The 72089-nt window shown below is 39.0% G+C and overlaps 2 protein-coding genes across 2 annotated transcripts; one reads left to right on the top strand and one right to left on the bottom strand.

The window, feature by feature from the left end:
* The first annotated feature begins 44200 nt into the window (after nt 1-44200).
* On the top strand, nt 44201-51963 carry LECT2 (leukocyte cell derived chemotaxin 2). Its single transcript, XM_517944.7, has 4 exons — nt 44201-44460; nt 46278-46374; nt 47876-48021; nt 51745-51963. Exons 1-4 carry the CDS (start codon nt 44415-44417, stop codon nt 51909-51911), a joined length of 456 nt encoding a protein of 151 aa, XP_517944.2. The 5' UTR covers nt 44201-44414; the 3' UTR covers nt 51912-51963.
* A 5113-nt stretch (nt 51964-57076) lies between these two features.
* FBXL21 (F-box and leucine rich repeat protein 21) lies at nt 57077-69020 on the bottom strand. The gene is made up of 5 exons (XM_016953871.4): nt 64834-69020; nt 62316-63963; nt 61714-61851; nt 58610-58765; nt 57077-58238 (listed from the first exon to the last, which is right to left on the bottom strand). Exons 2-5 carry the CDS (start codon nt 62679-62681, stop codon nt 57594-57596), a joined length of 1305 nt encoding a protein of 434 aa, XP_016809360.2. The 5' UTR covers nt 62682-63963; nt 64834-69020; the 3' UTR covers nt 57077-57593.
* Between the last annotated feature and the right edge of the window lie 3069 nt (nt 69021-72089).

Genomic DNA, 72089 nt, shown 5'->3' with positions numbered 1-72089 from the left:
ATTCTAAGATGGGTCCTAAGATTCCTGGTCCCTGCTGTGCAGGCATCATCTCCTCCCTTTGAGTGTAAGTGGGACCCGTAAATAAGACTGGCTGTCACTCCAGTGACATGTTACTTTGTATGGCAAAAGGGACTTTGCAGATGTAATTCAGGCACTCTCCTGCTGGCCTGAAGGAAAGTAAACAGCCATGCTGTGAACTTCCCGTGGAGGGGACCCGCACGGCCCTCTAGGACCTGAGCGCAGCCTCTAGATTGGCGAGAAAATGGGACCTCAGCCCTACAACTGCAGGAACTGAATTCTGATTACGGGGAACCCTGAGCTCCAAATGAAAACATAGCCCTGGTTAACACTTTGATTTCAGCCTGATGAGATTGTGAGCTGAGAACCCATCTCCTCTATGTCCAGACTCCTGACCCATGGAAACTGTGAGATTAAACAAAAAAAGCCACTGTATTGTTTTAAGCCACTAAGTTGAAGGTAATTTGTTACCCAGCAATGAAAACAAGTATGTGAAAATGGGAGACTGTGTAGCAGGGCAATGGTCTCCTGAGCCAAAGAACAGCTTGCAGATGGCCCCAGTGAGAAGTGCCACCCTGAAGCCCTAAAAGATGATAAGGGAGAGTACGAGAGACAAACACCTCTAATTTGTTTGTCAGTCACACTGGCATCTTTATGATCCCTATTTTTTCCAGGCTTTTATGTTGATGATGTCTTTCTCTTGGGGTTTTTCTGCCGCCACATCCAGAAGACCACACCTTGCTTTTTCCTGAGCATTTTGAAACACTGTCCATTCTTGGATGGCTTCTTACATTGCAGTCACCTGCGTAGCTGTTGCTCCCTGTTTGCCTCCCTTCCTCTGCGGACCATTCTCCACTTTCTTTCTCCTCTGGGCTTGCTTCTCCTACTCTCCCTGATCATCTTTTAGGGCTTCAGAGTGGCACTCATCATGGCAGTGGCAGGTCCTGCAATTTGAGCAGTATTCAAGGCCTTTTCGTGATTTCTGTCCCACTTGCTGAACACAAACTCTCTATTCCAGGTCTGGCGGCATCTTTGCAGCCTCTCACCTGCCAGGATTGCTCCCCCTGTGGTCTTCCTCTGCCTGCTTCCCAGGGCAGGGCTCCATCCAGTGTCATTTGATGGAGCTTTCACATGCCATTCCCCAATAAAATAAAATGCCCTGAAGTGACCCCGACCCCCTGTACTCTTCCATTCTCTGCCGGTTCCATAGCATCCAGCACAACTACAAGCCTCCCTGCAGTTGATTATATCCCAATCATATCCAATAATAAAATTCCACAAGGATTAAATCATTTAAATTGTCTCTTTTTGCCAAGACTTTAAGCTCTCTAAGGGCAACAGACGTGTTTACTCCAGGTGCTACATCAGGAATCAGAAAAGGCATTTGTACTTGTAATACGCCAAACTGGAAACAGCCCAAATGTCTATCACTGGGTGAAGAGAGAAACAAATTATCTTATTTCCATACAATGAGATACTGCTCAGCTAAAAAAAAGAACAAATTATCCATAACACGCTATAACATGGGTGAATCTCAAAATCGTAGGCTGAGTGTAAGATATAAATGATATCTACTGTATGATAATTTATATAAAAATCTAGACAAAGCAAAACTCGTCTATATTGACAGGAAGCAGGTGGGTGTTTGCTCATGGCTGGGGTTGGGGGGATAATGGCAAACGTTGCATTCTGGGGTGATGGAGATGTTCTGTGTCTTGATTGTCGTGGCGGCTATGTGGATGTACACATTTGTCACAACTCATCAGATTGTATACTTAAAATATATACATTTTATTACACATAAATTATGCCTCAATAAAGTTGACTTGGAAAAAAATCTTTGTATATTCTGAGTCAGCTAAAGCTTTGTTGGAAATGCTTTGAGACATGATTTCTCATGTCTCATGATTTCTCAACATGATTTGAGAAGGGTGAGCCCAAGAAAACATCTACAGACTTCTGTTTAGGTAGAGCCATCTCCCAGAGACAGATGAGCTCCCAGGCTGAGAGCAAAGATATGCCTCAAAAGGTAAGTTAACCAACTTAAAGAGAGATTGCTTGGCCAGAAAAACCCAGAAAAAGAACAGAGAGGATGGCAAAAAGGAGCCATGTATTCAGGGGGAAAGGCCTAGATTGGGGGGTTCAAGGATAGTCTGGCTGTGAGCTCTCCCCATGCTGTGTGGTGGGGTGGAGCTCTTTCAGCGGTCTCACCATGGCCCAGAGAAAGAGCTTTTGGGACCAGCCACACTGCTTTGCTCTGAATCCACAGCCACTCCACTGGCCACCAGCCTGATTAACTTCTAGGGAAGCCGGGTCCTGGGAAGAAGGCATGAGGTTTCTAACAAATATGAAGGCATCATCATCTGGATGAAGTGTCAGAGGACCATAGTCCAGGCAATGCTGCCTGCTGTGGCTTTTGATTAGTCAGGCATGACCCATTCCTCCCACTGTCACTCAAGACACTGCCCGGAGAGACAGGCACAGCCAGGGCAGCAGCCAGAATGCTGAGGATTTTGTGGGTTACCTAAAGCTGTGGAGAAGCCAGCAGGGCTCCAGACCTGGAAAGAGCCCCATAAAAAGAAAACATTCCCTTCTTTGGTAGAAAAGAAATGATACCCGAGCAGCTAGCAACCCTGACTGTACAGAGGCAAAAACCAAGTTCTGAGGTAGGAAAAGAAAGTGTTTGTGTGAAAAGCCCGGGGGCTTGGAAGAGCCTCAGAAATGAAACAGGAAAGGAGGGAAGAGAACAGGAAAGCTCAGCTGGCTGCTGTGGGGCTCAGTGGCGAGGCATGAGCAGCAGCAGAGGCTGAAAGGGGCAGAGAGGGTGCTCACAAGGAAAGGCAAGGGGAGGAGAGCTCTGCAGTCTTAATGGGGGCATGGGGGTTGTGTGTACAATGGCTGCAGGGTGGACCCTCCTCTTGACCAAACCCCAAGTGCCCTCCGTCCCCCTGAATTCCAAGCATGATTATCAGCACTACTTTCCACTGGAGTCACCCAGCCCAACACTCGTCCGCACTGCCCTGACTCCAGCACTCCTTAACCCAGCCGTCTAGACTCTGCAGTCTTCTGGCCCTAAGTCAGGGGTTGTCCACTCCTCTCTGGGGAGATGACTGGAACCTCTTAATTAGCTTCTCTCCCTCCCCACTTGTTAAACCATATCAGCAGGTACTCCATCATAGAGAAGGAAACCAATGAATGTTAAGCATTTATTATCCTAGGCATTTTAATTATAATTCTCATAACAGCCAGATGAAGAAGGCAGCACTATCTCCATCTTATGAAGAACCCGAGGCTCACAAGGGTTTAGTGATTTCCCTAAATTCAAACAGCTAGGAAGGGGCCAGCCGAACCAGGATCTCAACTTTCTTTCATCCACTGCTCCCACGTGGATCTTAAATACAAATCCATTCAATTCATTTCCCTGGTTAAAATCCTTCAGTGTCTTCCCACTGCTTACAGACATGTTTCTTTCAATATTTTTTGTCCTTATAGAACTACTTTCTAAAAAAAAACACTTGTTTTACTTTATTTGTGCTAATATAACAAAACACCACAAGCTAGGTAATTTATAAACAATAGAAATGTATTTCTCACAGCTCTGGAGGCTGGGAAGTCCAAGATCAAGGTGCTGGTAGTTTTGGTATCCGGTGAGGGCTATTCCCCACCCCCAAGATGGTGCCTTGAGCACTGCATCTTCCAGAGGCGAGGTATGCTATCTTTGCATGGCAGAAGGTGGAAGGGCAAAAGGGGCAAACTCCTTCTGCCAAGCCGTTTTATAAGGGTATCTAATCTTATTCATGAAGGCAGAGCCCTCATGACTTAATCACCTCCCAAAGGCATACCTCCCAATACTGTTGCACTGGGGATTATGTTTCAACATAGATTTTGGAAGGAACAAAAACATTCAAACCACAGCAAATCTTTACATGAAATGCTACCCTATCACACAGAAAACAGCAGAGCTGACCCAGTGTGAGTGGGGGTAAGGCACAGCACCCTGTCTCTGCTTTCATAGTTGACATGTCCACTTGAAGTTTCAGCACCATGTCAGTTTGTTTAAGGTTGAACTCTTGATCTAACTCCCAGTGTCTCCCAGAGTTTTCTATCTTAATGAATGGTTGGACCATCCATTCCAGAGCCTGTGAGCCACCTCTCTCACCATCTTCACCCTCATCCTCCTTAAGTACATTCAATTTTGCCTTCTACATCTCCCTTGAAGAAGACTTTGTCCTTCATTTGCACTTTCATCACCCCAGCATCCAAATCCAAGCTCTTACAGCCTCTTACCTAGAATAGGGGCACAGCCTCCTTACTTGCACCACAGAGCCCTGGCAGTCCACCCCCAACACAGTACTCAGACTGTGCTGACAGAAAATTCCCAGCAAAAGAAGAGGGCCACTCTGACATGGAATGTCCTGACATCCAAGTGTCATTATCATTTAGCAACCTCCCCCATCAAATACGACAGTATTTCCTCTTACTTATTATTTTATTAAAAAATGTTATAACTTTGAGATGAAACTATGCACTAAAAAGTAAGCTAAGAGTCAAAAGAATTGAGGGCTGGTTGTTTGAGTTGCTGTGGGGCCACTGAGTTTCCCCAGCTGTAGAGCAGAGTTAGTTACTAGAATCTGCTTCTTCTCTCTTGCCCACAGTTGTTATGGAAATAACTTATGTAAAATGTTCAGAATTAATTACAATGAACATATACAACTAAAGCACTCTTATGTCTCACTGACATGAAATAATAAATTTGGATATATGGACATCTGGTTGACAATGTGACATTCCAAGATCTAAAACAAATTTGATGATGTAATTAAATACCAATCTTTCTACTTTTACTTGTATATAGGACAAGATCCCTCGCAGAACCTATTTATATGTATACTTGGAGCTGGCCTCATGGTCACATAAATCATAGGAAAATTTGGAGCAGATGTTGCAGGGTAGCTGGAATTCTCCTGTTAGGACTGCGTTTTAATGGAAAAATGACACAGAGCAGACTTCCCACATGCTTCACAGATAGAGTAATAGAGCTACTTGAAAGGAACATTTATATTCTAGATAGGCTGATTTTTAATCAACAAACGTGATTGCTTTATTATTGTCTGGTCTCGGATGAGTCATTCAGCAGAGTGCACAGGCATTTCCAGACAGGAGGGGAATGGGCCACAAGGGAGAAAGCTTTACAGTACCTTGTATGTCTGTCTGTCTGTCAGTGTGGCCTTGAGCTCTTTCTCCTCTTGCTGGTAGTAGAGATCTTCCCTGGGGCCTTTGACAGTGGCCTCCCATGGGCTTGCAGCCTCAGAAACTTTTATTTGAGAGGAAAGGGGTAAATGTGAGCTAAACCTGAAATCCCACGAATTACAGAAAAGAACTTGTTGGCAGCGCACATGCAAAGATTTTCGAAATCCTCTGTTTCATTGGTGTTTATGCATTTGAGCCTGTTTCATCTGAAGTCATTGTTTTGAGCCTTGTTTGGAAGAATTTTCCAGACATGATTTTCTAGGGAGGAAGAATGTCATTCAGAAGACAAAGGCCTGTGCTTCTGAGATAAAGTAGGTGATGTTCTGCTTCAGATGGCCTCTGGCTCCCTGGCTTTTATCCTCCCTTTCATGTTACCAAGTAGAGCTTCAAGAGCCGTAGTCCAGATTTTCTTCTGCTTCTTCTTTTGTAACTTGGAAAATGAAGACGTAGAACTACAGTGTTCATTGTGGGAGGTCTAGTGGATAAATGGATGAGAAATGACTTAAGCCAAACAATGACTCAATTAGATTTTCTGACATAGTATCAGTTTGTTTAACCCTGCTGATCCAATGAGGTTAGGTGTTCTGAATAACTGAGAAGGGTGTTCTGACATAGAATCAGGTTGTTTAACCCTGCTGATCTCAGTGAGATTAGGTGTTCTGAATAACTGAAAACACCTCCTTAGTTGGGCAGCCACCTTTGATTTCAGGGGAGGTTTGGGTTGGGTGCTCCGAAGAACAGGGACTGTACCAAGTGCCCCCTGAGTGTGTGTGGGGCTTGAGACACAGAAGACACGCTTCTCTTCCTGCTCTGAGCCCAAGGGTGCAGAAGGCCCCGCCATTGGTGTTCATCAGGAGAAAGGCAGCGGCAGCCCCAACTCCTGGCTTACACTGCCTCAGAGTAGCAGGGGTTCAGTGTGGCGGAGTGAATGATAAGATGAAGAAGAATGACAAGCATGCCTTGAATCGGACAATCACTTTTCTCGTTGAGGTAATTACAAGAATCATGAAAAACAGGTTAGATATTATCAACTAGTTTTATACAGAGAGAGTTGTGCATGATTCAAAAGAGTCAGTGCCAAAGCTAGACCATGTTGCCTTTGTCATTTAGATGGATCGCTTACTGCATTTACCATTGGAAGCTGGTTGGCCTACATGCTTCTGCATCCTAGGAAGCTCCCACACTTAGATCCTCTGAGGTATCTTCATAGCTTTGCAGTACATGATTCCTAGATAGACAAGTTTGGAGCAACCGATAACCCCTATGTCAAAGCTGAATTTGTTTAGATATATTTTATGTACATCAAAATGGAATTTACAATACATGTCAAAACCAGAGGGAAAACCAGTGGCTGTGATCTCAATTTGTTTCCCCAATGTGATAGTACTAGTAGATGGGGCCTTTGGGAGGTGATTAGGTCATGAAGGTGGAGCCCTTGTGAATGAGAAAAGAGGCCCAAGGAAACTTGCTTGCCCCTTCCACCACATGAGGACACAGCAAGAAGGCTCCATTCTATGAACAAGGAGGTGAGCCCTCACCAGACAGTGAATCTGCCAGCACCTGGATCTTGAACTCCCTAGCCTCCAGAACTGTGAGAAATAAAATTTCTGTTATTTGAAAGTCACCAGTTTATGGCTTATGGCATTTTGTTATAGCAGCACAAACAGACTAAGATACCAGTCCTTCTGTTTTCTGCCAGAAAATTGCACCACACTATTGCTTTTAATCTTTTTTCTTGGGCCAAGTTTAGACAAGAGGCATCAACTCTAGGTAATTCTGAATGCAGCAAGACATACAGAGACACCTGCTGCTGGAAACACTGGGAACTTCACTGAAGAGCAGGAGGGCCAAGGACTCAACTCTTTATAAATACTAATTGCATTAAGTAAGCATTTTTGGATTTCACATGTTTATAGCTTAAAATACTTGCAGAACTTGCAAGAAAAACAACAATAAAAATGAAATATTTGATGAATTAGATATTACCAAGGGGCACCTTACTGCAGGGAAACGGTGTGTAGACTTGTTCTAAATGAAATTTGACGTTGTCATGAGTTATGGATACACCTCAAAATCATGTGAGAGTGTGATAATTATCCCGGTCTGAGAAAGCCTGCTTCACTATTGCCATAAAGTTCAAGGCACAAAGTGCATGAGTATTATTTTTGCCTTGCAGTCAACCAGCGGAAAATACTGGTTTTGAACTTGGAGCTACCAAAGTGTACCTCTAAGTTACTTTTTGATTATCTCAGCATAAATTTTCTTCACATGTTTGCTAAACAGGGCAATATTGCCATGGATACCTTCCACCATCCCATAGCTTCCCTGACACATTCTGGCACTTACTCTCAAAGCTACCACGTATGACACTGATTGAACACATCAGCATGTCATTTGTTCTCAGCGCGGATGGGAAATCCGGAGAAAAGGCTGCCTAAAAACATAATGCAGAGAGAGGAAACATAAAGTGGAGAAGACTGGGAGGGGTGGAGACACAATCGGCCTTAGAAAACAGCTGGGGGGGACTGAACTCTTTCCTAGCTCCGGGAGCCTCCGTATTCAGGCTAGAAAAGGTGAGGTGATACAACGTGGGGCAGAGGGCAGAGAGGGAGGAGACTGTGGCACACACAGAAGGTGGAGGCAGCTCTCCTTGCACCTGGACTGGCACTAAGAGCCAGCAGCCTCGTCACCCCAAGGCGCCACTTTCAGGGGGCTGCTGAGCAGCCTTTGGTGTCTTCACACACCGGTGTTGTGCTGAATGACAATATCTTCTCTGCGCTCACTTTGGAGGCCTCTTTGGGAACTGACAATTCTGAATTGTGCGTTTGGCTGCTGAGAGAGGCTGTCAGGACTCCAGATATCTGTCTGATGCTCCCTGCCCAACTGTGACGGAGAGACTACAAGGGAGTGCAGCACAGGGGCGACAAGTGCTCCTGGGGATTTGCTGCCTGCATGGCCTCCCTAAAGCCCCTGCCATCTGCCCACTGCTCTCCACTTCCGCTGCCAGGCTGAGCCCAGCCGCGGATTCCCAAACGCCCCTCATGGCCCTTCCTCGGCCCTGATTCACCAGTCTCCCTTCTCTTCTCCTCACTGCGGCTGCAGTGGCTTCACTCCGCCCATACGCCTTCAGTGGGTTCCCCTTTTATTCTAAGACAGAATTCAGCATTTTTCCTACGCTGTGTGCAGTCCTACGGGGTGGGCTTCTCTGCTCTTCCCCACCCCTGGCCCCACCTCCGGCTCCTCTGACGCCACATTTTCTGCTCTGTCTCAGTCCCTCGGGGCACACTGGCTGTCTTCTTGCAGGGCCGTGGTGCCTGCTGCGCCCTGTGCCTGGACTGCCTGGCTCTCCTTTCCCCTGGCGCTGCTCCAGCACCCTCAGCACCTCCAGCACCCCCAGCACCTCCAGCACCCTCAGCACCTCCAGCGCCCCAGCCCGTCTTTCAGATCTTGGCTCAGGCATCACTTCTTCAGAGAAGCCTTCCCTGACCCTTGGCCTAGGCCAGGTCCCCTCATTATGCGCTAAGATAGAACCACCTTCTTTTTCTTTATGGTACTTCCCCAAGTTCCTAACGGAGACATTAAGCACATAATCACACTGCTGAGTCCAGGGCTCTTGGCCTGGAACCTAAGCTCCACAAGGGAAGGGCAGGTGCTGCTGTTGAGTAACCACTTAATCCTCAGCTCCTAGCACAGGGCCTGGCACAGAGCAGGGGCTTAATAAATATTCGCATTTTCTCAACTATGCCCTCTAACTTAGTTAGATACCAACTTCTCAACCTCCACAACCAGCTGTGATGAGCAGTTCACTTTTACCTGCATTATCCTTTTCTTTCTTCTTTTATATTTAACCTCCAAAAAGCTGACTTCATCAAAACCTAAATAAATGCTTTCTTTTATAAACGACTCTCCTTAATGATAAATCATGCATAGAGCAAGGAATAGGAAAATGTAACGTGCTTTTATTTCTTTATCTCTATTTGCCACCGTGAATTGACAACAATTTCTGGGCAACTCTCAACCACTTGGTGACGCCAGATCATAGAGAATTCAAAAGGGGCCAAGGTCAGAAACCAGAACCTCATCAGTTAAGCTCCTTGTCGTAATTAGAGCTTCCCAGAGCTGACTGTCCTCTGTGCCTGGACAGCCAGAGATGGGTACACAATTCCAAACAAATATAAGCGAATGGGTCGCAAGTGCTACTCCTCAGCACTCCACATTCTCAGGAGCTGTGACACTGGGACAGTGCAGGTCCTGAATGGTGAGAGACCTTAAGGCTTAAAACCACACATGGCATTACCTGACTTCAAATTATACTACAGAGCTACAGTAACTAAAACAGCATAATACTGGCATAAAAACAGACACATAGACCAATCAAACAGAACAGAGAATTTAGAAACAAATCCATATATCTACAGTAAACTCATTATTGACAAAGGTGCCAAGAACATATATTGGGAAAAGAACCTTCAGTTCAATAAATGGTGCTGGGAAAACTGGACATCTATATGCAGAAAAATGAAAGTAGACTCCTACCTCTTGCCATATTCAAAATTAAAATCAAAATGAATTAAAGACTTAAATCCAATACTTTAAATGATGAAACTACTACAAGAAAACATTGGAGAAACTCTCCAGGACATTGGTCTGGGCACAGATTTCTTGAGTAATACCCCACAGCCACAGGCGACCAAAGCAAAAATGAACAAATGGAATCACATCAAGTTAAAAAGCTTCTGCACATCAAAGGAAACAGTCAACAAAGTGAAGAGACAACCCACCGTATGGGAGGAAATATCTGCAAACTACCCATCTGACAAGAGATTAATCCCCAGAATATATAAGGAGCTCAACAACTCTATAGGAAAAAAAACTAATAACCAATTAAAAATGGGCAAAAGATCTGAATAGACATTTCTCAAAATAAGACATACAAATGGCAAACAAATACATCAAAAGGTGTTCAACATGACTGATTATCAGAGAAACACAAATCTAAACTACAATGAGATACCATCTCACTCCAGTTAAAATTGTTTATATCAAAAAGACAGGCAATAACAAATGCTAACGAGGATGTGGGGAAAAGAGAACCCTTGTACACTGTTGGCGGAAATGTAAATTAGTACAACCACTATGTAGAACAGCTTGGAGGTTTTCCAAAAACTAAAAATAAAACTGCCATATGATCCAGCAATCAATCTCACTGATAGGCATATACCCAAAATAAAGGAAGTCAGTATATTGAAGAGATGTCTGCACTCGTATGTTTATTGCAGCACTATTCACAATAGTGAAGATTTGGAAGCAACGTAAGTGTCCCTCAACAGATGAATGGATAGTGAAAGTGTGGTTCATATACACAATGGAATACTATCAGCTCTAAAAGGAATGAGATCCTGTCATTTGCAGCAACATGGATGGAATTGGAGGTTCCATGTTAAGCAAAATAAGCCAGACACAGAAAAACAAACTTTGTATGTTCTCACTTACGTGTGGGAGTTAAAATTTAAATCAACTGAAACCACCGAGTTACAGAGTAGAAGGATGGTTACTAGATGCTGGGAAGGGTAGTGGGGGGTGCGGTGAGGGGAGGGTTAATGGGTACAAAATATAATGGAAAGAATGAATAAAACCTAGTATTTGCTAGCACAACAGGGTGACTATAGTCAATAATAATTTAATTGTACATTTAAAAAGTAACTAAAAGAGTATAATTGGGTTTTTTGTAACACAAGGGACAGGTACTTGAGGGGATAGATGCCTCATTTGCCCTGAGGTGATTATTATGCATTGTATACCTGTATCAAAATAGCTAATGTATCCCATAAATATATACAGCTACTATGTACCCACAAAAGTTAAAAATTAAGAAAACACACACTTGGCCACAAAGAATATTATTGTGAATAAACCTAATTGACATTCACGCATAAGAAAAATATCAGAGCATCTCAGCTTAGAACTTGCCAGCAGACAAGCACACTGAAAGAGCAAATCTTTCTGTTTGAGGGCTGGCCATAGTGAGGGTTGTTGACTTCTTACATTCATTCACAGAACATTTGGGAAAGTGGTGGTGAGTCGGCGAAAGAGACTCAGAGACACACGGTGAATTGCCCAGCTTCTCAGATCGAGCTGATGGAAGAACCAAGATGAAAACTTGCTCCAATTACAGCTAGTTTAGGGTTCTTGTGTTCAGTCCACAATTATAAAAGGACTTGATAAGATGCGGACTAGGGACCACTTGCATCAAAACCACTCCAGGGAGTTTGCGGGAACACCCTGACTCCAAAATTTCTGGGGATGGGACCCAGACATATGTATGTTCAACACCCTTACAAGGATTCTGATGTCTACTACCAGGTGAGAATCACATAGCTGGACTTAGCTTTCTGTCTTAAAAGCTCACGCGTGTAGAGTAAAGCCCATGATCTTCTTGAATCTCTTGGTTGAAGTCACTGGTCCTCGGGCTGAGTAAAGGGACTTCCACATTATGAGAACTTGGGGAGAGAAGGAGTATATTGCTAAAATTAGATGAATTATTTTGGATAAGAGAGGAGCATTCTTCTCAGTAGTTTCTAGTGGAATTGATCCAACCCACAGCTTAGACTTAAAGTCTTAACATAGTTCTTATAGCTTAGGGCTCAGCTAGTAGAATCCAGGGCCTGCCAGTTGGAAGAGGATAGAGGCAATGAAGGGCTACACCCCAGCAGTAGGGGGAAACAGAACTAGGTAAGCCTTTGCAGGGACCATAGCCCAGATTTCAGTCATCTCCATCTCTGAAGTTCTTTTGAGCTCATCCTGGCTTGTTGCAAGGCTTAGGAGTCTGGCAAAAGGAAACACAATCCACAATCCTCTCTGGAATTATAACCTCCTATGAGTCTTCTATTTCTACAGACATTTTGTAAATACAATGTCCCCACAAGATTAAAAATAACCAGGGCCACTGAAAGACAAGGCAACCCGAGAAAAAAATAAGACAAACTAGAGAAACGAAACAGACCCATAAGAATTTCAGAAGCTAGAGTCACCACACTGACTTTAAAATAACTATGTTATTAAAAGGCAAGCTTAAGAGTTTTATCAGAGATCTAAAAATTATAAAAATGAATCAGAAAGGCATGGTGGCTCATGCCTGTAATCCCAGCACTTTGAAAGGCCAAGACTGGAGGACTGCTTGAGGCCAGAAGTTTGAGAACAGCCTGGCTCGGCAAGACAGTGAGACCCTGTCTCTACAATTTTTTTTCTTTTTTAAATTAGATAGGTATAGTGGCGTGCACTTGTCATCACAGCTACTTGGAGGCTGTGGTAGGAGGATTGCTTGAGCCCGGGAGTTGGAAACCAGCCAGGACAACATAGCGAAACCCTGTCTCTTCAAAAAATACAAGAATTAGCTGGACACGGTGGCTTGTGCCTGTAGTCCCAGCCACGTGGGGGGCTGAAGTGGGAGGATTGTTTGAGCCTAGGAATTGGAGGCTGCAGTGAGCTATGATCATGCCACTGTACTCCAGCCTCGGTGACAGAGCAAGACCCTGTCCCCTGCTCCCCCCAAAAAAGAATCAAATGGAAATTTTGGAAATTAAAAATACAATAACTGAAATTAAGAACTCAGTGAAGAGAGAACTAGTCAGTCTTCTCAAGGTTCAAAATGACTTGAGAGAGCAGAAAAGGAGACTGTGGCTGAGGGATTGATCTGGGGTGAGGAGTCCCATGCAGGAAGGGACTTGTGTCATTTGAATCTCCTATTGGTGCCAAAGCAGGAAAGACCCTGGTTTCTTATCAGCTTTCCCAGATGTGGAGAAGAAAGGGAAGAGGGAAGGGTGAGGCTCAAAAACTGCCAGCAAACATCAGAAAGTGGAGTCACACTCCTTATTACACAGAACAAATTACTTAATGTAAAGAATGATATATTTTCTTCTAAATTTACCGTCTTATTTTGTGCTATTTTCCTGCCTATTTTATATTCCCTTGTCCCTCCTTTCTTGCCCTCTTTTTGATTATTTCTATATTACACTTGCCCCTCTATTAATTGGGAGTTTTATATGATTTTTAAGTCATTCCTTTAATATTCATCCTAGAGATTATGGCATGCATTACAACCTATCAAAAATTTAATATTAATTGGTGTTTTTGTTTCATGTGGGATAATGCAATGATTTTATAAAACACTTATATAACTCTCTGCTATTATTTGTATTTTAATTGTTATATCTTTTAAACACCACAATACATTATTTTTATTTTATGCAGTTGCAAATCATTTAGATTCACTCAGATATATTCAATTTTTATCATTCTTTGTTTCATTCTGCATCTCCAGACACCCATCTTCAAACCATTCCTCTTAAGAAGGAATCTTTCCTTCTCCTAGAAAGATGCTTTTCAACATTTCCTTTAGTGCAAGACTTCTGGAGACAAATTCTCTCATTTTTTGTTTCTCTGAAATTTATCATGTCACCACTTCTTAAAAACATTTATTTGTAGGTATAGGATTCCAGATTAGCGGTTATATTTTTTCAGCACTCTGGAGATATAATTCCAATACATTTTGGCTCCCATTATTTCTATTTTGAAGACAGCTGTCAGTCTAATAGTGGCTACTTTTAGTCTGTTTTTACTTAATTTTGGCTGCACTTACAAGTTTTGTTTGCTTGCTTTTGTCTCTGGTTTTTAATAGATTTTCTTATGTGCCTAAGTGTGGATTTCCTCTTATTTCTCTTTAGGGTTCCTAGAGCTTTAGAATCTGTGCTTTGATATCTCTTATTAGTTTTGAAAAGTTCTCTGCCAGTGTCCCTTAAAGTATTGCTACCGATTCACAGCCGAATTCTACCAGAGGTACAAGGAGGAACTGGTACCATTCCTTCTGAAACTATTCCAATCAATAGAAAAAGAGGGAATCCTCCCTAACTCATTTTATGAGGCCAGCATCATTCTGATACCAAAGCCAGGCAGAGTCACAACAAAAAAAGAGAATTTTAGACCAATATCCTTGATGAACGTTGATGCAAAAATTCTCAATAAATTACTGGCAAAATGAATCCAGCAGCACATCAAAAAGCTTATCCACCATGATCAAGTGGGCTTCATCCCTGGGATGCAAGGCTGGTTCAATATATGCAAATCAATAAATGTAACCCAGCATATAAAGAGAGCCAAAGACAAAAACCACATGATTATCTCAAAAGATGCAGAAAAGGCCTTTGACAAAATTCAACAACCCTTCATGCTAAAAACTCTCAATAAATTAGGTATTGATGGGACGTATTTCAAAATAATAAGAGCTATCTATGACAAACCCACAGCCAATATCATACTGAATGGGCAAAAACTGGAAGCATTCCCTTTGAAAACTGGTGCAAGACAGGGATGCCCTCCCTCACCACTCCTATTCAACATAGTGTTGGAAGTTCTGGCCAGGGCAATTAGGCAGGAGAAGGAAATAAAGGGTATTCAATTAAGAAAAGAGGAAGTCAAATTGTCCCTGTTTGCAGATGACATGATTGTATATCTAGAAAACCCCATTGTCTCAGCCCAAAATCTTCTTAAGCTGACAAGCAACTTCAGCAAAGTCTCAGGATACGAAATCAATGTACAAAAATCACAAGCATTCTTATACACCAACAACAGACAAACAGAGAGCCAAATCATGAGTGAACTCCCATTCACAATTGCTTCAAAGAGAATAAAATACCTAGGAATCCACCTTACAAGGGATGTGAAGGACCTCTTCAAGGAGAACTACAAACCACTGCTCAAGGAAATAAAAGAGGATACAAACAAATGGAAGAACATTCCATGCTCATGGGTAAGAAGAATCAATATCGTGAAAATGGCCATACTGCCCAAGGTAATTTACAGATTCAATGCCATCCCCATCAAGCTATCAATGACTTTCTTCACAGAATTGGAAAAAGCTACTTTAAAGTTCATATGGAACCAAAAAAGAGCCCGCATCGCCAAGTCAATCCTAAGCCAAAAGAACAAAGCTGGAGGCATCACACTACCTGACTTCAAACTATACTACAAGGCTACAGTAACCAAAACAGTATGGTACTGGTACAAAAACAGAGATATAGATCAATGGAACAGAACAGAGCCCTCAGAAATAACGCCGCATATCTACAACTATCTGATCTTTGACAAACCTGAGAAAAACAATCAATGGGGAAAGGATTCCCTATTTAATAAATGGTGCTGGGAAAACTGTCTAGCCACATGTAGAAAGCTGAAACTGGATCCCTTCCTTACACCTTATACAAAAATCAATTCAAGATGGATTAAAGACTTAAACGTTAGACCTAAAACCATAAAAACTCTAGAAGAAAACCTAGGCATTACCATTCAGGACATAGGCATGGGCAAGGACTTCATGTCTAAAACACCAAAAGCAATGGCAACAAAAGACAAAATTGACAAATGGGATCTAATTAAACTAAAGAGCTTCTGCACAGCAAAAGAAACTACCATCAGAGTGAACAGGCAACCTACAAAATGGGAGAAAATTTTCACAACCTACTCATCTGACAAAGGGCTAATATCCAGAATCTACAATGAACTCAAACAAATTTACAAGAAAAAAACAAACAACCCCATCAAAAAGTGGGCGAGGGACATGAACAGACACTTCTCAAAAGAAGACATTTATGCAGCCAAAAAACACATGAAAAAATGCTCATCATCACTGGCCATCAGAGAAATGCAAATCAAAACCACAATGAGATACCATCTCACACCAGTTAGAATGGCAATCATTAAAAAGTCAGGAAACAACGGGTGCTGGAGAGGATGTGGAGAAATAGGAACACTTTTACACTGTTGGTGGGACTGTAAACTAGTTCAACCATTGTGGAAGTCAGTGTGGCGATTCCTCAGGGATCTAGAACTGGAAACACCATCTGACCCAGCCATCCCATTACTGGGTATATACCCAAAGGACTATAAATCATGCTGCTATAAAGACACATGCGCACGTATGTTTATTGCGGCATTATTCACAATAGCAAAGACTTGGAACCAACCCAAATGTCCAACAATGATAGACTGGATTAAGAAAATGTGGCACATATACACCATGGAATACTATGCAGCCATAAAAAAATGATGAGTTCATGTCCTTTGTAGGGACATGGATGAAATTGGAAATCATTATCAGTAAACTATCGCAAAAACAAAAAACCAAACACCGCATATTCTCACTCATAGGTGGGAATTGAACAATGAGATCACATGGACACAGGAAGGGGAATATCACACTCTGGGGACTGTTGTGGGGTGGGGGGAGGGGGGAGGGATAGCATCGGGAGATATACCTAATGCTACATGACGAGTTAGTGGGTGCAGCGCACCAGCATGGCACATGTATACATATGTAACTAACCTGCACAATGTGCACATGTACCCTAAAACTTAAAGTATAATAAAAAAATAATAAAATAAATAAATAAATAAATAAAAGGAGAGTAAATTGAAAAAAAAAAGTATTGCTACCAATCTATTTTCTCTCTAATCCGCTTTGGGGACTCCAACTACACTCATGTAAGACATGAGTCTCATTGTTTTCACTTTGCTTCTTTACGTTTTCTTCCATATTTTTTATTCTTTTTTTCTCTCTATGCTTCCTTCCGAAAATTTTTCTTTTGTTAACCAACACTTCTCAAACTTTAATGTCTTTAAAATCATTTGAGGATCTTATTAAAATACAATTCAGATTCACTAAGTCTGTGGTGGGGCCTAAGATTTTGCATTTCTGAAAAGCTGCCCTACAGAAAGAGGACACTAGGTAAAAACTAAGGAAATACGAGTAAAGTATGGACTTCAGTTAATAAAAATGTATCTGAGCTATGTTTGCAACTTTTCTGTAAATCTAAAGCTAGTCTATTCTAAAATTAAAGTTTTATTTTAAAAAATGTTTTGAGATTATGTCAATGAGGCTGGTCTACAGATCACAGGTTAAGTGATTGGTTGAGATTCTAACCGATCTTCCAAGATTGACTTCTTCTTCCAGACAACCTTAATTATATAAGTAGTAAACCTTTAACCTTCTTGGTGTGTATGTATGGTGTCATCAGTTTCAACACTCAAACCAAATTTTGGATAGGGATGCATTCTGCTTCTGCAGGCTGGCTGAAACAGACTACATGTGTCTTAGCCAATTTTGTGCTGCTATTATAGAATAGCAAAGGTGAAGTAATTTATAAAGAACAGAAATTTATTTCTCACAGTTCTGGAGGCTGGGAAGTCCAAGATTAAGGTGCCAGCAGGTTCAGTTGTTTGATGAGGGCCCAGTCTTTGCTCCCAAGATGGCAACTTGAACAAGTGCAAGTCCTCACATAGCAGAAGAGTCCAAACCCACTTCTGCAAGCCCTTTTTGTAGCGGAATTAATCCATTCATGAGGACTCTGCCTCCTATTAGGCCCCATATCCCAACACTGTTGTATTAGGGATTAAGTTTCCAATACATGAATTTTGAGGGACACATTCAAACCATAGCAATGTTCTATTTAGGAGACCAAGATTATGTGACTTGATAAAAAAAATACAAAACTCTAGGCCAGGCACAGTAGCTCACACCTGTAATCCCAACACTTTGGGAGGCCAAGGCAGGCAGATCGCTTAAACTCAGGAGTTCGAGACTAGCCTGGGGAACACAGTGAAACCCCATCTCAACAAAACATACAAAAATTAGCCAGGCATAGTGGTGCACGCCTTTAGTTCCAGCACTCAGGAGGCTGAGGTGGGAGGATCACTTGAGCCCAGATGGTCAGCTGAGATCACGCCACTGCTCTCCAGCCTAGGTGACAGACTGACACCCTCTCTCAAAAATAAATAAATAAATAAATAATGCAAAACTAAAATATATACCGTTTACAAGAGCTGTGTCTAAAACACAGAGACACAGAAAGATTGTAAATAAAGGATTGAAAAAGATAACAGAGAAACCACTAGGTTAATATTCAAAGATAAAGGACTTTAAGGTAGACTGCATTATCAGAGATAGTGACATTACAAAAAGCTAAATTATTCAACTCAGAGGATGATGTCACTATTCTAAAATTGCATGCATCTAATAAAAGAGCCTCAAAATATAAACGCATGAATCAAGTTTCCAACACTAACAGAAACAGAAATGTGCAATCATAGTGGGAAATTGTTACACAACTATTTCAACAACTGACAGAACAAATAAACAAAAATCCAGTAGAGATATAGCAAATATAAACAACGTGATTAGCAAACTGACAGAATGGACACATTTTCTACATTGCATACCAAAAATGTAAAAGATGCACATGGAATGTTTACAAAACACTGACGAAGTGGTAGTTACATAGAGCTTTCCTTTTTGATAAATCATCGAACTGTACATTTTCATTTTATGCACATTACTGTTTGTGTACTGTTTCTCATAATAGTCTGGAAGTTCCCTGTCTAGAACTATTAAGACCCTCCATGGCGTCAAAGACACAGGCTCTTTCTACCTTGTTATTCCACTGTATATATCTTCCATTTTTAAGGCGATCTCCTGTCCAAATGCCTGCTCAAATTTCTAGCCATTGAAACACATCCCAATCACAGGAAGGAGAAAAAAGGAAGCGAGGGGATTCACAACCTCCCTTTTAAAAACCCTTTGTAGAATCTGCAGGTACTATTTCTGCTTATATCTCAGTAGCCAGAACTTAGTTACTTTCACAGCTAGCTCAACAAAAATTTGAGAATGGAGTCTTTATTTCAGTTGCCATGTGCCCAGAAAAAAATAAAATAAAATAAAGGGAGGAGGAAGATTCTATTGCTACACAAGGGAGATAAAAATGTTACCTAGATATTAAAATAAAGGGGGGTTTTGATCTTGTTTAATGGATTTTTCCCTCAGACCCAGACAATCGTCAACATAGAAAAAGACAGACTTTACTCCCAAGGACTCCTCTTTGCCTATATTCCTTTTGTGTAGTATGAGGGGGGATTGAATGGGTCAGGGAGAAACAGGCAAGTTTATTTACTTGACTTGGCTTTATAATTGCACCCATACCCTAAACATACTACTTTTAATGAATAGGCTGCAGAGGTCTTGCTTTTTTGAGTTAAGATGAGTGAGTTGCATGGAAACTGAGGTCATTAATAAATACAGCATCTATTCCATGTATGATGTCCAAGTCTAAATCAAACACAACTGTTGAAAGGCCAGATGTTATTCCCATTGCTGTATTTCAGTGTTTTCCTGGAAGTGATCTCACCCTGATGGTAATGCTGTTGTCCAACTGCGTATGCTATTTATATCTAGAACCCCAGCTTTCAGGTTTAAAATGCACCAAACTGCAAATAGCTATTGCTTTGAGTGCTGAGCCTGTCATGGGGAATTTAAGCAGAATCCTTGAGTTGTGATGTGCTAACTTGGATGGCTATCAGGAAGGAAAGAATTTATGTAACTTGTAAACATGTAGATATATTGTGATAGAGTTCTAATGCATGGCTCTGAGAAGCACCTTCATTCATATTCACCAATGCAGGGAATCAAAGACTTCACTGTCCCCTCTGTGAAGAAGAAATTTAACTGCAATTAATTATCTCCTACAGACTAAAAAGTGTATAATCCCAAAGACCAAAGGAATATTTAGTCAGAGCCATAAACAATGCCAATACTTAAAAAGAAAACACTCTCAGGAAAAAGTGTGATGATGCCTTTTATCTGGTGTATTAAAACAAGAAAATACACCAGATAAAAAGCATCATAACACTTTATTTATTTATTTATTTATTTATTTATTGTTGAGATGGAGTCTTGCTCTGTCGTCCAGGCTGGAGTACAGTGGTGTGATCTCTGCTCACTGCAACCTCCACTCCCTGGGTTCAAGCAATTCTCCTGCCTCAGCCTCCAGAGTAGCTGGGATTACAGGTACCCACCACCACACCCAGATAATTTTTGTATTTTTAATAGAGATGAGGTTTCACCATGTTGGCCAGGCTGGTCTCGAACTCCTGGCCTCAAGTCATCCACCCACCTCAGTGTCCCAAAATGCTGGGAGTACAGGTGTGAGCCACTGCGCCTGGCCCACACTTTAAAATTTGGAGGCAAAGAGAGTCATCATGAGAAAATAATCTGTTTTTGAAGACTATCATAGACTTTTTTTTTTTTTACAAATAATTATATTTGTAAAATATTTTGGTTTATGCATTCATCTCACAAAAACATTATTTGTATAGAGGTGATTACGATGCAGTTACTAACACATCTATAGCTGCATACACTTTTAATAGTACATTTACATAATAGATGTGAAATAGAACATTTAGCTTGCTCCTATGAATATCAACATGAAGACAACTAGTGCCTAAGACTGATAAAAAAACAAAAGCTAACATTCCTGAGGTACTTCCTATCAGGCAGGTTCTGTGCTAAGTGGTTTATATGCTTTATCTCACCCAATGGGAGATTCTACTATGGTCTCCAATTTCAGCAGAGGAAAGGGAGGTGTGGGAAGGGGATGTTACTTGCCCAAATCCTTGTGGCTCTTGAGAAGTGGAGCTGGGACTTGAGTCCAGGTCTGCTGGCTCCAGATCCTGTCTCTGTAGCACCAGATGGCACGGCCTCGGATTAAGTGAGACATACATGCTATGAGAGCTTCGTCCACTGCTTGACCCATACTGAGCAGCCAATAAAGGCTTACACAAAAGCAGACTAAGGCAGGCTGCAATCCACACCCCATCCACAGCACTGAAGGCTCCCAGAGCACAGTTAAGGTAATGAAAGGTTCTGGGAACCTCTGGTTGAGGGTCCCTTTTTGGTCCTACCTCTGCCTGTCAGTTATCTACGGGTTTCAACCCTGCCTAAGTCACTGAGGGGCTGGATGGCTACAGGACCAATCCCTTCTTTCTGGACTGGACTTTCTTCTGTAAAAGAAGAGGATTTGACTAGAACGATTCCTAAGCTTTCTCCCTGCTCCGAACTTCTACCACCCAAGTCATCTCTAAGCTTTTGCGTGTGAAAATTAGTCCAGAAGCCCAGGGAGGCCCGTACCCGCTCTGAACATGTAGGAAGGGATTAACCATCCTAATAAAAAAGACAGCAGTGCTCTATGAGGATCAGCATTTTCCACCAAGGATGAACTTTGTTTCAATGGCAACAGGCCATGGTGGCAAAACTGCAAACTTCTAGTGTGGGCATGACTCAAAACCAGAGGGCCAGGGCAGACCTTTAGAATAGCTGATGGAGTCGAATTATTCCACCGACTTTCACAATCCTGGCCATTTCAGCCCCACATGCGTCAGTCAGGATTGGAAATTGACGCAGGCTGGGGCTCTGGAGTGCTGAGGCAGAAGCGCCGAAGTCCGCTCAGCGGCGCCCACTAGCGGAAAGCCACAGAGCGGCGGTGCAGACGGGCCGGCTCAGGGCTCCAACTGCTCTGCACTGTGAAGCTGCAAGTCCGCCCTTGCATCATCGCACAGGGAAACGGAGGGAGAAAGGCCACCAACCAGCTCCTTAGAGGCAGAGTTGACCTCTTGGCGGCCATTATGGTCCATGAAGAAATTCCCTCTGTACAATACACTAATTTTTCTTCATCATAACCTAACACATAGTATTTATTTGTTGCAAGATGCTGGTCACCATATTAAAAGATAATACAAATTTATTCTATTTTTTAATCCAAGAAAATGTAAAACATCTGAAGAAAATCTTGGTTCTTTTGATTCTGTCATAGTTTAATAACTGTGCAAATGAATGCTTGGGATCCCTGCTCCCATGAATATTTTATTAGGGGCAAATGGTTTATAGAGATAAGTAATATTGGAAATAAGAATTATTTGACAGATATTTTAAACATTTCGTGGGTGACTGGGACGCATATTGCAAATTCTCAAACATCAAAAATCTGACAAAGTTCACCAAATAGTCTCAAAATAAGTTTATGGTAGTAATGTCATTTATTTACTGGATAACTAACCAACACTTAAAAAAGTTAAGCATGTTTGGGTTAAAGTAGTGTTTGACCATGTTAGGGAAGCCCAGTTCTTATCCTTAGAGAGGTTGCATTCTCACAGGTAAATGAGATCTATACAAAGGATACAACATAAGACTATAATTCTGAAATAATTTAAGTGTCCTAGAAAAACATTCTGAAGGAGTTCAGAGAAGGAGTGCAGAAAATCTAAAAACAAGTAGGAGAACTTCATGGAGTGAGTAGGACTTGAGTTGAAACTTAAAGGATGGGAAGGGCATTTAAGTAGAAGGGAAGGAAGAGAAGAGCGTGTTCGGGGTAGTCAAAACTCATAAGGATGTATGGTGATGATTGGTACAGGAAGGTGTTTCAGGAAAGAAAGTGGGTATTCAGAGCCCTCCTGCCATGGCTTACCTCATTTATGGCTTTAGCCTCTAAAACTTCTCCCTTGTTGTCAGTTGGCTTCTTTCTTGCCTTTTATTTATTTATTTGCCTCTTTTCTAGTCTAGAACTCATGGTTAAGCTTGCTGAACCTGTGCTTTAGCGACCTTGCTACCTCCTTGTGCTCTGGCTCCTGGGCAGCCAAACACTAGAGGAGAGGGCGCTGGGAAGCCAGGCTGTGTGGCAATTCTTTTGACCAGTTGCCATACATCAGCTGCAGTGACCAGCCCAAACGTGTTTAACTCAAACTCACATTCATTTCCTCGCCAGCCTCACACCTGCTACTTACCTCATCTCGGGAGACTGGGGCTATTCTACATGAGCTCCCCAACGTATCTCGTCTCCACTTTAAATTGTTTCTTGATTTTCATTCATTCTTCACCTGTGTCCCAAACCACTCCCTCGCATTTACACATCACCTCCTCAGGTGAGGCTCCATCGTTAGGTCCTCTGACTCTCCCATTTGAAGTGTCTCACAAAGGAGAGCACTGTCTTTGCTTTCAGGCATTCTGTGCTTTAGGTGAATGTGAAACATACAAGGGAAAAATCTCTGTTACACGCATTCAGCCCCGGAGCTCCCGTGATTCCCAGAGAGTGGGTATTAGAAGTGATCCCAAAGAGACCGCCCCTGGAGAAGGGAGAATGGATATAGATGACAGCCTCCTGGAGTCAAGGTCAAACAGTCATCACTTAACTTGTCTGAGCTTCAGTTTTAGCACAAGCAAAGAGCAAGAACAAATGAGGCAGTAAGTGCAGAAGCGAAAAGGTGCTTTGTTCTCTTTAAAAGAAGCACACCGAGGAATGAAGTCCCCTGAACTGCTAAATGGAAGATTTACATGCAATCCTTCTGCCTTTGGCGAGGCAAAGTTTTTTATTTTTTTAAACAACAAACTTTTGGGAAGAAAGGAACAAACTGCAACTTTTGACAATGAAAAAATATTCCAAAATATTTGATATTGAGCAACAAAAGCACTCAGCCATTTAATAGGTGATTGGTGTTTCAAAAACCATGGGTAAAAAAATCTCTTTCAGCTAACATGGCTCTTAAATGATCCATTGGAACAGGCTTTGTTATTCGTTATTGAAAATGTGGAGATCTCGCTAACCTGAGTTTCTCTCCCTTGTGGGAGTCTCTCTGCTTGCTCCAGCATACCACCCACTCTTCGCTTTTCTCTGGTAGCCCTTCTGTTTCTGTATGGTTTGGCCCTGGGAAAATAAAGACACATGCAGAGTGCTCACAAAATGCAAAACATGCTAATGAATGTGGGAATTAGGGATGTTTCCCTGGCTCAATCCTTTCGTTACGTCTTATTTTTCCTGTAACTCCTCATCAAAACTTTAAATTAAACAGGCCATATGGAAAAAGCTTTCAATGAGATTGTAATTAGGTATATAAAGCTTTCATAAATTAAACCAACAACAGGAAATTTTTTTTGAAATCCCATGAAGGCACTCACAGCGGCAGGCTCCCATGGCATGCCAAGCTCTGCTCCTGTTCTAGTTCAACTCCTGAAGTCAAAGGACATAGTCAAAGTCTTGCTCCTGAACCAAAGGCACTACAATGGTTTGTTTGATGGTTAGCTCTCTGTGTCAACTTCGCTCCGCCATGGTACCTAGATATTTGGTCAAATGACAGTCTAAATGTCACTGTGAAGGCATTTATAAGATGAGATTAACATTTAAATCAGTAGGCTTTGAATGAAGCCGATTACCCTTCATGATGTGAGTGGGCCTCATCCCATCAGTTGTAGGCAATAAGAGAAAAAAGATGGAAGGCCCCCAGGAAAGAGGGAATTCTTCCTCTAGACTGCCTTTAGATTCCAGGATGCAACATCACCTCTTCCCTGGGTCTCCTAGCCTGACACCTGCCCTGCAGAGTTTGGGCTTGCCACCTCCCACAATTGCATGAGCCAATTCCTTAACATAACTGTATTTATCTATCTACCTATCTACAAATATGTATAGCTCCTATTGGTTTTGTTTCTCTAGAGAACCCTAATACAGATGGGTGCTCTTTTGTTAATTGCAAGAGAAAACATCATCTCCAACAGAAAGAAACTGTCTGAACTTGGAATCACAGAAGATGTTTCCAGGCTAGGACTATTACATTTTCCCTGAAAATTTCTGTTTACCCTGTTGCCTGGCTAAAGTTCAATTTAGGTAGGGTGATGCACTCTGAAGGTCACATTTTCTCTCTTTTATGTCCAGCAGATCCAACCAAGTTTCTTTCCTTGACAGTTCTTATTTAGCAATAACAGAAGGGATTGTTTTATATCTGATATATGTGCTCATAAAAATTTTTAAAGTAAACTTTGAAAACAGATAAAAACATGAATGTATTTAGTTCTTGCCCAAATGCTTTTAAACCTCCAATAATTAGTTCCCTATTCTCTCTCATAGCAGCCAACAGAAATATTCCTGGAACAATTCCAGATCTCCCTAGAGTCAAATGAAATTCAGAAACTCCATCTTTATTGTTGGAAACAGGGAAGTAGGGGGCTTAGGCTTGGCTCCCAATGCCCTCTACAATGCTTCGCAGGCTCAGTGAGCTACAGGACACCCAGCACTTCCTCCACTTGTCTCCCTTTTCCTGGGTCCATGCTCACCCTCATTCTCACCTCAGGGCTTGACCCCTCCCAGATTCTCAGTCTTTACCAGCTTGCTTTCCTCCTTACCCATCTTCATGTTCTTTCTGTGCAGAGTTCAGTGGCATGCGCACTGCACACTGGGTGTGGGAATGACTGAGTTGTTGAAAGGTGAAGTAGTATTGTAACCAACTGTGACAGTCCTTCTTGCCAGTTTCTTCTTTCAGGAGGTATCAGTAGCAGGAGAGGGATTTTCATGCCTGAACTGGCTACCTTCATTTCTTCCATTATCATTGTTGAGTTACCACTAGCTTAAGATGTTCCACTGGCCTGAGTCAATCAGAACAATGGTGCCAAGAATGTGTGTGTTGTAACCTCTGGCAACTCTCTGACTATGTCTGTGTGTGGTGTAATTTCAGGGTTCAAAGCTCAGTGGACCAAACACATCTGTTTACCATGGTCTGGAGTAATGTAAGTCTGTTTCCCTAGGTGGCCCCGGGCTGTTTGCTTTCTGCTGGTCAAAGTACTAGCACATGGTGAAGCTAAGTGAGGAACTATGCCCACTACAGTTCTGTAAGTATTTGATAGAATGAAGATTTTCTATTGACTGGGGCTTAGTACATTCTGAAATCTTAGAACCACATGGTCAGTTTCCACACAAAATTCTCAGACAGAATTTTAAAACAAAGAAACTCTCATTTGAATACAACAGTTTTAAATAACGAGTAATTGTAGAGTCTCTTGATTGCCTATTTGCACCCAATGGGATGTAAAAAGCCATTTTTGGTAAAAGTTTGTGTCTAATTTAAACATCATAGGCTAGAGTAATATTATTTTATTTCATGTAAATGATCATCAGTCAGTTTTTTTGGGCCAAAAGATATGACAGAGACAGAGAGTTAATCAGTTCACAAGAATTCTTGAGAGCAACTTTAGGTAAATATGAATAGTTGTAAGCTGTAAAGGTAGACGATGTAATTTACCAAGTTATAAGAGATAATCTCCTTTTGGTTCTCTTCCTTTAGCACTCGGTAGGTAGAAAGAGGGAGGACACTTACATTCTACATATGTTCTACATATGTACATTTGTACATTTTACATGCACACTTTCCGTAGGGTTGTGGATCTGGTTGTGAGATACAGTCACACAACTTCATGTAAGTACTGAATACAGAGTGGAGATGTCTACTGCTAGTAGAGTTCAATGTCTTTGAAGTTTTATATTACATCCTTACTAAGTTATGTAGATTTTTGCATCCTATTCCATAAAATGTCCAAATTAGTTTTAATATAAAAATAATGGTCATGGATATCAGCAAAAATGGTAGAGTAAGAACCTCTAAAAATTCCATCTTTCATAAAAATAATAAGAAACAGGCAAAAAATTGTCAGCATCAACTTTTTCAGAGCTCTGGAAATGAACTAATCCTGGGAGCACTTACTGAACAAAAATGGCTGAATCTTGGTAAGAACAGTAAGTTTTGTGGTATTTTGACTCAGTAATAACCTACCCACTGCTTACCAGCCTACCTTTGAAACCAGTAGCCTGGCAGTAACTGGCAGAAGCAGAATAGAGCTTGAGCTCTTTTAAAGCTCATTTCCAAGAATTGTCTTTATTTGACTGTCAGTATGTCTTTCAAGGACCCCACTTGAAGGCTGTCTGTTTTTGAACTGACTTGGAGCTTGCCCTGTCCAAATAGCCTTTCCCTCAGAGTGGTTGTTGAAAAACAATTACAAACAACTGCTTAAATCCACAGCTGCTTGAGATGGTGAATAAAAGTTGGGGTAAACAATAGACTAACTAAAAAGCATAAAAATAAAAAATAAGCTGTCCATAGGGACTTTGAAAAACTCCTACATATTCCTGGGAATCTAAAAGAACAAAGTCATGTGTCCATGCCTAGAGCTGTGCAGGTGCTCAGGAAAGACATGAGAAGGCCCTAAGGCATTACCTTGGGCTGACTTTGATGCTTTGCACAAGCAGGGAGTGAAGGCTTAGACAGAGCTGTAAACTGCCTGGCTGAATGTTGAAGGCATCCCCTAGCACACACAATAAACCCCTAAGCAAAGACAGGGATACTTATTGATTCCAGGTGTTTAGGAAAAGTTCTGCCTAAATATTAACTGGCCAAACATAAGCAGACACTTTAGTGGCCACACATGACAAAGATTATGGACGTTATAGAATTGGTTCAGAAAGGTCAGTAAACAAGCTAAATCAACAACTACAATAAAACAGAAACAACAACAAACCTTGGAGACTTGGGAAGGGTGGGGGAGGAAATATGATTTCCAGAATTGCCACATGATGTTATTTTAAATATTGAGTTTTCAACAAAGATGTATGAGACACACAAAGAGGCAAGAAATTATGGCACATACAGGAACAAAAGCAGCCAATAGACATTGTCCCTTTGGAAACCAGATGTTTCACATACTAGACAAAATACTGTCAGTTACTTAAAATATATTCAAAGAACTAAAGGAAACCATGTATAGAGAACTAAAGGAGAGTGTGAGAAAAATGTCTCACAAAATAGATAATACCAATAAATAGAAATTACATATAAAAAAGAATGAAATAAAAATTCTAAAGTTTGAAAGCACAATAACTGAAAAACCTTCCCGAGAGAAGCTCAATAGAAGATTTGAGCAAATAAAAGAAAGAATCAACAAACTTGAAGATGTGTTAATTGAGATTATCCAGGATGAGGAACAGAAAGAAAAAACAATGAAGAAAAATAAAGAGAGCCTCAGAGACCTGTGGGACACTCTGTAGCACAAGAATATATGCATAATGGGAGGTGTCTAGAAAGATAGGAGAAAGAGAAAGCAGTAGAAAGAGTATTTAAAGAAATAATGGTTCAAAGTTTTCCAAATTTGATAAAAACCATTAATCTTCATATCCAAGAAGCTCGAGAAAATCGAAGTAGGGTAAATTCAAAAACTCAAAGATGACACATTATAATCAAATCATTGAAAGACAAATCTTGAAAACAACAAGAGAGAGAGACTCATCTCATATGAGAGATTTTCAGTGAAGTTAACAGTTGATTTATCATCAGAATCCATAGACGCCAGCAGTGAGATGACATAGTACTGAAAATACTGAAAGGAGGAAAAAATCTTTCAGCCAAGAATTCTATATCTAGCAAAATTATCTTTCAGAAATTAAAGATAAACAAAAACAGATAATTTCGTGCAAGCAGATCTTGCCTGCAAGAAATGCTAAGGAACTCCTTTAGGCATAAATGAAACAACACTAGATAGTAACTTGAATCTACATGAATAAAGAACACCGGTAAAAGTAAGTACATACATAAATAAAGCCATAATTATAAATTCATGTGTTGATGGGTATACAACATAGAAAGATGTGATTTTTATGACAAAGCACAAAGGAAGGGAGAAGGAATGAAGCTATGTAGGGACAAAGTTTTTATGTATGATTACAATTAAGTTGGTATTAATCTGAATTATATTATCATAAACTAAGTAATAATCACCAGTGCAACCACTAAGGAAATAACTCAAAAATATATAGTAAAAAAATGACAAGGAAGTGAAAAGATACAAAAAGTGTGTATTGAACATAAAAAAGTCAGTTATGGAGGAATGGAGGAACAAAAAGTCATGACCTTGAATGCAGAAAATTTGAAAGAATCCACCAAGAAATAAAAAGTGTTAGTGCTAATGGTTACCTAGCTTGAAAAGGTTATAGGATATAAGACATACAGTTGACCTTTGAAAAATATGGGTTTAAACTATGTGGGCCCACCTAAAGGCAGATTTTTTTCAATAAATACAATCAGCCTTTGATATCCATAGGTTCTACCTCTGCAACCAAATGCAGATAAAATATACAGAATTCATGGGATGTGAAACCTGTGGATAGAGGCCAGATGTTTTGTATAAATGGGTTCCAAAGAGCCAAGTGCAGGACTTGAGTATGTTAAAATTTTGATATTTCTGGGGGTCTGAGAACCAATCCCCCACAGATACCAATGCACAATTGTATATACAAAAAGCAATTGTATTTTTATTCCCTAGAAATGAACATTCTGGAAATGAAATTAAGAAAACAATTTCATTTATAACAGCATCAAAAAGAATAAAATATTAGTAATAACGCCAACAAATGAAGCACAAAGTATATTCTAAAAGCAATAAGATTATTGAAGAAATTTAAGAGAACCTAAACAGATGGAAGTACACCTCATGTTCTTTGAGATGGGAAGAACTTAGTATTGTTAAAATGGCAATACTTAATACTGATTGAAAAACTTAATATTGTCAAGACAGCAGTATTCCCTAAATTGATCTACAGATTCAATTCAATCCCTATCAAAATTCAAGTTGCTTTTGTTCCCAGAAACCCACAAGATGACTCTAAAATTCATACGGGAATGCAAAAGATCCAGAATAACCAAAGCCATTTTGTAAAAGAAGAGCAAAGTGGGAGGACTCCCACTTCTAGATTTCAAATTTTCCTACAAAGCTACATTAATCAAGACTCTGTGGCACTGGCATGGAATAGAAATATAGATCAATGGAACAGAATTGAGAATCCAGAATGGTCGATTGATTTTTGACAAGGGTGCTAAGATAATTTAATGAGAGAAAGAGTAATCTTTTTTAACAAACGGTGCTGGGAAAACTGGATATCTACATTAAAAAAGTTAATTTGGGCCCTTACTTTATACTATATACAAAAATTAACTGAAAATGGATCAAAGACCTAAACACAAGAGATAAAACTATAAAACTCCTAGAAGAAAACATAGGCATAAATCTTAATAACCTTTCTTGACATTTGCTAAGAGAGTAGATCTTAAGTATTCTTACCATAAAAAAGGTAATTGTGTGAAGAGGTGAATACATTAATTGGCTTGCCTGTAGCATTCAGTTTACTGTGTATATGTATATCAAAACATCACATCACACACCTTAAATCTATGCAATTTTAATAAAACATAAAAAATTTTAAATAGAAATATAAAATGAAGATTTCTGATGGTAAACGTAGTGCCTGCTGATTATAAATATTCAAATAGACATTTTTCCAAAGAAGACATACAAATGGCCAATGGGTATATGAAAGGGTGCTCAATATCACTAATCATCAGGAAAATGCAGATCAAAATCACAATGAGATATCACCTGTTAGGATGGTTATTATCAAGAAAAAAGCCAAATGATAACAAGTTGTATTAGTCAATTTTCATGCTGCTGATAAAGATATACCTGAGACTGGGTAATTTACAAAAGAAAGAGGTTTAATGGACTTTACGGTTCCACATTGCTGGGGAGGCCTCACAATCACGGCAGAAGGTGAAAGGCACATCTTACATGGTGGCAGATAAGAGAAGAGAGAGCCTGTGCAGGGAAACTCCTGTTTTTAAAACCATGAGATCTCATGAGACTTATTCACTATCATAAGAACAGCATGGGAAAGACCTACCCCCATGATTCAATTCTCTCTCACTGGGTCCCTCCCACAACACATGGGAATTATGGGAGCTAAAAGATGAGATTCAGGTGGAGATACAGAGCCAAACCGTATCACAAGTGTTCGTGAGAATGTTGAGAAATTGAAACCCTTTTTACTGTGTTGGTGGGAATGTAGAGAATGGTGCAGCCACTATGGAAAACAGTATAAAGGCTCCTCAAAAAATTAAAAATAAAATGATCATGTGATCTAGCCATCCCACTTCTGGGTATACATCCAAGAGAATTGAAATCAGGATCTTGAAGATATATCTGCACTACCATGTTCACTGTAGCATTATTCACAACAGCCGAGATATGGAAACAACCTAAATGTCTGTCAACAGATGAATGGATAAAGAAAGTGGGGGCATATACATGCAATGGAATATTATTCCACCCTAAAAAAAGGAAGGAAATCCTTCCATTTGCAGTAACATTAATGAACCTAGAGGACATTATGCTAAGTGAAATAAGCCAGTCACAGAAGGACAAACACTATGTGATTCCACTTATATGAGATATTTAAAATAGCCAAACACCCAGAAGAAGAAAATAGAATTGTGGTTACCAGGGGCTGGGATGAGGTGAAAATGGGCAATTGTTGCTCAATGGATATGAAGCTTCAGTCGTGCAAGATGAAAAAGTTCTAGAGGTCTGCTGTACAACATAGTACCTATAGTTAAAATACAGCATTGTGCACTTAAAAACATGTTAGGAATGTAGATCTCATGTTGTGTTCTTACCATACACAAATATAATAATAAACAGAGACCACACACATAAAATAATACAAGAAAGTTTTTGAAAATTGTGAATATGTTTAGTACCTTCATTGTACTAAATGGTATCGCATGTATACATATGTTCAAATTTATCAAAATACATAGATTAAGCATGTGCAGTTTTTTGTTTATAAATTATACCTCAATAAACCTAAAAAAATCCTATGACCTTGGATTAGACAATGGTTTCTTAGATATGACAGCTAAAGCACAAGCAGCCAAAGGAAAAAAATACATAATAAAACTTCATTAAAATTAAAAAACTTGTGTGCTTCAAAGAACATTATTGAGAAAGTGAAAATAAAACCCACATAATGGAATAAGATATTTGCTAATTATATATCTCACAAAGGTCTAGTATCCAGTATATATAAAGAATTCTTACAGCTCAACAATAAAAAGATAAGTAGCCCAATTAAAAACTGGGCAAAGGATTTAAATAGACATTTCTCCTAAGAAGATAAATAAATGGTTAACAAGCATGAGAAAAGATGCTCAATATCCATAGTCATTAGAGAAATTCAAATAAAAACAATGAGATACCACTTACACCCACTAGGATCCCTGTAATTGAAAATACAGATAACAAATACTGGTGAGAATGTGGAGAAATTGGAACTCTCATACATTGCTAGTGCAAATGTAAATTGATTTGGAAAAGAACTTGACAGTTCCTTGGAAAGTTCAACATAGAGTTACCATATGACTCAGCAATTTCACTCCTAGGTATATACCCAAGAGAAATAAAAACGTATATCCACACAAAAACTTGTACACAAACGTTCATAGCAGTATTATTAATAATGGCCCCAAAGTAAAAACAACCCGAATGTCCATCAACTGATGAATGAATAAACATGTTAGTATATCCATTCAATGGTATTGTCCAGTCATAAAAAAAAGAATGAGTACTGATACACAGATGAACCCTGTAAACATACTAAGCGAAAGAAGCTGGACACAAAAGGCCACATACTATATGATTCCATTTATATGAAATGTCTAGAATAGGCAAATTGATGGAGAGAAAAGTAGATTACTAGTTGCCAGGGGCCAGGAAAGTGGAGAATGGGGAATGGCTACTAATGTGCATGGTTTTTCCTTTGGGGTGTCAAAAGTGTTCTGCAATTAGATAGTGATAATGGTTGCATGACTTCGTGAATATACTTAAAAACCAGTGAATTGTACTTTAAGGGGTGGATGTTATGGTTTGTGAATTAAATCTCAACTTAAAACAGATTAAATACTAATTAGCAGATATAAAAGGCATATGAGATATATAATAGTTCTTCTTTTCCTCTTGTCCTATTCCCAGATCCTAAGGAAACACTGACACCCTGCGTCACCATGTTTATCCTGTGGCTTCTTGTATTGCCCGGCCCACCTCCAGGCACTCGCAGTTGAAAAACATGAGCCTAGGAAGCCAAAAAGGAAATCAAAGAGTCAGAGGTTCTCAGGTCCCCTTATGTGATGCCCGGGAGAAACACTTTCTACTCCATTTTTTTCATGGGAAAGTAAATATATTTCAGATTAGACCAGACAGTTAGTTGGAAAAGCCCTTAAAATTCTTCACCTTTTTTTTTTTTGCCGTCATTTCATATTCATAATCCCAAGGATTATAACAACAGGAAGAGAGCATTTCCCCCCATTATAGAAGAGCTATTGCCACTGAAAATCATATCCATCTTCTATCTTGTCTATCTATCATCTATCTATCTATCTATCTATCTATCTATCTATCTATCTATCATCTATTCATTTATCACTGTATTCATTTATTTGGTCCCCAGTAACTTGATGAACTTGAATCACTCTCCCTAAGTCTGAGTCTGGGACACTGAAAAAAACCAAGGGTCAAGACTCTGGATTAAGGTAAATTAACCTCCATCAGGGATGCCAAGTAGATTTTAATCTATATGCTAACTTCAATACATTAACAGTTGAGAAAGTTTCTGTGCTGAGCAAGATCCTAGGGACATGTCTGCATCTAGTTTGACAGAATGGCGTGCTTGATTAGTAATGTCTGCTTGAACTCATGTAGGAAAATCAGGGCCTGTGTACAGCAGATACGCCACCCTGACTTAGCGCATGCTCCCTCAGGGGCCTCTAGCCAGAAAACCTCCTGGTCATATCACTCAAACCTTGAAATATTGCATTCGGCCCAATATGAAATTGTATGTGTACATTTCACCTTCAGCAGCCTGCAGCTTAATTTAAAGCAAATCAAACCAAATGCCCACTCTGTTGTAATGATTACAACCTGTCCTATCCATTATTCCATCAATGACAAAGGAAGTGACTTATTGGAGAATGCTTCTTTAGGTTCCTGTCTTCTAGGATAAGTCAACCACCCTTTACATTAGACCCCATACATTAGATAATGCATGTTCAGGGTGGTATGGCTGTAGACACACCCCATTCATTAGAAAATTTAGAAATGATTTCCTATCTTAAAATTATTGTTGCCATCAAATCCCCCTTGCTTATTTCACTTCCCAAATTGGTGATGACTAATCTCTCATACTTGTAATTATTTCCATTCTTTCTCACTCAGCACAGAGGATTTGTGTGTGTGTGTGTGTGTGTGTGTGTGTATGTGCATGTGTGAAGGCAGAAGGATGGGGACAGGTAGAATGGAATGATTTAAATGTTTACTTTGCATTTTCAAGTCAGAGATGGAAGATACCAAGTGGGGACTCATTATTAAGCTAAGGCTCCCACTGGCCAAAACATGTGGATTTAATGCCTTCTCTACTCTGATCATGAGTATGCAGACTTTATTAATAGAGCAGTTCTGGACTTTCTTCAGGTTTCTGAATGCATTTGGTTAATAAGGCAGTGGCCTAGCACAGCCTGCTGTTTCTGGGTAGGTTCTTTCCACTGAAACACAGGAGGAGGAGAGAGGGAGGGATCCCTGCGTGTTTAGTCAGGACACCCAGCCAACAACCCTTTACAAAGCACATGTTCTCCATCCTTTTCTCAAAGGCTTCCAAACTGCAGATCAAATAAACAATCAAAGATACTGAAGAGATTTCTGATTTCCATACCCTCTCACCCATTATTCCCACAGCTAAGTAAAACCAAATGGTGTTATGTAAATTTTATTCAAATAAAAGCACCCAGACATGTCCAATACTTTAACTCTTCTGTTATTTAACATTCTATACAAATCTTTACTCTTTTCTTGCATTTTACTTCTAGTGCTGTGCTCAGTTGAAGACAGTGCACATCTAATAAAACACTGATATTTTCCTGATAATAGACACAAGTTAAAAAGAAAAAGAAAAATACATACACCAAAAACATTAGTGGGGATTTGTTTTATACTTTTTTGCATGTTGGGGTAATTTTTGCAATAAGAATGTATTGCTGGTATTATTAGAACAATCAATATAGCTATGTCTTACATATCAATAGGCAGGTTATCAACAAAAGACACAATTAGCTTTAACAGAAGAAAAGGAAATGATTTTTTGGCCAACGGCTTACCAGAAAGAAATAACAGAATAGGAAAAACTAATGACAGGGGAAAATGTCTGCCTACCCACAGCAGAGGTGTAAACATCTTGAACCTTTATTAACGACACAGCAAGGGCCTTACAATCAGAACATGGACCTGAGTCTTTTTGAGGTACACATCCCATTTAGTATATGGGGGCCTCCAGAATTTGCCCTATAAACAAGGTCACCTTATTATGAAATCTTCTGGTTTCTGTAACCTATTCCAGCCACAGGACATTGGAAACAGTTTGGGATCATAATCCTGAAAGACACAATCCAAATGCCATAATCCTAAAGGTTGAAATTCCAAAAGATCAAAATCTCTAAAGTCCAAATCCTTCAAGTCTAAAATCCCTCACATCTTAAAATCCTGGAGATCACAATAACAGAATAGTTGTGTCATATTAGGCGGAACTATTACCTCGTTAGTGTCTCTATTTGGGAATTAAGTGTGGTTTAAAGAGAAGAAATTGGTGGAAAATTCAGATGATTGGTCATGCTATATGGCAACAATGAAAACTTCAGTTTAAAAAGCCATCGGTTGCCTGCATTAGCATTCCTTCCATCTCATTACATTCCGGGGGCTTTTAATGAATTAAAGCCACATTTGCCTGAAGAAGCCAGTGAAGTTACTGCCTGGTTAGAAAATAATTATGTGCATGATAGGATAAGAAGACCCGCAATAGTTTTGCACCAGTATTATTTCTGAGAATGGACTTCTATGTACCCAAAACAACATGGAAGCAAGGCATCAAAGATGGGAAAACTTAATAGGGAAGGCTATTATGTTGTTGTATACAGAATCATAGAAGAATTTTTAAAAGAGCAGTGCCACATAGAAAATGAAGGTGAACATATTCTCTGAGGAAAGCCATGTCCTAAAAGGAAAAAAGCAGCTATTCACTGAAATGCAAGATTTCAAAATACAGTTAATGCTTGTGAAAGTCAGTCATTTTTTACAGACTACCTTTGCACAATGCCTATAATCTATTCCTGTAATATAGTTCTTCATATGAGAAACTTCCTTTTTAGTTTTTTCTTTTTTAAGTTTTATTTTATTATTTTAAATTTTCAGCATTATTTTTTTTTTACAATTCACTATGCACATTTCATCTTTGCATCATTTCCAATACTGGAGGTATAAATTGTGTAGAGACTTTCAGAAAGTTCTAATTCATTGCATACATTTTTGCAAATTTGACTTCGCAAAAGTATATTATCACAACAAAGACTTTGTGTGTAAACATCGTGCCTGTACGTAAAAACGTTGAAACATCTTCAGTAAATAAAGAGATGTTCCTTTTGTGCATCTGCATTTGTGAAAGATAAAATTTCTCAAGATCTCAGATCTTTGGACATCTGTATGTTATGATGGTGATTCACTGTGGTTTTTGATTGATCCCATCAAAAGACTTGGGTTGTGCATCACAGTATTTCAGGTAACTGCAATGTTAAATCTGGGTGCACACAATTTCCAACAACACTAATGTGTACTTATACATTTCCCTTTTTGACCTATTTCTTTATGCATATGATTCATTTTCTCATCACTATTATATTCATATGACCGTTGTTAGTATACCCAAGTGCTTATGCTTGCAAAAATGTGTATTTTTGCCTATTTTATTGTGTAAAGTAGCCTATAGTGCTCTGTCATGTTTTCATGTGTCTCAAGTAAATCTCCTTTTGAAAATGTAAATGCATAGCTTTAAAAACAATTTTAATTTTTTTTCCAGAATTACAGTTTCAGGATTTTGATCTTTCGGAATTTCAACATTTCGAATTATGGCATTTGGGGTTGTATCTTGGTGATTATATTTGGCTCCCATAGGAAAATAACTGATGTTTGCATCTAATTCCATTTTAGAGTAGATAAGAAAGCAGGTGAGGGTGAATTTTATTAAGTGTTTTATTTTTAATTATTATTTTTATTTTTATTTTTATTTTTTGAGACAGAGTCTTGCTCTGCTACCAGCCTGGAGTGTAGTGGCATGCTCTTAGCTCACTGCAACCTCCACCTGTGGGGTTCAAACAATTCTCCTGCCTTAGCCTCCCAAGTAGCTGGGACTACAGGCATGCGCCACCATGCCCAGCTAATTTTTGCATTTTTAGTAGAGACAGGGTTTCACCATGTTGGCCAGGATGGTCTCAATCTCTTGACCTTGTGATTCACCTGCCTTGGCCTCCCAAAGTGCTTGGATTACAGACGTGAGCCACTGCACCCAGCCTTAGTGTTTTGTATGTGCTTGGCCTAATGTAATTATTTTAGGAATACTACTTCATTTAATTCTTACAAGAATCCTATGAAGCTTGATATCATCATCTTCATTTTAGAGGTAGTAAAATGAAACTGATGTATTGATTGTCAAGCTTCAAATTCTGAAATATGAGAAAGGCTGTGTATGAATGATGAGTCATTCATTGAACCATATAACAAAATATGTAAAAGTATGAATTCTAGAGTCTAGTAGAGTTTGAGCCTTGGCTTTGGCACATCCAGCTGTGGAACACTGAACATGTCACTTCCATTCTCTGAGCCTCAAGCTTCCTCAGCTTTATTGCTCAGCTTTTTGCGAGGATTAAATTATACAGGGAATGCACTTGTTACAATACACTCTGCACAGTAAGCTTGCCTCCACTGACTTCTGCAAAAAATCTTTAAACAATTTTTATTGCATAATATTTTTTATTATTTAAAAAATGATTTACATATATTGAGCCAGTCTTGTATCCCAGGAATGAAGCCAACTTGGTTGTGGTAGATAAACTTTTTGATGTGCTGCTGGATTCAGCTTGCCAGTATTTTATTGAGAATTTTTGTTCTCAATAAAATTTTTGTTCTTTCTGATGAATCAATGTTCATCAGAGATATTGGCCTGACTTTTTTTGTTGTTGTATCTCTGACAACTTTTGGTATCAGGATGATGCTGGCCTCATAGAATGAGTTAGGCAAGAGTCCCCCCTTTTCAATTGTTTGGAATAGTTTCAGAAGAAATGGTACCAGCTCCTCTTTGTGCCTCTTGTAGAATTCAGCTGTAAGTCCATCTGATCCTGGGCTTTTTTGGTTGGTAGGTTATTTATTATTGCCTCAATTTCACAAATTGTTCTGATCTATTCAGGAACTCAACTTCTTCCTGGTTCAGTCTTGGGAGGGTGTATGTGTCTGGGAATTCATCCATTTCTCGTAGATTTTCTAGTTTATTGTTATAGAGCTGTTTATAGTATTCTCTGATGGTTGTTTGTATTTCTGTGGGGTCAGTAGTGATATCCCTTTATTATTTTTAATTGTGTCCATTTGATTCTTCTCTCTTTTCTTCTTTATTAGTCTAGCTAGCTAAAAAATAAATAAAAATTATTTATTTTTTAAATAATTTTATTATTTAAAAAAAACAGCTCCTGGATTCACTGATTTTTTAAAGACTTTTTCATGTCTCTATCTCCTTCAGTTCCACTCTGATCTTGTTTTTTATTGTAATTTTTTGTCACATAAAATTGTGTGTGAATGTTGAAATACTGGAAGATAAAAATCTGGAAAATATAAAATGTATAAAACATATATGTACAGTTTAAAGGGTAATAACCAAATGAACACCTGTGCCCAGCAACAGGTTTATAGGAGCATTATCAGCCCCCATGAAGCCCAGGTGCCTGCCCCTGATCACATCCCCTTCCTCTCTCCTGAAGGTAACCAGCATACAAATTGTGTCAACTCTTCTCTTGCTTTTCTTCATATTAATAGTTTTACCATCTATGTATGTGTTCCTAAACAATATATGCTTTAGATTTGCATGTATCTGAATGTTTTAGAAACAGCTTCATCTTGAGATATAATTTATAAAGCTTACTGTTTCAAGCATGCATTTGAACTTTTAATAAGCATACACTGCATATTGTTCTGTGATTTCCTCTTGTGTGTGTGTGTGTGTGAGATGGAGTCTTGCTCTGTCACCCAGGCTGGAGTGCAGTGGCGCAATCTCGGCTCACTGCAACCTCCGCCTCCTGGGTTCAAGCGATTCTCCTGCCTCAGCCTCTCTAGTAGCTGGGACTATAGGTGTGCGCCAGCATGCCCAGCTAATTTTTGTATTTTTAGTAGAGACAGGGTTTCACCATGTTAGCCAGGTTGGTCTCGATCTCTTGACCTTGTGATCCGCCCACCTCGGCCTCTCAAAGTGCTGGGATTACAGGCGTGAGCCACCACGCCCAGCCGATTTCCTTTCTTCTAATCACCATTATGTTTTTGAGAGTCATCTAAGTTGATGTATTTGGTTGTATTTTATTCATTCCCATTCTTGTAGGGTATTTCATTAAACAAAAATACCAGAATTTGTTCCCATTCTACTGTTGATGCACATATAGGTTGTTTCCTGTTTTACACTACTACAAATGATACTACTATGAACATTTTGAACGTGTACACATGCAAGAGTATAACTAAGAGTGAAGCTGTTCTGTCGCAGGGTATGGACAGGATCAACTATGTTTCTTAGGAGGACGAGACCATCACTCAACCCACTATCTGAAATAAAAAGACAAAGCTGAATGAGTGACAATAGTTAGGAAGAGCTGTGTCGGTCAGGCACAATCTTTCCAAGCAGAGCAGCCTGTTTATCTTATTTATGTATGGATTTGGGAAGCCGGGAGTTCGGGGGTTTGTGAACTTTCGGAATGTTAGAGGTTTGACGGATTAAAAGACATGGTGCTCAGGTAAGACTGTTGTTGATTGGTTGGGAATCACTTACTAGAGTGAGTCTGTCCCTAATTGGCTGAAAGTCAGAAGCAAGGGGCTGTTATTGATTGGTTGTTTTGAAGAGCATGTTTACCAGACGTGGGTTGTCATTGACTGATTAAAGGGTTTAAAATATAGGTGGCTAAATATTACCAAGGTTACAGAAAAATCAGTTTTTCCTTGCTGTATGGGAACTTTTTTATGTTCAAAAGATATTGCCAACAAATTAATTGTCCAACAAATGTCTTTATTTAACTTGTTGCTATGGGAAAACTTTCAAATATAAACAAACTGGAGAGGATAGTATAGTAAACTTCTACGTACTCATTACCCAGCTTCAGTAATTAGCAGTTCATAGCCAATTGTGTTTAATCTATATGCTACCTACTCTCCTAACTCCCGGATTATTTTGAAGCAAATCTGAAACATCCTATGATTTCATACCCATAAATGTTTCAGTATGTATATCTAAAAGATAGGAACCTTTTACAAACACCTAATGTATTATGCTTAAAATTACACAGAATAATTTCTAATATCATCAAGTAGTGTTAAAATTGTCCCTATTCTCTGTTTCTGTCTATCGTTTCCTCATTTGATTCAGACTCCAAGTAAAGTCCATACACGGCATTTTGTTGATAAATCTTGTAAATCTCTTCTAATCCACAGATTGCCCCTCTCTCTATTTTCCTTTCCTCAGAATGTATTTGTTGAAGAAACGAGGTTCTTTATCTGGTAGAACTTCCTACAGCCTGCATTTGTCTGACTGCATTCTTGTGGTACATTTAACATGCATCCCTGTGCTGCATAGTTCCTGTAAACTGAAAGTTAGAGCTAATGGCCTTATAAGACTTTAGCCTGATTTTTTGACAAGAATACTTTATAGGTTGTGTTGTGCATTTCCAACAGGAGGTATAAAATGTCTGATATACTCTCTCCTTCTCTCTCTTCACAACAATACGATTGATTAGGTATCATCAGCCTGATCCATCCATTACAAAGTTTCTCATCAACTTTTCAGCATTGATGACATTGCTCAGATCCTATCCCATTACGGGTTTCAAAAGAGTCTCCTACCATCTCTTCTGCAGTTTAGAGGATGGCACTGGCTTCAGAGGGGAAGATACATTGGAAACAGTTAATACAGAAGGCAGGGAAAATAGGAGGAAAGCAGGCCACAGGTAGGAAAACAATGGCATTGCTGGAGCAAAGGTTTTGTGCATTTAAAAATGTGAGGGGTATTGCAAAATTGTACTCTAAAGAGGTTAAACCAACTTACACTTTTCAATAAATGTTTCTACATACCTTTGTCAATTTGATGGGTGAAAAACTACACCTCATTCTGGTTTACAATTGTTAATTTTAAGTGAAGTGGATCATATTTTCAAATACATATTGGTAATCTGTATTTTTTCTTTTATGAAAGTCTGCTGCTATCTTTTGCCCATTTTTCCTTTTTTTTTCTTTTGAGACGGAGTCTTGCTCTTGTTGCCCAGGCTGGAATGCAATGGCACAATCTTGGCTCACTGCAAACTCCGCCTCCCAGGTTCAAGCGATTCTCCTGCCTCAGCCTCCCAAGAAGCTGAGATTACAGGTATCTGTCACCACATCTGGCTAATTTTTGTATTTTTAGTAGAGATGGGGTTTCGCCATGTTGGCCAGGCTGGTCTCGAACTCCTGACCTCGTGATCCGCCTGCCTCGGCCTCCCAAAGTGCTGGGATTACAGGTGTGAGCCACCGCCCCCAGCCTTTGCCCATTTTTCTATCAATTTGTTTACACCTTTTATTTTTTTAAAGAATTCTTTATATATTAGGGAGATGAGTTCCTTATCTGTCATATTATATGGGTTATAGATATTTTTTTCAGATTATTGTCTTTTGACTCTGATCAGGATACTGTTGGCTTTGTAGAAAGTTTTTTTTTTATTGTTATAACGCATTTATCAAATATTTCCTTCAGCGCTTCTGGGTTTTTTAACATTCTTTGAAAAGTCCAACTCATACCAAGACCATTAAAAATCATTCATAATTTCTCCTAGTGTTTCTATGGTTTCAGTTCATTTCTTTTCTTTCTTTCCTCCTCCTCCCTCTTTCTCTCCTTTTGCATACAAATGTTTGGTTCACTTTGATATGGATTGAACTTTTATTTATTTATTTATTTTGAGACAGGGTCTCACTATCTTACCCAGGGTGGAGTGCAGTGGCATGATCGTAGCTCACTGTAACTTCAAACTCCTGGATTCAAATATTCCTTCTGCCTCAGCCTCCCAAGTAGCTAGGACTGCGTACACACACACCATGCCTGACTAATTTTTAAAAATGTTTTGTAGGAATGGGGTTTTGCTATGTTGCCTAGGCTTGTCTCGATCTCCTGGCCTCAAGTGATCCTCCCGCACAGGCCTCACAAAGTGCTAGGATTACATGCATGAGCCACCACGCCTAGACTGCACTTTTATTTCTTGCCAGATGTTGTCTCAATACAGTTAATAGAATGACTTATATTTTCTCTAATCATTTAAAGTATGACTTCTATTGTATACTACATGCTGTATATATTTGTGCCTATTTCTGAATCATCTGTTTTGTTTCACTAACCTATTCTTTCAGTACATTGACTCAGATCCTTGATGTATTCAATGCGTTGGCATTCTATATTGTATACATTAGATGCCTCCTTGAAAGGCTGTGTGTGAAGCAAAAACAATTAGGTGCATAATCTCATTGGCATCGTTTAGTTATTGTTGTGTAACATACCACACCAAAACTCAGTGGCTTCCAATGACAGCCAGTTAAGCCCATACATTTATAGGGTATACTAAGCTGGATTTTGTAGGGGCAACTGTGCTCTGCGTGGCATCCATTCCCTTCCCAGGGCAGCAGGATCATCTGCCTCACGGCGATGTAGAAACACAGGAAGGAGTGTGCAAAGACTAAGGCCCCAGAAGACCCAGGCTTTCCCGACCCACTGCCACTTCTGCCTCATCTTAGTGGTCAAAGCTACACAGCTAAACCCAAAATCAAGGGTGAGGAAAGTTCCCTTTGACCCCATGGAACATGGCAAAGGTGTGGACGCAGAGAGGGTGAAGAACTGGGGCCACAATCCCAATCTCCCACAGCTACTGGCACATAATTTAAATGGGGAAGCTTCCATAGAAAATTCCAGGTGCTCATCTAATATTAAGCTAAAAAGGAGCTGCTAACATATATTTGAAACACACTGAAAATTTAATTCCCCAGAAAAGTACAGGGTAACATAACATCCATGTGTCTATCTCCAATAATTAACAAATTAATATTTTAACATATTTGCTTCTGATTTTTTTCTTTTTTTAGAAATAAAATATTTTAGAGTTTATGTACTCTGTATATCCTTCCACGGTTTTATTTCTCTCACTATCCAGAAGTAATTACTACCTTAAAGGTAGTCTGTGCATATTTTTATTATACATACAGCATTCATTAAGATTAATATACTTGTTTTCAGATTTTAAATATTATAAACAGTATGATACTATATATATAATTCTAAAAATAGCTTTTTAATTCAACAGTATATCTAGAGATCTAGCTGTGTTAATACATGTAGATTGTCTTCATTTAAATTGTTATATTTTACTCTGTTGTATGACTGTATTATTCTGTTCTTGCATTGCTATAAAGAAATACCTGAGATTGGGTAATTTATAAAGAAAAGAGGTACAGAAAGCATGGTAGCTTCTTGGGACGTCTCAGGAAACTGAAAATCATGGCGGAAGGCAAAGGGGAAGCAGGCATGTCTTACACGGCTGAAGCAGGAGGAAGTGAGAACAGGGGAGGTGCTACACACTTTTAAACAACCGGATCTCACCATAACTCACTCACTCACTATCAGGACAACAGCACTAAGGGGATGATGCCAACCCATTCATGAGCACTCTAGCCCCATAATTCAATCACCTCTCACCAGGCCCCACCTCCAACACTGGGGATTACAATTGAACATGAGATTTGGGTGGGGACACAGATCCAAACCATATCAATGACTGTATTATAATTAATCTTTTTTCCTTTATTGATGGATGCTTTTAATGGTGTTAACTTACCATTATCATAAACAAGAAAACATTTAAAAATCACATATTTAAGGTGAATACATGCAATTTTATTAAAATATTAAAGTTATTTGCAAATAGTACACAGGTGAAATATAATTAAACTGAGAATTCAAAAACACCTAAGGGATATATTAAGGAATATGTTATGAAGGGCTACACATTATTAATGATCAATTTTCTTCTGAAATATGTGCTATCAAGGAAATAAAAGAAAGATCTACCAGCAGGCAGCACTAAATATTCCATCATTCACACGAACATTCTCCTACAAGCCACAGCCCAGAAGACTGTCGATATGCACCTAGCCTTATCATTTTCTGTTAATATTTAGTCAGTATTTCCAATATAATTGGCTGCTTCTTCAGATCAAAGGCTTTTACATAGGCCCTACCTGCAAATCAAATAGCTATCCATGGAATATTAGAACTTGACTTGCTCCATCCTCTTAAACTTTTTGTGTCTCACACTAAAGAAATGAGAGATGCAGAATTCTAAGGCTAAATAGCTAGGAAGTATTCATTCAAACTTGAATATTCTTCAAAGAGAGTGTGGGGGCAACTCTAATCAGAGGAAGAAACTAAAGGAAGTAAAACCAGATGTTTTCCACCAAAGCCCTCCTTTTGGCTGGTCTGATTTCTACTGGTAAGTCGAAAGTGCAATTTTAGAATATTGATTAACTTTTAAAAACTGATTTCAGGGGAAGACTAAAAAGATTAAAAAGTCATTAATAGCATGATCACAACAAAGACTTGTATATTTGGCTATTAAAAATGAAATAGGAATGACATATGGTCCTGAGGATGTTTTAAGTAATGTAAATGGAATGTTCCGGTTCTTTAATGAGGGAAACATAATAGTGGGTTGAGAAGACATTACAAAGCCTTTCAGTCTGGGTCTGGGACTTAACTAGGACAAAACTAGATATTAAAAAGTTGATATAAATATTTGATTCTGATTTTGATCAAAATCAAATTCTGATACAGATACTAATACAGAGACTGGTGTGGATTAAGACAAAGGGATGGCTCCCTTAATACTCACCGAAGGAGGAAAAAGTGAATAAATTACTACACTGTCTGATATTTGCCTCAGTTCCCAAGGATAAATATTAGTTGCCAAAGTGATGGGATTATATCTTGATCAAGGTGTTGATTTGGAGCTTGGCTCCAAGGCATAAAACTTTTGAAACCCACCTTTTAAAAGTATTTTAAAGAAGAGGCTTAATGGCCATATTCTGTAGGTTCTCTTCACAGGATAGGTATTAATGAAGAGTAAAATGTCTTTAAATAAAATCAATAGTCAAATTACCAGGCTCTTGCTTTTGCTTGTTTGTTTCAAAGTGCAAGGTTGAGTGTGCTCACTGTATCTCTCTGTGAATGTTAACACTGGAAATCCAGGACATTTAATTCCATTGAACATTTATTAAGTGCTTACTATAGTAAAGAAACAAATTGTGCCTGAAACAAAGTTTGCACCAAGTCTGCTGAGAAAGCAGCCCCTCCTCCACGTTTCATAATTTTTCATATAATTGGTTCTACTCCTTTTCCTACCTTCACCCCTAATCTCAGTCTAGGCTAAATTGGTTTGACATTTCAGATTATTTTTAAGAATCTCCCTCTTCCATGTTGGCAACTATGAGAGATTTATCTAGTGTTAAATAAACTTGGCTAGTACAGAGTTCGTTTCTCCTTTAATTCAAACATTTGCTTGGATTTGATTAGTGGAACTAACCATTTCAAAATTACAATTTCTAAAATTATTTTCTGAGCCATGCTGTTTTATTATTTTTGCTTAATCTAAAAATAGTGATCCCCATGGCAGATAATGAGCAAAGAAAAATAGAAAAGTACAACTTATACCATTTACTAATGGATCTGAAGCAAAGTATAATGATGGAGGCCAATGCTTATAAAGAAACACATTCAGCTGGGCGCAGTGGCTCACGCCTGTAATCCCTGCACTTTGGGAGGCTGAGGCAGGCAGATCACGAGGTCAAGAGATCAAGACCATCCTGACCAACATGGTGAAACTCCGTCTCTACTAAAAATACAAAAATTAGCTGGGTGTGGTGGTGCGCACCTGTAGTCCCAGCTACTCAGGCGGCTGGGGCAGGAGAATCGCTTGAACCCAGGAGACGGAGGTTGAAGTCAGCTGAGATCACACCACTGTGCTCCAGCTTGGCAACAGAGTGAGACTCCGATCCAAAAAAAAAAAAAAAAATTGTATTCACTGATACTCTAACGTCACAAAGCAGAATTCCGTGGCCAGGGAAAAAGCCAATTTTACATCTGAATCAGGAAATAAAATTCTGGAAGGACGACCTTCCCATAAATACATAAAGTCCAGGGAAAACTACAGTGAAAACAGAATTGTCAGGATCAACTGTGTGACTGATAAGGCAAATGGAGATAGGAAATGTCTGAGGCCAGGAGCTCTGCTCTCACGTTTCTCCTTTTTAGCACTGGCAGGGCCATGGGCTAATATATGTGCTGGCAAGTCTTCCAATGAGATCCGGACGTGTGACCGCCATGGCTGTGGACAGTACTCTGCTCAAAGGTATGAAGTTGCACAAACAACCATCCAACCCTTTGGTCCCTAACCTCTTTTCTTAGTGTCCTTGCCCAACGTTGGTTGCCTCAAGGGCTCACAGTTCTGACAGCATGAAAAACCAGAGATGTAACCAGTTACATCACTGTCTTTGGAGCAGCTTCCAAGAACTCTGCTTCAAGTATGAGCTATAAATTGGGATCAGAATGTGGAAGAAGGAAAAGATCAGGGAGCAAACACAATGTTTTCCTTCTGAATGTCTTCACACATTCACTTATCTCACCTGTTTTTTCCAAAGGGTTATTAAACACAACTATCCCATTTTATAGAAGAGAAACTTTAACTGAGGTACCAAAGGGTTAAGGGACCTGCCAAGCACAGTTGGAGATGGTGAAGGCTGGACCTGAATTCAGGCTTTTGGTTCCTCTTCCCACCAAACCATGCGGTTACTGGCCCAGGCTCTGGACGTTGAATATTAGAGGCTGACCCTAAGCAGGAGAGAAGGCACCACTATCTCTTCCAGAAAATGAGGGTCACACTTGTGAATTTTCAGTTATACCCAACATCACCTTGGGGTGCCACTTTCTAATGAAATAGCCATGTGTCCAGTCATATCACTGATCTCCATCCTAACTAGAGGGGAACTCTCACATATACAGATACTACTTACAAAGCAACCTCAAATACTGAAACAGGACTAAGAGAAGGGAAATATGGAAAACGTCCCTTGAATTGCCAAAATTCAGACTCAGCTCATACTGCAAAGTTTATGCACTTGATTGATACAGTAAATTCTTGGCTCTTGAGCCTGCTCAGTGTTGCTTTGTACATAATTGCAGCAATCCTGGTGAACCTGATCGTTCAGGTGACAGCCTATTAGAAGGTAGGGGAGGCTGGTGAGAGCAGGCATAGTGACAGCAGCCGGAAGCAAGAGCTGAGGGGTTGCTAAGACGAACTCAAGGCACGTCACAATCTGGAATAGTTTGATTTGGGCTCCATGCACTTTAATAAACCCAGGAGGTATCACTCATTGTATTAAAATACCATATACAGTAAGTGACGTTTACAATCACTTTTCTAGATCACTGCAAGAAAAATAAGACTAGGGTAACATGTGATACTTTTATGATAGGTTCCCATAAAAAGACAGCTGTTTTCAAAGTGGGCTTGAAGATGTCAAGATCTAGGTATCTAGAAAATGCATTTACATGGACTGCCTCATTCCCCCAACATGCCATAAAATAATAGTAGCTAATATTTGCTTAAGGCTTATTATGTACCAAGTACCATTTTAAATGCTTTCATCTTTATGATATGGTTATTAGCACCTGCGGGGAGGGAGGTTAAAATTGGGCTAAACAGAGTGAGGCATCCTGGGACATCCCAAAATGTTCTGGCAGCTTCAAGCTTTGGTACCTCGTCTGCAAACAGTGGGCCAACACCATGTTCCCAGGCAGTAAAGCTCCCCTAAGGCAGTTCCTCAGTCTGTTCGTTCTTACTTACATCCTAGAAGTCAGAGGCCTCACCAGGGTGTGGACGTCTTGTGCTCTGCTGGATCTACTGTGTACGCACCATTCACTGGAATGATTGTGGGCCAGGAGAAACCTTATCAAAACAAGAATGCTATCAATAATGGTGTTCGAATATCTGGAAGAGGTAAGAGAGGTGGAGTCTATACCTGGGGTGCCTCCTGGAGATGTTGATGCTCATTTATTTAATGCAGGTTCCATACGTAGAGATTTTGTACTTCTTTCAAAATGATAAAACCTGGAACAGAAAGAATATAGAGTGTACCCAAACTAGCTGATGCATTTTTTAAAAAACTTTTATTTTAGGTTCAGGGGTACATGTGCACATTTGTTATATAGGTAAACCACATGTCACAGACATTTGGTGTACAGATTATTTTGTCACCCAGGTAATAAGCATAGTACCCTATAGATATTTTTTTCTGATCCTCTCCCAGCTGAGGCACTTTCAAGGACGTTTCACCATTTTCTCTGAAAACTTCTGCTTCATGCACACACTTCACGAAACCCCAGAGCTGATTGGAGGCATTCCTTCCTGTGGCCCATGTGGTTTTGCTTAACAATCTATAAACAAAGCCACTTTCAGCAATGCTAACCATAATGGATAGATACTTGCATTTACTCAAATCCCACAAATCATAAATGCTGGCACTTCTGCAAGAGTTGAATGTGAAATATTTTTGAAAGCTTCTAAGTTTTAGGTAAAGCTAGATCTCCTGGTACTCCAGGTATTGGTTTTGTTGTTTGGTTACTCCATCAAGGTATAAATACACACATAAAAGTGCACAACACATCCATGTATAGCTCCGTGAATTTCAAAAAGTGAATACACCTGCGTAATCAGCACCCAGATCAAGAAAAAGAACATCACCCAACATCCCAGAGATCCCTTGTGCTACCACTTAGTCATTATTCCCAGCAAGGTAATCACTATCCCAAGTTCTAACACCATGTATTAGTTCTTCCTGTTTCTAAAAACGGTATAAATAGAATTAAACAGCATGCACTCTTTGGGTCTTCTTTCATTCCACATCGTGATTATGCAATTTATGTTTTTGTATCCACGTTCTTTCTGATGCATGATATTCCATTATATGCGTATACTTTCATCTATTTATCTATTCTTCCTCAGATGGACTTTTGGGCAGTTTCCAGTTTTAGATGATTATAAAATTGCTGCTACGAACTTCCTTATACCTTTTAATGAACATATATATGCATTCCTATTGGGAGTGAGTCCAGAGGAGACCCTCCTCACCAAGCCTGTGAGAGGCATCTTTTGAGCGAACCCACATCCTTGAGGAGCTATATAGTGGTTGTCCTCTGTAGGCCAATGTCACAAGGGAAACTTCTGCCATTGAACTGTGTCCTCTGTAGTGGCACTTAACAGTTAATGCCAAGGTCAGTGAGAGCAGAAGCAGTAATCAGATTCGTCTAAATCTCAGAGATCTGTGACACTGGCTAGTAATCATGGTGACTCAGGAACTGAATAGATGAGCAGCCAACTAAAGCCTTATTGGACTTGTATGAATGGAAATGCTCCAGGTCTGATGAACAAAATGCTGACTTCAGTCATCACAATAATGGGTCCCGATTCCCAATAAATTCCCAGGCTTGAATTGGTTCACAGTCCCAGAGCCTCTTGAACAAAAGGGAGGCTCAGTCCTTTTGCATAAGGGTCCTGCTACGCAGCCAAAAATTTATACTGTAAACCTTACTTCTAGCTGTCCCCAAAGGGACCTGCAATGGTTTAGCAGGATGACAGCACATTAGGGAAGAAATAATTAGGCTCTTCAGAGATTACTGGACACTTGCTCAAAACTGACACTAATTCCTGGAGATCTAAAAGGCCACTGTGGTTCACCAGTCAGACTAGGGGCTTATAGTCAGGTGGTAAATATAGCTTTTCACTAGGGTCCATCTTACAGTGAGCCCAGTGCGTCCTCCAATCTACCAAGAGGTTATTTCCCCAGTTCCAGAATGCATAATTGGAATTGACTTTCTTCTTCTTTCAGACTGCCTTGGCAATTCTTGGTTATTTGCATTTCCAAATAAATTACAGAATCTGTTTGCTAATTTCCACCAAAAATCCTGCTGGGGCTTTGACTGAATCTGCAGTAAATATACAGATCAAATTGAGAACGAATATTTTTGAAGTAGTGAGTCCTCCAATCAATGAACATATTATATCCTCCACTTACTTAGGTCTTCCTTCACTGTTATATTAATGGTTGTTGTAGTTTTCAGTGTAGAGGTCTTGCACATCTTTTGTTTAATATTTATTCGTAAAACCTACCTGATGGAGTTTTAGCTCTTCTACAGCAGAACTATCCAATAGAAATACAACAGAAGTCATATATATAATTTTAAATTTTCGGCTGGGCACGGTGGCTCGTGCCTGTAATCCCAGCACTTTGGGAGGCCGAGGTGGATGGGTCACGAGGTCAGGAGATCGAGACCATCCTGGCTAACACGGTGAAACCCCGTCTCTACTAAAAAATACAAAAAATTAGCCAGATGTGGTGGCAGGCGCCTGTAGTCCCAGCTACTCAGGAGGCTGAGGCAGGAGAATGGCGTGAACCCGGGAGGCGGAGCCTGCAGTGAGCCGAGATCGCGCCACTGCACTCCAGCCTGGGTGACACAGCAAGACGCCGTCTCAAAAAAAAAAAAAAATTATTATTATTATTATTTTAAATTTTCTAGTAGCCATGTTGAAGTAAAAAAACATGGTATTTTAATATTTTATTTAACTCAATATTTTCAAAGTATTATATCAATATGTAATTAATACAAAAATTATTGAGATATTTTACATTTTTAAATACTAAGTCTTCAAAATCCACTGTGTATTTTACCATTAAAGCACATCTCAATTCAGATTAACTACCTTTCAAGTGCTGCATAACCACATGTGGCTAGTGGCTACCATATTGGACAGCATAATTTTACAGCCTTATTTTTATGCTCACTTGACCGGTTTGCAGTGCCACTAGTGTATCAAAGTCTCCTATTATTGGTGGGTTTCTATCTATGTTTCCTGGCATCTCTTGTAGTGTCTGCTTTATATAGATGACTTGTGTTATTTAGTGCATGGATAATTGTAACTGTTATATCTTCATTGTGACTTGTGGCATTTACCCTCTTACATTATCTTCGTCTTGTTTCAATGCCTTTTGGCCTGATTTCCACTCTTCTGGTAACAGGACAATAGCCCTTGCTTTCTTATTGCTTGGCAAATCTTTTTCCATGTGCTTGGCAAATCTTTGTCCAGCTCTTCACTTTCAGCCTTTTCAATCGCTGTGTTTTATTCCATACAGCATTCAATTGGGGTTTGCTTTTCAACCCAATGGGACATCTTTTAGTAGGCAAGATAAGGCCATTCACATTTATAGACATGACTCCTGTATTTGTACCCAACACCATTTTATTGTATAATTATTATATTGTACTCTATTTCTCTACTTGGGTCTTTGCCTTTTTAATTCTTTTGATATTTAGCAAAGTTTGTATTTTTGTTCCAGTTATTTCTGTTTTTCTTTATCTCTAAAGTCCAATCATTCTATCAGAATATGTTTTGGAGTTGACATTGTTCAGGGCTCACCTTTTCTAACTAGCTAGTATTTTCCTGCTATTATTCTTCAATGCCTTTATTAGCGCTTCATTTGAATCTATTCTTCCTTTGGTATCTTGTAATTTAGTCTTCCTTTTTAATATCATTTTGTCATTTTCATCTATTCCTCTCCTGAGTTCATTCAACATTCTTTTTTTATTTTTTGTCCATGTTATTTTATTAATTTCAGATTCAAGATTACTGAAGCCCAGATAAATAATTATACTTATTTTCTTTTAGGTTTTTGTGTCAAAATGTTCTACATTAAGCCAATTAAGTATAAAGGTCCTATTAAGAAGGGAGAAAAACTTGGAACTCTATTGCCCTTGCAGAAAGTTTATCCTGGCATACAGTCGCATGTGCACATTGAAAACTGTGACTCGAGTGACCCTACTGCATACCTGTAAATGGAAGGCCAATGGTCAGATCTTCAAAATAAAAAGTCATCTTAAAAACCTGGATGCATACCCTGCTCTTCAAGAAATTTGTGTTCACAAAGGAAAAATGCATGAAGGGATGGATACCCCATTTTCCATGACATGATTATTACACATTGCATGCCTGTATCAAAACATCTCACGTACCTCATAAACATATACACCTATGTACCCACAAAAATTTTTTAATTAAAAAAAGGAAATTTGAGTTTAAATAGAAACATGATAAATGCAAGAAAGAAAACATTTTGATTTTAACTCATTGTCACTCTGATGTTCAAGTGAACTGGTTTCTTCGGGCTCTTTGATCTGTCACCTATGGAATCTGAGTGGTTTTATTTTTTAGATTTCTCAGTCCCGAAGATCTAAGATAAATAAACAAGAGAACTTACGCTGGGCCAGGCTGCATTTTTGACACCTCTAAAACTAGCAACCTTTCTGCTTGAAAATAAGAAAAAGCCTGAAAGTGTTTCTACGGTACAAGAACAGCGAGTGGTTTACAATGCTAGATTTAGTATACATTTAATACATATTCAATGAATAAGTTGAGTTTAGGTAGTAGACTCTCAGCAATATCCTTAGGTTTATCATATTGGTTGGAGAGAGAGCTGCTTTCATGGATAATAAAGGATTTGCTGGTATTTCCATCCACTCACTCACATGATTATGAATGATGGCAGTCCAAGAAAACATATCCCAAGAAAACAGTGAGGCTGCACTACAGGAAGGACTAGAGTGAGAATGAGGCCTACCTTTATCTGAAGTGTCTCATGGAACTGGGCCTGTCAACTTCATCTAGCCATATGCATATTACAGCTACTTATTTCTACACATCATTGTATTATATCTATGTTATTCTGTCTTAGTTATATTGACAACAGGTACTATGAGGAAACAAGACCATACAAATGTCCAAAGGACCAGAAATAATTCTGGCTCCTTAGAGTTTAGCCAGTCGGTAAGAAATGAATACATTGATCTAATCATTCTGGAAACTTCCTTCATGAATTTCTGCTTAAATTTGTTCGGAATGCAGAAAATGCCAGCAGAATGATTATATTCTTATGTGTAGATTGTTAGAGTTTCCTCTAACATAATTAACTGAAGTTTATTGTTAGAGAAATGGCTGCATTTGTGTATCAGGGCATATGTATGAGAATGTTCATGATATCACTATTTTTCATAGCAAAACCTTCAGTGACCTAAATGCCCATCAACAGTGAAATCCAATAAATAATCTCAAAGTTATAGAATGTAATAGTCAACAGCAGTCACAATAAATGAACTTCAGCTAAACATAATGACCTGAATGAATCATGGCAATATAATTTTAAGTTTTAAAAAGTCCAGAAGATCACATAATGGATGATAATTCTTTTTATAACGTTAAAACAGTTAAAATACAATTTCCTTTTTATATAACAAAATCATATACGAAGGCAAGCAAGAAAATAATGAACTCTAGTTAACTCATAACTAGATAGAGAGGACCACACAGAAAGATTTAAGTTACTATCAGTGCTGTAGTTTTGCAGTTGGGAGGTGATTTCATGGGTATTTATTATTATGAATAACATGTCACAGAAGCAACAGGACTTGCAGTGGGTGGCCAGGAAGAAAGAGTTGTCATGATGACTCTCAGGTAACTGAGAATCTATGTCACACATTTAGCACCTTCTTATATCTATTAGGTTGGTGCAAAAGTAATCACGGTTTTTGCTATTACTTTCAATGGCAAACTATATCTAGCACTGTCTGATTTGAATATGCATCTCCTTGGAACCAAATAACTTTAGGTTGTTTCCAGAAATTTGGCTTTCAAAAAATAAATGCTGTACTCTACTGAGGACACACAAAAAGGAAATAGCACATCAGCTCTTAAAGGCAATTTTAAAAGAAACTCTGAAATATTTGCACAATAAAATATATGCTTAGTTTTCCAAATAATCATCCTTCTGATTATTTAGGAGGCAAAACACAGGTGGATATGGATATTGTTTTAAAAACCAGACTCATGACCTGGAATGGAGAAATTCCTCAAGGTAGAGCAGGGACATTGCCTTCCCCTCAGCCTTCTCACATCTGCTCAATGGAAATGCAAACTTTGGACCAAAGGACTTATTTCTCAGGAAGAACTGGAATACAGCGCCCTCTAGTGCAACAACAAATCCGTGTTATTTTCCCCCTTGTCTTTTAGGTTTGGATGCCAAAACGTTTGACTTAAGCATAAAAATGTTACAAAGGTTTGAATGGCAGAGGGGTAACAGTATGGAGAAACTTACTTTTCATTAGTAACCATGATGATAATATACACTTCAAAAATTGTGATATTATTCTGTCAGGTTTGATAGCTACACATTAATAATGTGAATAAAACCAATATTTACTTTGAAAATGTTTTGAATTATCTGCAAGAGATAAATTTAATCGAAGAAAAAGAAGGAGGTAAGTGGCCAATTTAAGAGGCCAGGCTACAAAAGGAAGAATCCTTGCATCCATTTGACATTTATCACACTCAGTGGCATATTACAGTAATCACATACCTGTTGCCAATGTGACATGTTATTAATAACAATACCCATGAAAAATAGGCTTGCTTCCTGACTCACCTCTCCCATATTTGGTACAATACAAATGAGGCCAGCAAGGATCACAAGGAAGGAAAAACAAAAAATATGAGCATCCTATTTTTGTGTTTCTTCAGCACAACCTACAGTAAGACCTTTCCCCCATTCTCTCCATTTACCAAATTTTTGCCCACAAAATTATCCAAACTTCTCCAGAATCATCTAACAAATGTAAACACTTTTAACATGAAAAAGTTTGCTTACAGAACTAAAATATTCTCCAAAGACTAAAGTTTGAAACCCACTTAATGTCAAATCCTTTATCTAGAATCCACTAGTTTTAAGTAAACAGTACTTTTCATAGACTTCCAAAGTAGAGACATTTTCATTAGATAAAACATTTAAAATACTCTATAAGTTCTTGTCTTATTTTTGGCTGTTGTAGGAATGTTTTACTCTTCCATTTACTTACCCAGTAAGTCAGGCCAATCAAGGTAATTTACATGAGTTCATGAACTTAGATTTACTCTGAGTTTTGCTCTAAGATTCATTATAGTGCTTAGTTCACTAGGTTCAACTACTGGGCCACTAAAAAGCACAATTTAGAGCAGCACCTTCTCATTCTATGTAGAAGAGGCCAATGGTACTCATCATCTCTCCATACTAGTCGACAATGGGGAGAAACTCACCCCCAACCTCCCTTCTCTAGTCCCTCTGTTTTGCTTCATTATCCTCAGTGCAAACTCCACTGGCATTCTATCACCTGACCATTCGGGTATGTATACTCCCAACTCCTAGAATATATCATGGTAGAGTGATCCCAGGTGAGACCAGAGGCTTATCCCTTCAGAATGTCCACCACTGCTCTGATCCCCAACTCCATCTCTGTTAAGCTATTTCTTTTGTTTGTCCTGTTATCCTAATCAGGTTTTGTTTCATTTTGTTTTGTTTTGTTTTGTTTTTTGTTTTGTTTTGAGATGGAGTCTTGCTCTGTTGCCCAGGCTGGAATGCAGTGGCGTGATCCCGGCTCACTGCAACCTCCGTCTCCTGGGTTCAAGCAATTCTCCTGCCTCAGCCTCTCAAGTAGCTGGAACTACAGGCGACCACCACCAACCCACGCTAATTTTTGTATTTTTAATAGAACGGGGTTTCACTATATTGGCCAGGCTGGTCTCAAACTCCTGACCTTGTGATCCACCTGCCTCGGCCTCCCAAAGTGCTGGAATTACAGGCGTGAGCCACCACACCCGGCCCCTAATCAGGTTTTAAGTCCTGTATTATATGATGCTTCTGTATCCTCCTGAAATCTTAAAGTATAAATTGTATTATCTGTAATTGTAATACCACCCCAGTCCTCAAGAAATTGGTTTTATTTTTTTTAACCAGTAAAATCAGCTCCACTAGCATTTATGGAGTAATTACTAATGTAGCAATACTGCTCTGAGAGGGAGGAACACATAGGTAGATATGAGAAGCCTTACAGAGCTTACAGTGAGAAATAACATGGCACAGTGGTGAGAATGTACACACAAACATAGTCTCTAAATACAGGGATATAAAAGTGCTATTTTTTAAACTGCCATTTACACATCACAATGTATTCTAATTGCTTAATAGGTAAAAATACTTATAATTTTTTCCTAATATTCCAAACTGGAAAGTGATGAACATATTTAATTCTCTCTTTTTATTTTAATTGATTTATTCAAAATTTAAGATACTGTGGGGCAAACTGAGTGGAACAAGCTTGAAAACCAAAATACTTACGTAAAATTTATTGAGTGCTTACTACGTGCTAACCACTAGCATGGCAGATTCTGGGGATAAAACAGTGAGCAAAAAACAGCAAGGATATTGCACTGATGGAGTTTACAGTGCAATGGAACAAACAGGTAATAATCAGACCAGTAAGTAATGAATTATAACAGGGATAAGTGCCGCACAGTAAAGCCAGGGTGCTGAGTGCCCTGCACAGAGTGCACATCGTGGACCTGACCTAAGAGCAGGGAATGGGCCGGGTGTCCAGGAAGGCTTCCATGATCAAGGACATACAGCTAGAGGAAAGATCTGAGGAGCACAGAGAGTAAGCCAGGCAGAGAGAGGTACGAGTGAATTCCTTGTGACTAGAGGGTGCAGGACAGTTCTAAGGAACTGAGAGGAAATGGGAACCGAAGGGCAAGGGGCAGCTTGATGGGAAATGAGGCAAAAGAAGCAGGGAGGGACCAGACCTTGCAGGACCTTGTGGGTTATTTTAAGGCTAGATCTTCACCCTCAAGACAATAAGCAGCCACTAAGGAGTTCTAACTGTGTTGCTAATTAAATTCTAAGATCACTTATGCAAAGGATCTGGCACAGTTCCAGATCCATAGCAGGAGGCAGCGAATGCTGATTCCCTCCCAAACACATCCTGCAACATTTACTGCTTTATTCAAATAGTCTACCAACTAACAATCAGAATGACTATCTCTTGTCTTTTCACATCAGTATCATTATGAAATGAATTAGTATTTTTAAATTTTAATCGAATGTCCATTATCTCTCAATATAATAAAGTAGGATCTGAAGTACTTTGGAAATTAGAAGTTTTTTACTGAATCACAAGATGATCTCATAGGGTGCTAAAAATGTTATCGTTAAATAAGCTTTAAAATTTTTTATATTTTATAAAATATATTAATACCAAGATAAAATAGAATCAAATAAAACAATGTAATAAAGTAAATGACATAACTTTACAGAATCCAAGTTCAATATTACACACTTACTTAGCAAGCTACAATATGCCTCCAAGGAAAGCTGAGAAATCTACTTAGAAACCATCTGTAGTTTTTGGCATATCGACCATCTAATCCATATACAGGGCTTGTGCCCTATTTACAGCAATTTCTTGCTTTTCAAATTTCTTATTTTTTTCCAAATGTTTCTGCAGCAATCCATTAAGACAGTTTGCAAACAATCAAATATTTGACCTAAAATACAGCAGCAACACATTTTAAAATTTACATTTGTTTAGATAGAAAGCAGCTAATCCTACTGATTAAAAAACAACAACAACAACAACAATTTCAGAATCTTTGGCAGCCCATTACCAGAGAGGCATCACATCAGGGAACCATACTCTTCCCAGGTATTTGGAGACTTCAGTGTGAATTTCATCTAGGCTATAATCCTCATCAGGGATCAAAACTTCCTCCATTACAGAGAGCTGTGTTAACCTTCTCCCACACAGTCTTACAAACCTGATGAAGGCACTGCAGCTAACTTCACATTTGCTGAGGCCCAAGGCTGTTAGGTTTGTACAGTGTTCAGCAATACAAATAAGTTCATTATCAAGAGGCTGAAGATCATTAGCACACACCACTAACTCAATCAGTCGAGGACAGTTGAGACCTACCCGTCCTAAAACCACTCTGCTGACTGAACGACCAAAATAAAGGTGAGTAACAGGGGTTTCTTCTTTGAAGAACGTCTCAAATTCCTCTTCATATAGAAAGAAGTGCATAACAACATTAACTCTAGGGGAATGTTTAATAAGTGCATCCCAACTGTGTTTCTTAATAGCATGAAATTTAATCTGTCCAGGATTTTCACTCACAACGTCAATTCGAAGATGTTCAAGGTTAACATGAGTCTCGCTTGAGAGTGCAAGGAAAAGTTCATCAGTTAGGATGTAATAATTCAACGCCAGTTCTCTAAGGCCTTGACAATGATCAGCTACACAAAGAATTCCTGTGGGAAGTTGGGGAAAATTCTCAAGAACAAAGAATCATACTGATCCTAATACAATATTTTGTAAATTTAAATTTAATATTAATTATTCATTATTTGTGAAAATAGTTATCTAATAACAACTTCTGAGAGCACGGCTGCCAGGAGGTATTATGTATATAATGAAAAGCATATGTATATATGTAAAATTAAAATATCTCAGGAGAAACTTACTATAACTATACCTACCTTGCAGATTAAGAAATCTTTTGAAAAAACTTACTTAAATAATTTATGCTTCATAGGCATATAATTTTCAAAAGGAAATTGCATCTTTATAGTTATTGTAATAAAAATATCATATCATTCTAGCTTTAAAAAATGTAACCCATCATCAGATGAAACATGAGGACAGCTACTCATCTTTAGGAGTCTTAGAGTGTCACTATTATTGGCCACAAGAATCTTCAATGAAGGATCATCCACTGGCGTATCTTCAATTTTGATTGATGATAATGATTTTGAGTTGATAAAAACAACTGTTAAGTGCTGACACAAAATGAGACGTGCATGGCAATAAGAAAAAATTATGAAAACATTATTTTAAAATGTACAGCTTTAAGTAATTCATTAAAACTATATCAATACATGCTAACGATAATATAGTAAGAACCATGAACATACGGCTGTTTCCACAGAATCATTTTCCAGTAGAAGATATTTTTATAATGAAGTATAGTTGTATACTTTTTATAACTGATAAATGAAATAGTGAGAAAAAAAAGCTTCAAAGGTTTCATAAAACATGTCTTCCAATTACTTCAATTAAGGATTTGGTTTTCAATATTAAAAGGACATAATTATTGTATATTTATTTCCTAGAACAGGGGTTGGTAGATTACAGACAACTTGCCAAATCCAGCCCATGGTCTGCTTCTGTATGGCTCACTAAAATGGCTTCTGTATTTTTAAATGGTTGGAAAAATTTTTTAAAGAATAATATTTTATGACATGAAATAAACTTGAATTTCAGTGTCCCTAAATACAGTCTGATGGGAACACAGCCATGCCCTTTATTTAAATATTGTCTGTGTCTGCTTTCAGACTCCAGTGTTAGAGTTGAGTAGTCACAGCGTAACTACTTGGCCCCCAAAGCCTGAAATATTTGCTATCTGAGTATTTTTGACCCCTGCCCTAGAAGAAACAGAATTTTTATCTGATTTATCCACTCCCGTATCTCTAGCACCTAAAATAGTATCTGGCACATAGCACGGCAAATGGATGATAAAAATTTGTTGAATGAATAAATGAGGTTTTAATTCATTTTATAAAATTTCACAATCTTCAGTGACATGCTTTTCCTAGCTAATTATCCAAAGTAAATCCAAGTCGTATATGCTTTGAAGACTGACAGACTAAAGCTTACTTCTAGTTTGATCTGAAAATGAGTAGAATTTCAGAAATTTTCAGATTCAGTATTTTTTGGCAAAGATAGAAAGTCTGGAAACCAAATCTGTACATGATCACTTTTCCCTTTTTAAAATCAATCAATTTGGATTCTACCAAAGGTTCTATTATGCCTAACAGAATGACCAAATTGGTTATAAATGTTCATTAATTTATAAGAAAACATATTGATTTATACTAATTGTAAACTGGTTTGCACATATTTTCAAATGGTAGAAGGCTAAACTTCTTCTGTAAATTTTATGGTGCCAAAATTATTAGGGGAATATAAATACAAGGTTTAGTTTCCCTTTAATCAATTGTCAACTGACTGCTTTAGTCCTGAAGGACGACTTTAAAAAACATTAGAGTACATATTTCATTATAATAGCAATATATTAGTTTAGTACTATTTATTGCTTAGCAAAATGCTATACTTTTATTTTTCCTTAGTTAACAGATTAAAAAAACTGAGTCTCAGAGAGATCTGTGGTCTTGCCAGAAGCCACAGAGATTACTTTAAACAGTAGAGGCAGAGCTTGAAATGAAGCTTGCTAATTAATTCCTGGTATCTAGCTCTGGTGACTGCATCAGCTAACCTAGAAGCTGGCCCTGGAAGCTGATGTGCAACATTAGAGACAGCTTTTAGAATATAAGAAGAATTTCAGGGTAATCGGATTCTGTAGTTCATAAACAAGGAAATAACTATCTAGAAGTGGTAAATTTCATCAGATTACTTACATTACTCTAATCCCTAAATGACCCATTTTTTTTTCAGCACATCCCTTTAGAAGATAAAACAGGCCAGCAGAAATACTTGCTAGAAGAGTGCCATGACCCAGTTTATAAGAGAGAGGCTGCTATTCCTCTATCCTCCTCCATAGGAAAATTTCCATTAGCCAGCTTTACCAACTACCATAATTTAATGCCTATCATATATCAGGTACTATTCTGACTCTGGGTTTATAATGGTAAACAAAATAGAATCTCTGCCTTCAATGAGTTTATGTTTGGTATAAGGAGAAGAGAATAAACACATTAAATAAACAAGGTGGTTTCAAGTACTGATGAATGACATGAAGAAGATAAAAATAATGTAATGGTAGAGTACACTATTACCGGAGCAGGAGGTGCCATTTTCACAATGGTTAAGGAGGGGCTCTCCAAGGAGATGGCATTCAGGTTGAAGCCTGAATGAGGAGAATACGGTATTAGTTTCTATGGCAGAGCGTGGCTGGCTGCTTGCTGGCAACCATTTTTCCTTTGTTTGTTAATCCAGTCCCAATTTTTAGCTGGGCTCACTGCCACCCAGCTCAAAGATTCCCCAGACTCCCTGGAATCTGGTGTGGCCAGACTTAGAGGTAAACAGAAACACTGTGTGGTACTTACGGGTAGTCTCCTTGATAAGGAAAAGGCACACCCTTCTTCCCCCATTTCTAACATCCTAGCCCCCAGAGCAAGGATGTGATGGTCAGAGCTCAGATGGTCATCTTGAAGAAACACCCTGGAGAGAGTGGAGTGGCTGGAAGAAACCTAGGTTCCTACCACCTTCATACCAGCTATGGACTGTCTCATCTATCAATTTCTTTAATGTGAGAGAAATATACTTTGATCATGTTTTTAAGCCACTTTTGTTTTGGAGTTTCTACTGCATGAATGTAAACATCATGCTAACAAGCGTAGTTCATTTAGTTAAATATTATATTGTTCCACCTCCAAAAGACAGGCCACAGAATCACAGGAAAAACACCCACTATTGCCTCTACATGCTCTATGTTCAAAGTAACTACATAAATTGTTATTTAAGTAGAATAAGCACAATATCCAAATTTTATATTAATGACACTGTGGTAACCATGACTACAGTTACAAAATATATCTAAAGAATGAAAACATGCATAAACTATTTTTGCAAAAATAAGTGCTAGTCAACAGAAAACAGCTTTAAATAATACTTTGAATACAAATAGGAGATGGTCTGTCTTTAGGAAAAAAATGGCTTTTGCCTAGTTTGGCAGTCTTTAGGGATTTTAGTACAGCTCACCAAAAACGCATAATATCCTTACCTCCGACACATTCATGAAACTTGGCTTGGCTGTTGAAATCAAGCCCAAGGTCTGGATGGAACAATTTACCAGCTGAGAGAGTATATCACAGGCAGCTTCTGCTGACTCAGCGCTACTGTCAACCTAGACAGACAATTTTTAATCTCGAATAATTTCCTGAAGATAATTTATCAGAAATACTGGCAATGTAATGATTTAGTAGAATTCAGTTGCAAAATTTTATTCATTCCTTTGAGCTATCATATAAATGAGTATTTTTTCTTCATACAAAATGTCTGAGATGATAAAACGAAAAACAGAGATGATGACAAATTAGCTTTCCAAGCAGTTCATATTTTCAAATCTTTTACAATTACCTGAATTTTAATAACAGCATACAAATGACGGAAACTGCATTTTAAGTTTTTCAATTACGGTTCAAGTTCTACACTTCAATCGATGCAAATAACTGCAGAAAAACAGGAAACCGCTTTGGATAAAATGATTTGCAAAATTCACTGACTGCCTCAAAATAAGGCTCTAGATATACAAAAGCATTGTTAACGAAATGTAAGTCATGGTTTCCATTTAATGCTTATTTTTCTTACCTTAAAGCTGACATACTGAAGATGAGCAGAATGCTTTTTAATGATCTGCTGAATGAGATCAGGATGAGTGGACTTAAAAGATGAAGTAGCTGACTGGTTCAGTTCAAATTCAAACTTTCTCCAAAGGTCAGGAATATGGAAAACTTCATTCCACCTCCTACATACAGAAGATGCACAGGCCCGATCTAGTAAAGGAAGATACTGAAAAATTTGTAATACTACATGGTGAGGCAAACTCCCCCAGTCTAGAAGAACCGTGTGCGTATGAGTCTGGTTGAGAGAAGAGTAGAATCCAACTTTTGGCTGTTTCGCTGCTCCTGACAACTGGACAATTTTATTCCCAACAGATAAACTGTTCCTCTTCATTCTGTAAACATTAGAAAATGTTCAGTTTCTGATAGTTTTTTCACATTTCCACCAAATATTGGCACTCTAACTGTACAGAATAACATTAGAAAATGAAAAATTGTTTAATTAATACAATTTTAGTAGGTATCTTCCACTTTCATGCATGGATAGGTGCTACCTCATGCTGGGGATACAGAGATAAATAAGTACAAACCTGTTCTCAAAGAGCTATGGTCAAATGGTGAAATACAGTGATAAATGCTATGACCAAAGTTGGGACAAGTTTCAACAGAAGGAAAAGAGGATGCATGTGATTGAGTTTGTGTGTGGAAGAGGTGGCTTGGGAGGCTTCCAGGAGGAAATGTCCAAGGAAGCAGTGTATGTCCCAAGTTTTTTTTTTTTTTCCTAGTCAATTATTGTATTTTATCTCTTTCAAAGAAGGAAGTATCACATTGCAATTGTCCTTAAAAAAAAAAAAGACATGGGAGGTCTGGGAGATAGTAAAACACAACTAAAAGCATAGGTCTAGATAAGTCCCTACTCTGCTACTTACTAACCATATGATCGTGTCAGAACAAATTACTCTAAGCCTCAGTTTCCTCATCTCCAACAAGAAAAGTACCTATATGATCATTGTGAGGATTAAAGTGCCAGCAGATAGTTTAGTTGCAGTCTGTGTTGCTATATTAAATTGTCCAGTGCAGTTTTCTGAACTGTTTTCATTACTTAAGTCAAAGCACAATTCTAACAAAAACTCAAATGATCTGCAACAATTTTCAGATGACAGCCAGGACACAGGAGCTCAGAGAAGTTAGATATGGCAGGGACAAAGTCTTAGTTCAAGCAACACACCTGATCCTCTCCAGTAAAGCAGCCAGGGAATGAGCATTCTTACCCTCCAAACAGAAATGATGAATCTCTAGGTATTAGCCAGCTTGGGACGCAACTAAGTTCCAGCAAATTTGAAGTCCAGATACGTCCAAGTATATATGGTCATCTTGTACGTATATTTTATGTAAGAATACAAAGTATTTTAAGTATACAATTATTTGAAAGGCAAAATAATGGTAAGAGTGGTTCTGAACTTTATTGAACTTTGGTTAACTATATAACCCTCCTTTAACCCCTGCAATGTTAGGAATGTACACATGAAAGATTCAGTGTCATAATTGAAACATACCTTGAAATCTAATAAAATACTTATGTGATAGGTAAATATCTCTGTCTTGTGATTCACTCTGTCTGATGTGACACATTTCTTAAGCACAACATAGAGTTGGATCCCAGAAGCAGGAATGACCTATAAAGTCATTGAACAAAATGAAAAGTCATCTTTAGGGTTTGGAAAATTAAAATGAAAAGCAAAAATAGTTACAAAGCTGCATCTCAAGCATCAGGCAAAAGAGCTACTACACACATTTCAGTCTGACTAAACCAGTTATATGCATGACTTAGGCCCTGTCCAGCAGTACTACGTAGACTATGTGAAACTGCTGACTACCAAGAATTCAAAGCATATGCTATTTTAAAAGGCCGGATCTACTACTCTTCAATGCTAACTCCTCAATGCTGTAAGGTACAAGAACAGATGCTGGATTCTAAACTCTGATGTGGAGCACAGTCATTGACATTTTGCTTGCAACCGTTTCATTTGGAAATCAACAAAATGGATAAATTTTCACTAAGTTTTTATAAAGAAGTTACCCTTAATAGAATCCTTTACTTGAAAACCAGTGATGCTGACATAAAACAAAGACATCACTCAAATACCAGGTTAGAAAACTACCTTGCAGTTCTTAACAGAGGGACTGTGCTATATATTAAATCTCATTGTATGTGCCATGGATTGTTAAAATTATTTAATGATATCATTAAATTGCCAATTCGCTGATAGTAGAATTGCAATAAGTAATTTAAGGTATTATATTAATACCAGTAACTTGTTAAAAATAATATTTTAATTTTTTTTAAGTTGTGTAATCTTCCGAGCATAAAGATTATGCTCATCCACAAATCAAACACTTCATATGATTTTATAGCTATGTACATTGTAAAATATATTTTAGACAAATTGATCTTTATTAGCTTGAAAACGTTAATCTAAACATTCTAGCTTAAAGATATGTGACCATTTAAAAAGTCGATCATTTCTTTTTCAAGCTTTTCTTACCTAAGGAAGGCTTCCAGATTAGAGTTCACTCTGAACCATGAAATGAAGCAATGGTTGCCGTAGGGTACTCACCAACATCCATTTGATTTCACTTCCTATCTTGGTAAAATACCACAAAAACACATTCATCAGAATACATAAATAAACATCCAATAATTTCTATGCTTAGGCTCTTTATATATCACTCTATATATTGAAGGATTTTGTTAGAAATTATTGATTCTAAAACTATTTTTTGTTGTTGTTCATTGATGAAACCTCGTCTCTACTAAAAATACAAAAATTAGCCAGGCATAGTGGCGGGCGCCTGTAGTTCCAGCTACTTGGGAGGCTGAGGCAGGAGAATGGAGTGAACCCGGGAGGCGGAGCTTGCAGTGAGCAGAGATTGCACCACTGCACGCCAGCCTGGGTGACAGAGCGAGACTCCGTATCAAAAAAAAAAAAAAACCACACAAAAAAACACTAGCCCCGCCGGGCGCGGTGGCTCACATCTGTAATCCCAACACTTTGCGAGGCCGAGGTAGGTGCACCATTTGAGGTCAGGAGTTCAAGACCAGCCTGGCCAACATGGTGAAACCCCATCTCTAAAATTAAAAAAACTTTTTAAAATTTTTTAAAATAAAAAAAATACAAAAATTAGCTGAGTGGTAGTGGCGCATGCCTGTAATCCCAGCTACTTGGGAGGCTGAGGCAGGAAGGCAGCGGTCGCGGTGAGCTGAGATCACACCACTGCACTCCAGTCTGGGCAACAGAGTGAGACCCTGTCTCAAAAACAAAAACAAAACAAAATAAAACAAAACAAAAACAAAACAAATTCCAAAAAATTAGCATGCTTAGTGGAAATCTTATGATTCCCAGGAATTATTCTTGAGGCTGTACCAAGGCTATGGATCAAAGAGTGAATGGACTCTGAGAATCCGTATTTTAATTAATGTCTATAGAGAGATACTACAAAAAATGTGAGGGAATTCATGACTACAATTATCTGTTTACAGGCTGTGTAAATCTTCCAGTTCCAGATTTTAGTAGCACATAATACCACCACAGTTATAGTAAAGAGGCAGACATGAGTGATTTTTATTATCATTCCCATATGAATATAGTTGGACTAGTCTGCTGTTAATAGAATATATGCTTCATATTTAAAAATCATTTCATATATATTGATAGAGATGGCATTGATTCAGTCATACTCTTTGAGGTTTGCCAAATTTCAGGAAAATGACTTGTCAGAGTTAGCAGGAAAGTCTATGGAAACTGAAGAAAATAGTAATATAGGTCTACAGCAGGATAAAACTCACACCCTTGGCATCGTGAATAAATGTCGTAAGGTAAACATAAATAAATACATTCTACTACTTTTGTAAACCAAACTCAACTACACAGAGGAGTTAAACAAGGCAACCTATTAATTTACTAAACAGTTCCCTTAAAACTCTACTGTCTACCACCTGTTAATTTTCCATTTCTCTCTGAATCCAACTCCTAAAGCAGAACTGGGGAGGACAGGCTAGGGGAATGTATTTGAGCTCACGATCTACCATTTGATTTCCTCACTGCCACCTGCTGTTACACTGTTTTCCAGATAATGTCACGGTTGGCTGTCCTTCCTTTATTCCAGATGTAGAGGGAAAGGAACTCCAGGGCACACTTTCAGTGAAACACCAAAAATAAAAGACAAGTCGAGTTACTAGTTAACTCAAATCAGATGACACACATTTTTATTTACTGCAGAAACTTTTCTCCTGAGTTACACTTATGGCTAATTTCTGTGCCAATAGGCCATTCTTCATGTGAGAATACTGACATAATACTGACATATCAATAGGGAGTTGCTACCCAAGACCAGTAAGAAGATGGTGCACCACTACCTATCTCAGATCAGTGCACTGAAGTCTTCTGAATCAGATGAATTACTTCCCTGGTTGCTGAAGGAACATGATGGCTGTCTCATAGTCACGAGAATTTTGAGGACAGGTAGGGAACAAAACCAGAATACAGGACTCCATCAAGTGATAAGCCATTCTTCCAAAAAGGGAGAAAAGAGCAAGCTGGACACGGATCTTCAGCACAATTCCAGAGTATGAAACAAGTTTATTAGCACTGAGGAGCTCCACTAACCACCTTAACTCAAATGCCTTTTTTGATGTGTTTTCTAATTTGGTAGATCAGGTGACTACGTGAATGGGATCCTCTAGAAGTATCTAAGAGATTGCCACAGTATTCTTGAGGGCAAGATTATCAAAGAAGATGAGATGAAGACTGACTGAACATCCACAGCCAACTCACTAAAGGCCATGGAAGCAGCTCTCTTCTGCACCATCACTAGGTTCTTCCAGATCGGTGAAATGAATACCCAGAAGTTACTTTCAACAGTTTCAAGTTTTCAATGATCACAACAATAGAAATAATAGGTGAATACCACAGATAACAGAACATAGATGCAAAATTATCCGAAAAGGGTGGACAAATTTGTTGGGAGCAGCAAAAGTAAAGGGAAATAACTATTAAATGTCCTTTATTTAATCTCCTTCCTAAAGTTTCATGATAAACAATCAGATTGTTGCCCCAGGCAGATGGTCCGTGTTAAGGAGCCTGGAATCCTAGTCACCAGTGCAAGGGCAGGGGAAGCATGGCCTGGACAGGAGGGCTGAAGTCTCGCGCTCCAAAACACATAAAAACACACAGTTTTCCAACAAAAGAATGGGGCAACACCTCTTTCTACTAAATATAATCCAAGCAAAGGACAAAACATAATTTGTTGGAGACGTTGTCAAACAGATTTATGTACTTTGCAGCCCATAAGACTCTAAGTTCCCTTCTAAGTCTAAAAGTTACAATTCTTTTTAAAATATCAAATCAAATAAAAATATCACCGAGATATTAAGGAGACAAAACATGAAAAATATTTATGTCAAATATTTCCTAAAGCAGTGGTTGCCATCTTTGCAGTGTTCTGGCATTTTGTCACTGGTTTAGCAATTTTCTACACTCAAGTCTCTCTGTGGTACTAGGACATATCTACTTGAAAAGAAAATTTTTACTTCCTAATAAACATAATATGTATGCTTATTTTTAAATAAATCATATGAAAACTGAAGTTTTCCAAATATATGTAGATTGAAAACACCTTTGGAGACGCAAGGGACAAAGCTGAACTGGGCAGTTTGTGAAAATCCCTGAATGGCGGGCGCCTAGGGCATCTGTTTCTCTCTCCACATCGACCCCAAAGTCGCGTCTCTCCGACTCTGGAAGCGAAAAGCGAGCGGACAGCAAGCCAGGCCCTCCGCGGGGAGGCCTTTCGAGCCAGGGAGAGCCCGCCTCCGGATGGGCATTCTAAGGGGGCTAACAACGAACACAGGTGTTTCCAGAAATCATTTCTGCAAGATTTTTCTGGGAGAAAATAATCATCATTTCTTATTCAATTTATCTTGGAAGCGTCTTAAAAGGCACACTCGCCAAAGACAAAGACGGTACACCTTAAAGCGCACAGGTGAGCGCTTTCAGCTCGCGGGAAGGCTACTTTTTGACATTTGTGGCAACTATAAACTCCTGTGAACTTAACTGCAAGCAGTCATGCAAAAAGCAACCTCGGGTAGCAGTGATCACTGGACGAACGCCGCCCTTTCTAGGCTCACTCCACCGAAGAGCCAGACGCGCGGCTCATGGGGTGGCCGGGTGGGCGCCCGGCACTGCAGAAACCCAGCCCAGCGAGAAAGCGGACGCCCGGGGGCTGCGAGTCCGCACTGGCGGCCCGAGCTAGGCCCCGCTCACCCCGGCTTCGGGGGCGGCCGGGGCCCGGGCCGCGGGAGGGGTCGCTCCAGGGGGCGCTCAGCCGCCCGAGACCGCCCCGACTTGGCCTAGGGCGCGAGCGCACGCCTCCCGGGCCCAAAGAGCGAGCCCATTCCGCCCCACGTCGCCACCGCCGGCGGTGCCCCCGCGACACCCAAAAAATGTGCTACCTTTAAAGGGTTTCCGCGCGTGCTCAGCGTTCGCGGGCCGGGCCAAGGCGCTGGAGTCCGGCCGTCCGGTCGGCGCAGGAACACGCCCGAGCGAGACCGGCTCCGCGCACTGGAGGCACAGGAGCGCCTAGGCACCGGGGTCCGCGCAGACCGCAGCCGCCCAAGGCCCCGCCCCGCCTGGCCCCGCCTCGCGCCCTCTCCTCAAATGCCGCCTCCCCGCGCAGGCCGCGGCGATGGCGCCCACCTGGCGCAGCACCGAGTCACGCACGGCGATATGAGACCCCAGCCGCTCCTTCCGCAGGGGCGGCGGTTCCGGGAGCGCCCCTTAGGCGGCATGTGGGAGGCTTCCTGCCTGCTGGTCTTCAGCTAATTCCCCGTGGCCACCTGCCTGTGACTCCACACAGGCATGAGCCAACGCTTGTGGTTTCTGGGACTTACTCCCGATGAAGGACACCCCTTTATCAATGCACAAATGCAATGGCGTTTCGTTCTTGTTGCCCAGGCTGGAGTGCAATGGCGCAATCTTGGCTCACTGCAACCTCTGCCTCCTGGGCTCAAGCGATTCTCCTGCCTCAGCCTCCCAGATAGCTGGGATTACAGGCATGCACCACCATGTCTGGCTAATTTTGTATTTCTAGTAGAGACTGGGTTTCTCTATGTTGGTCAGGCTGGTCTCAAACTCCTGACCTCAGGTGATCCGCCTGCCTTGGCCTCCCAAAGTGCTGGGATTACAGGCGTGAGCCACCGTGTCCGGCCTCATTTTCTTTTCTTTCTTTCTTTTTTTTTTTTTTTTTTGAGATGGAGTCTCGCTCTGTCGCCAGCTGGAGTGCAGTGGCTTGATCTTGGCCCACTGCAAGCTCCGCCTCCTGGGTTCAACAGATTCTCCCGTCTCAGCCTCCCGAATAGTTGGTATTAGAGGCGTGCTCCACCATGCCCGGCTAAGTTTTTGTATTTTCAGTAGAGACGGGGTTTCACCATGTTGGCCAGGCTAGTCTTGAACTCCTGATCTCAAAGTGATCCACCCGCCTCAGCTTCCCAAAGTGCTGGGATTACAGGCATGAGCCACGGCTCCCGGCCCCAGCCTCATTTTCTTAATGGTGTCTTTTGAAATGCAGAAGTTTTGATTTTGATGAAATCCAGTTTATCAATTTGTTTTTTTATGGATCATTTGTTTGATGTTAAACTTAAGAAATGTTTGTCTAAGTCAAGGTCACAGTTTCTTTTATATTTTCTTCTACATGGTTTATAGATTTAGATTTTACATTTAGGTCTATGATCTATTTGAGGTCTATGTTTGTGTATGCTGCAAGATAGAAGTCAAGGTTTATTTTTTTCATGTGCAAGTTGTATCCAATTTACCTAGCACCAGTTGTTGAAAAGGCTACTCTTTTTCTCCATTAAATTGCCTTTGCATTTATGTGGGAAATCAGTTGTCCATGTATGTGTAGGTATATTTTCAGACCCTCTGTTCTATTTCGTTAATATATTTTCCCATCTTTACACCAATATCGCACCGTCTTGATTTCTGTAGCTTTATAACAAGTACTTGTATTGAAATCACATAGTTTTAGCCCTCTAACTTGTTCTTCAAAATTGTTTTGTCTATTTTGTCTATTCTAGATTCTTTACATTCCTGTATGATTTTTTTAGAAGAAGCTTGTCAATATCTACAAAAATATTGCTGGGATTTTACTGAAGATTGCCTTGAATCTAGAAATCAACTTAGAGAGTATTGGCATCTTTACAATGTTGTGTCTTTGGTAAACATGATTGATATAGCGCTCTATTTACTTAGGTCTTCTTTAATTTCTCTCAACAACATTTGCAGTTTTCAGGGTATAAGTCTTATACACATTTTGTCAGGACTATTCTTAGATATTTCGTAGTTTTTAAATGTTATGGTAAATAGTATGGTTTTTTAAATTTTAATTTCTATTTGTTTGTTGCCAGTATAAAGACATGCAATTGATTTTTTATATTGGTCTTGTATCCTACAACCTTGCTAAAATCACTTATTAGTTTTATTAATAGAAATTTTTATTAGAATTGTGTATATTCCATTGGATTTTCTACATAGACAGTCATGTTGTGTGCGAATAAAGACAGTTTTTCTTTCAATATAAAATGCATTTTTATTTTTTTCTTTCCCCATTGCACTATATCGCCAGTACAATGTTAAACAATTAACATTAATAAAGAGATATATCAATGACATTCATTGGTTTGAAGACTCCGTATTTTTAAGATGTGAATTCTCCCCAAACTGATTTCTACATCAAGGTGAGAACAGACACTTTTGTCTTGTTCCTCATCTAAGAGGGAAAGTGCTTCATCTTTAATCATTGACATATTGCATGGATGTGCATATTGCATAGATGCTCTTCATCAGATTGAGGAACTTCCGTTTTATTCCTACTTTGCTGAGAATTTTTAGATGAAGAATGGATGTTAGATTTTATGAAGTACTTGTGTGTGTCAATTGAAATAATCTTATTGTTTTCCTTTTTAGTTTATTAAAATAATGGACTACATTGACTGATCTTCAAAAGTTAAACCAACCTTGCATTTCTGGCAAAAGACTTATTTTATCATAATTTATTATCCTTTTTACCTATTGTTTGAGTCAATTTCCTAAAATTTTGTTTAGAATTTCTGCATCTAGGTTCATGGGGGATATTAGATTGTACTTTTCTTTTTTAGTAATATCTTTGTAAAATGTTGATATCAAGTAATACAAGCCTCATAAAGCAAGCTGAGAAGTATTTCCTCCTATTCAATTCTGGAAGAGTCTATATGGAAATGGTATTATTTATTCTGAAATGTTTGGTTGAATTCACCAATAAAGCCATCTGGGTCTGGAGTTTATTTTGTGGGAAGGCTTTTAACCAGAAATTCAATTACTTTAATAAATTTAGGGCTATTTCTTCTATTAGGTTAGTTTATCTATTTCTTCTTAAAGGAACTTTGGCAGTTTACATCTTTAAATAAATCTATCCATTTCACCTGGATTGTTAAATTGATAGACATAATATTGTTTATAATATTCTCTTATTATTCTTCTAATGTCTGTAGTATCTATAATGATGTCACTCTCTCATTCCTGATGTTGGTCATTTGTATCTACACTATTTTTTATCTCATCAGTCTGGTTTAAGGATTATCAATTTTATTGATCTTCTCCAAGAATCAGCCTTTGGTTTAATTAATTTTCTCTATTATTTTTTCTGTTTTATATTGCATTGGTTTCTGCTGTCATCTTTATTTCCTTTCTTTTGAATTTAAATTGCTATTTAT

This window comes from Pan troglodytes, chromosome 4 (genome assembly GCF_028858775.2).
Source record: "Pan troglodytes isolate AG18354 chromosome 4, NHGRI_mPanTro3-v2.0_pri, whole genome shotgun sequence".
In the NCBI taxonomy this organism is placed as follows: domain Eukaryota; kingdom Metazoa; phylum Chordata; class Mammalia; order Primates; family Hominidae; genus Pan; species Pan troglodytes.
Note: the sequence above shows the minus strand (reverse complement) of the source record. Positions and strands in the feature narration are given on the sequence as shown.

Coding starts and splice junctions, on each gene's coding strand:
- LECT2 (XM_517944.7), top strand. CDS start 44,415: ATGTTTTCCACCAAAGCCCTCCTTTTGGCTGGTCTGATTTCTACTG. Junction 44,461..46,277: donor GGCTGGTCTGATTTCTACTG/GTAAGTCGAAAG, acceptor TCTCCTTTTTAG/CACTGGCAGGGCCATGGGCT. Junction 48,022..51,744: donor TGTTCGAATATCTGGAAGAG/GTAAGAGAGGTG, acceptor ATTTTCTTTTAG/GTTTTTGTGTCAAAATGTTC.
- FBXL21 (XM_016953871.4), bottom strand. CDS start 62,681: ATGAAGAGGAACAGTTTATCTGTTGGGAATAAAATTGTCCAGTTGTCA. Junction 61,852..62,315: donor TTCAGTATGTCAGCTTTAAG/GTAAGAAAAATA, acceptor TTGTCTGTCTAG/GTTGACAGTAGCGCTGAGTC. Junction 58,766..61,713: donor CGGAGGTAAGGATATTATGC/GTTTTTGGTGAG, acceptor ATTTTGTGTCAG/CACTTAACAGTTGTTTTTAT.